General features: G+C 41.5%; 6 protein-coding genes, 2 long non-coding RNA genes, 1 other non-coding gene and 1 pseudogene across 10 annotated transcripts; 4 read left to right on the top strand and 6 right to left on the bottom strand.

Moving 5' to 3' along the window:
* Positions 1-15,329: 15,329 nt before the first annotated feature.
* Positions 15,330-18,258, top strand: LOC133734123 (GDP-L-galactose phosphorylase 2). The gene is made up of 7 exons (XM_062161760.1): positions 15,330-16,058; positions 16,283-16,404; positions 16,493-16,552; positions 16,666-16,908; positions 16,996-17,181; positions 17,310-17,558; positions 17,651-18,258. Exons 1-7 carry the CDS (start codon positions 15,938-15,940, stop codon positions 18,008-18,010), a joined length of 1,341 nt encoding a protein of 446 aa, XP_062017744.1. The 5' UTR covers positions 15,330-15,937; the 3' UTR covers positions 18,011-18,258.
* A 712-nt stretch (positions 18,259-18,970) lies between these two features.
* On the top strand, positions 18,971-20,783 carry LOC133728221 (uncharacterized; annotated as a pseudogene).
* A 150-nt stretch (positions 20,784-20,933) lies between these two features.
* LOC133728220 (ribonuclease 3-like protein 2) lies at positions 20,934-23,740 on the bottom strand. Its single transcript, XM_062155626.1, has 4 exons — positions 23,332-23,740; positions 22,862-23,014; positions 22,363-22,730; positions 20,934-21,539 (listed from the first exon to the last, which is right to left on the bottom strand). The coding sequence occupies exons 1-4, from the start codon at positions 23,722-23,724 to the stop codon at positions 21,338-21,340; spliced, it is 1,116 nt and encodes a 371-aa protein (XP_062011610.1). The 5' UTR covers positions 23,725-23,740; the 3' UTR covers positions 20,934-21,337.
* Positions 23,741-34,824: 11,084 nt separating this feature from the next.
* On the top strand, positions 34,825-35,871 carry LOC133733488 (uncharacterized). Its single transcript, XM_062161120.1, has 2 exons — positions 34,825-34,984; positions 35,353-35,871. Exon 2 carries the CDS (start codon positions 35,364-35,366, stop codon positions 35,571-35,573), a length of 210 nt encoding a protein of 69 aa, XP_062017104.1. The 5' UTR covers positions 34,825-34,984; positions 35,353-35,363; the 3' UTR covers positions 35,574-35,871.
* A 552-nt stretch (positions 35,872-36,423) lies between these two features.
* Positions 36,424-39,112, bottom strand: LOC133734119 (uncharacterized). Of its 2 annotated transcripts, none has more exons than XM_062161757.1 (9): positions 38,977-39,112; positions 38,152-38,316; positions 37,979-38,062; positions 37,803-37,883; positions 37,591-37,730; positions 37,372-37,486; positions 37,214-37,283; positions 36,816-36,878; positions 36,424-36,719 (listed from the first exon to the last, which is right to left on the bottom strand). In XM_062161757.1, exons 2-9 carry the CDS (start codon positions 38,211-38,213, stop codon positions 36,642-36,644), a joined length of 693 nt encoding a protein of 230 aa, XP_062017741.1. In that variant the 5' UTR covers positions 38,214-38,316; positions 38,977-39,112; the 3' UTR covers positions 36,424-36,641. The 2 variants fall into 2 exon arrangements, with proteins under 2 accessions (XP_062017741.1, XP_062017742.1); XM_062161758.1 differs by having other exon boundaries at positions 38,152-38,321; positions 38,977-39,096.
* An 87-nt stretch (positions 39,113-39,199) lies between these two features.
* On the top strand, positions 39,200-43,268 carry LOC133734118 (adenylyltransferase and sulfurtransferase MOCS3). Its single transcript, XM_062161756.1, has 11 exons — positions 39,200-39,535; positions 39,786-39,878; positions 39,968-40,023; positions 40,236-40,300; positions 40,499-40,573; positions 40,715-40,793; positions 41,426-41,464; positions 41,612-41,720; positions 41,967-42,085; positions 42,485-42,601; positions 42,700-43,268. The coding sequence occupies exons 1-11, from the start codon at positions 39,265-39,267 to the stop codon at positions 43,078-43,080; spliced, it is 1,404 nt and encodes a 467-aa protein (XP_062017740.1). The 5' UTR covers positions 39,200-39,264; the 3' UTR covers positions 43,081-43,268.
* Positions 43,269-47,546: 4,278 nt separating this feature from the next.
* On the bottom strand, positions 47,547-49,933 carry LOC133734443 (uncharacterized). Its single transcript, XR_009858293.1, has 2 exons — positions 49,231-49,933; positions 47,547-48,555 (listed from the first exon to the last, which is right to left on the bottom strand). It is a non-coding gene; the product is annotated as an uncharacterized LOC133734443 (long non-coding RNA).
* A 4,775-nt stretch (positions 49,934-54,708) lies between these two features.
* Positions 54,709-57,161, bottom strand: LOC133733740 (uncharacterized). The gene is made up of 3 exons (XR_009857863.1): positions 56,622-57,161; positions 55,871-55,946; positions 54,709-54,937 (listed from the first exon to the last, which is right to left on the bottom strand). It is a non-coding gene; the product is annotated as an uncharacterized LOC133733740 (long non-coding RNA).
* A 382-nt stretch (positions 57,162-57,543) lies between these two features.
* Positions 57,544-58,308, bottom strand: LOC133730792 (uncharacterized). The gene has a single exon (XM_062158315.1). It carries the CDS (start codon positions 58,306-58,308, stop codon positions 57,544-57,546), a length of 765 nt encoding a protein of 254 aa, XP_062014299.1.
* Positions 58,309-60,746: 2,438 nt separating this feature from the next.
* Positions 60,747-60,874, bottom strand: LOC133734927 (U6atac minor spliceosomal RNA). Its single transcript, XR_009858672.1, has one exon. It is a non-coding gene; the product is annotated as a U6atac minor spliceosomal RNA (small nuclear RNA).
* Between the last annotated feature and the right edge of the window lie 9,687 nt (positions 60,875-70,561).

Raw genomic sequence — 70,561 nt, 5'->3', positions numbered from 1 at the left:
GCTTGGAGGCTCTCGTCCGACAGCTCCTGTGCGGCACTAGGCTTTTAGCCTTGTCGGTGGTGGTGAGTGCAACCGGGCGGGGACGTTTTGATGGTCGTTTCTCAGCCTGTGTTGCGGTGGTGCGACTTGGACCTTGACGAGCTTACAAAGAGTGGGGTGGGCCTGTGTCTTCTTATCGTTTGGAGGCTCTGGCGGTGGTAGACTGATGGTATTGGCGTTCTATCTTCTTGATCGACGGCGGCGGCTGGCAGGACGGCATGAGGTGGGGCTTCGATGGGCTCATTTTGGATCGACGTTTTTTGATCTGGTATGGGTGCTTTGAAACCATGTGAGGAAGAGGCGTTTTGGGGGCGGTGGTGATTCTTGTAGGCATGTTGGCGACGACGGTTGGGTGGATGGTTTTCCGATGTCTACTTGTGGCTGTGGCTAGGGTCTCGTAAACGTGGTAGAGGCGTGGTGGCTGGTGGCTGTTGCAGCTTGGAGTTTGGCTAGTATTCAAGTGCTATTGGGTCTGGGCTTTGCTTTGGGCCCAATTTTATAATTTGTGTGTTATTTCATTTCCTCTAATAATGCCCAATCTTTTACTAGTGGGTGTAGTGAGCCTTAGCCCTGTATACCTTGTTTCTTTGGGTTATTACAATGTGTCCAAGGGTCAGTACTGATGTACACCAAGAAGGTCTTAGGTGGATGTACTGGTTTTTTTGGTGTTGTAGCTTCTCATTGATCAAGGCGGGGTAGTCTAGGCTAATAGTTATTTTTAATGTGCAGTCAGTGCATTAATTGGGCAACGAATGTAATGGGCGATCTTCCGATCTCCTAGCTTAACCTTGTATAGTCGTATTATCTTTTTGATCACAGAAATATATCTTCTTCTCCCCTCAAAAAAAAAAAGAAATCTAAAATATAGAATCATTCAATTAACCATTGCAATTATACAAGATAAAAATAAACTACTGTAATTATACGAAATCAAACAATGTTTTTTACCTTTGGATTTGACTGAGATCGATCGTGAAACTGTAAGGGTCGAACTGATAACAGGGTGCGAGAGAGCCACTAGTATGAAATCACAGAGAAGAAGGTCTAGAAGAAACTATCTCGAGATAGCGGCGGATTTCAGTAATGGACCAATTTCAAGAAATGTAAAGACAAGATGATGACCTTTAGAGATTTTAAGAGCAGTTTTGTCTCTTTGGCAAAATTTCTTAGAAATGAAAACTTAGCTTTTTCTGTTTGGGGGACCAATACTTTACTCTTTTTCCTAAACCTTTCTTTTTTATATTATTTTTATCCATTATTGGTAAGATTTTTTTTTTTGACTCACACATGAAAAAAAGTCTATAAATAAAATATATTGAAACATCGGCAAATCGACTAATTTCATGAAAGTTAAAAAGAGGATAGGAGAAATCTTAGGGTTTTTAAGGTTAGTGTCATAACCTTAGGACCCGCAATCGGTACCCTTGGGTTTCTCACTTGAGGGGTTGAGCAATCGGTGCTCCTGGGGAACCGAATTCCGGTCAAGTGAGAAACCTAAGGGTACCGATTGCGGGTGGTGCGGTGCGGGTACAACGATGGATATCGGGCAGTGATAAGGCAAAGAGTGGCTCTGTCCCAAAGTCTTTCCCACCGGTACATAACCAGCCCGTCAAGCTAGCACCTTTAATTTCGGCGACGACAATCTTCTTTCTGGTCTCCTCAAATTCCAAAGCATCAGACTTGTCGATGGGACGACCTTGCTGTGGTGAAATCAGATGTTGGTGTATCATATTGTTTTTGTTTGTAACGAATAGATTCTGATGTATTGCTATTGGCCGCAAAGCCTTTGTAAATAAAAAGATGAGGACTTAGTTGTCGTTTTAAACTTGTTTTGTTGTTTGTTAATCACGGTGATTGTCGAATCTCAGCAATGTTTAGAGGTCGCGATACCATTCTTCGCGCGTTTTCAATTATGACTATTGGCGAGTATTGAATGTTGATCATTCAACGTTGGTGATATGCGCTTTGAGTGTTTAGACGTTGACCCTTATTGAATTTTGAACATTGGTGATATGCGTTTTGAGTGTTTAGACGTTGGACCTTATTGAATTTGGAACATTAAACATTGGCGATATGTGCTTTGAGTAGAGACGTTGGGGGCATCGGTTAACCAGGCGATATAAGGGTTAGTGAGAATATTTGTGAGCGACATATATTGATTGTGGCCGATAGCCATTTGATAGCGATAGACAGCACAAGGGTCTCGAGTGATAGCACTTGAGCTATATCAGCAGAACTGGCCGTGAGCGATATTTATTGATTGTAGCGTTAGTTATGCGTGGGCAGTAGTTTGAGATTGCTATAGATTTTTTTGTTGATTTAGGCCACGTTGTACCTTGGTCGCGTTAGGCGATATAAGGTTTGCGGGTGACCACGTATGGCGATTTATGTGACCAGTCGTTGACGATATTGTTATTGTGTATTGAAATTATATGTAACAGCGATAGTACCCTTTAGGGATGCAATGTGGAGATAATAAATGAGTTTCATTAAATATTGCTCTGAAGGCAGGCACCCAAAAAAAAAAAATACAAGAGTAGACAACATATGATCCTGGTGGTGATGTAATAAGTGGAGATAGATGTTGCAGGCAAGGAGTTTGTCTGGCAAGAGAGCGCGCTCTGGGAGCTTGGGTTCGTTGTTCTTCCCTACTTGGGGTAGTAGCGGAGGTGCTGGGCGTTCCATGGATGTGGCAGTATATTGCCATCGTCGAGTCGCTTTTTTCAGATTTTGTTTGATGATCTTGTTGACTGTCTCGACTTGTCCGTTGGTTTGGGTGTGGGAAGGCGAGGTGTACCTGATCTTTGTACCGTATCGGCTGACGAATTCTCTGAGGGTGTCATTGTCGAATTGGGCGCCGTTATTGGTGATGATGGTCTCGGGGATTCCGAATCGGCAGAAAATGTTCTTCCACAGAAAATTGATTACCTGGGCTACTGTGATGGTGGCGAGTGCTTCTGCCTCTACCCACTTTGTATTGTAGTCTATGGCGACAATGGCGAACTTCAACTGCCCCGGAGCTGTGGGGAATTTCCCTATGAAGTCATGTCCCCACTGGCAGTAGGCCCAGGGAGAGATTATGATGGAGAGCGGTACCGAGGGTGCTAGTGGTGAGTTGGCCAACTAGTGGCACTTTAGGCAAGCATTGGCGATTCTTTTTGCATCATGTTCCATTGTGGGCCAGTAGTATCCTGTGCGGAGTGCTTTGAATGCCAAGTTCTGGCTCCCAAGTAGTTGCCGCAGATTCCGCTGTGTAACAATAGCAATACTCGTTGTCCCTTCTCAAGTGAGATGTTGCCTTTCCTGTACAGTTTGCCATCTCGGATGGTGTACAATGTCGCTCTCTTGCGTAGTCTCGTGGCAATTGTTTTATCTGCTAGCTCAATGCCCTTCGACAGGTAGTCAATGAAGGGGTCCATCCAGGAGGGTGGCCTTTGGTCCTCAGTGATGAATATCTCCGACAACGGCCTGTCGATACTCGGTTTATCTAAGACCTCTACCTGTAGGTTCTCGATATCTGTACCGGGTGGCAAGGTTGCCAACCTAGCGACTGAATCTGCCTTTGTATTTTGCACTCTTGGTATGAGGGTGATTGTGTGGGAGGCGAGACATTGTTTGAGTATGGCTATGGACAGGGATTAGTAGTGGGACAAGTGAGATTCCTTTGCTTGGAAATCGCCACCGACCTGATTCACCACGAGTTGCGAGTCACTGAAGATCTGCAAGTTTTTGACCCCTAGCTCTTTTGCCAGTTGGACCCCTACTAGCAGGGCCTCGTACTTGGCTGCGTTGTTGGATGTTTTGAATTTAAATCGCATGGCGTACTCGTATATGTGCCCCTCAGGATCTATAAGGACCATGCATGCCCTGCTAACTTTGCTGTTGGAAGAGCCATCGACATGGAGTGTCCATATCGGGATGGAGGATCTGTCTCGCTTAGATGTTCCATTGTTTCCCGATGTATGAATTCTACGATGAAGTCTGTAGCGGCCTGTCCTTTGATAGCAGTTCTTAGCATGTATTGGATATCAAATTCGCCCAGCGCGATTGACCATTTTACTAGTCTTCCCGAGAATTCTGGTTTATGGAGAACTTGCTTCAGTGGTTGATTAGTGAGTACATGGATAGTGTGTGCTTGAAAGCATTGCCTTAGCCATCTGGTAGCGGTGAGGAGTGCTAGGGCGTATTTCTCGATATCGGAGTACCTGGACTCTGCGTCGTTTAAGCCTTTGCCAGTGTAGTATACTGGTAGCTCGTTGGCATCCTCTCGCCAGATGAGAACTGAGCTGACAGCGGTTACCTATACTGCGAGGTATATGTATAGAACCTCTCCCGGGATGGGTTTCGAGAGTATTGGTACTGATGCAAGGTAGTCTCAGATTCCATTGAATGCTTTCTCATGCTCTGGCCCCCATATTATCTTTTCAGTGTGTTGGGTCTTGAGAAGCTTGAAGAATGGTGCACACTTGTCGGTTAGGAGAGATATGAATCGAGCGAGAGCTGCAACCTTACCTGTTAAGGATTGGACTTCGTTTCTTGTCTTTAGTGGTGCCATATCGAGGATGGCTTGGACCTTCTCGGGGTTTGCTTCAATGCCCCTCTCACTAACCACAAAACCGAGGAATTTGCCCCCGAGGACTCCGAATACACACTTGTCGGGATTGAGTCTCATACCGTAATGGAGTAGGATATCGAAGATGATGCCCAGATTCTTGATGTGGTCCTCGATGGTGATGCTCTTTACTAACATATCGTCAACGTAGACCTCCATAATTTTACCAATATGGTCTGCAAACATTGCATTTACTAACCTTTGGTATGTGGCCCCTGCATTCTTTAGCCCAAATGGCATCACCTTGTAGCAATATAGACCCTTATCAGTGGTGAAGGATGTGTGTTCCTGATCAAAAGGTTTCATGGCTATTTGATTGTAACCTGAGAAAGCATTCGTGAAGCTCAAGAGCTTGTGCCTGGCCATGGAATTGACAAGCTGGTCAATTCTTAACAGGGGAAACTGTCTTTGGGGCATGCCTTGTCTAGGTTAGTGTAGTCAACGCACATGCCCCAATTGCTATTGGATTTCTTTACCATGAACATGTTGGAAAGCCATGTGGGATAGGACACTTCCTTGATGAATCCGATATCCTGGAGCTTTTTAACTTTCGCCTGTATTGCTTTGTATTTTTCCTCAGTAAGGGTCTTTCTCTTTTGTCTGACAAGTGTGGCATTTGGTGAGATGGTGAGTTTATGGGTGAGCAGTTCAGGCTATATGCCTGGCATGTCAGCGTACGACCACGCAAACACTTCCTGTCTTGACTTAAAGAATGCGATTAGCTCTGCTTGGAATTGGGGGTCTGTTTTGGAGCCAATTTTGACCTTCCTCTCGGGGTGTACGTCGGAGATAGATACTGATATCAAGTCTTCCAGGTCGTCTGGTCTTGGTTATTTCATTTTCCTCTTGTCCTTTTTCCTTTTACTGCGGGCTTCACTGTCCTTTTGAGGCTCGGGTCTTCCCTGGGGTAATTAGGTTTGTTTGATGGGGAAGGGATGTCTGTTGCTGAGAGCACCTTACTCTTGCCACGTCCTCGAGCGAGTGTCAAGGAGTTGCATTGTCTCGCCACCTCTTGGTCTCCCCTGATAGTGAGGGTGCCCCCTGGTGTAGGTATTTTCATCATTAACATGTGCCCTGCTATGAACCATTGGAGCCCCCAGATGGCGTCTCGACCTAAAATGACATTGTACGATGATGGGCAGTCGACGACGATGAAGTGTGTTGTCATTGTGGCAATAGTACCCTCTCCTAGGGTGATGCGCAAGTCATCTGACCCCAGGGGTTGTGTGATCTCGCCCGAGAAGCTGATTAAGGGTTTGTGGTTCTGGAAGAGTTTCTCCCTATCTCGCTGTAGTCCTTCATAATAATTGCTGAACATGACACTGACTGCGACACCACTGTCAACTAGGACTCGGTGGCATCGATAGTGGTCGATCACCATGGTGATCAGAAATGGGTTATTGTGGTGCTTTCGTATCGTGTCCTCTTGGTGATTAAATGTGATCAAGTTTCAGTCCACTTGAGGGGTATTGTAGCCATAACTGAGTTTGAGAATTTCTTGCCCGCGAGGGCATTGGCGCTTGGGCAAATGGAGAGTCTCGGTGTAGGGTGCGTCGATGTATGGTCAGTATCTGGCCATAGACCTCGATAGCGTTGGCTCCCGTAGCAGGAATACGGTATTGCTAGAGTTTACCGTTTTGGATGAGGTGTTTAATGGCATTCTTTATAGCATAGCAGATGTTGGTAGGGTGGCCCACTTCCTCGTGATAGGTGCAATACTTACCATTATCCCTTGGTTTTTCCTGGCTTGGTTTGCGCTTTGGTGGGGGCGGGATGATATCCCTGTGATTGTTCCAGATGTCCTTGTAAGAGGTAGTAAGGGTGGTGTAGACTTCGTACCTGGGTACATCATATTTGGGTGCCTCTCTGTATCAGTTGCTGTTATATGGTGCATCGCGGTATCGACTGTTGGACGAGATGTGCTTGGCTATCTCGGGGCTTTTACCATATTGCTTATCGCTACTGCAGCTGGGCTTTTCTCATGGCGCTCTTTCACTATGTTGGGTTGGTTTGTCCCTACCACCATCCTTGCTCCTATTATCGGTGTCCCCGCTAGTGCTAATGAGCTGTCACATTGACAGGATTGGTCTTAGCGCCTGTGTCGCGACCGAAGGTGTCGTACTCGGCCTGGGCATAGGAAGTGGTAGCGTCGAGCAAGTCGTCATAAGTGGCGGGAGAGTTGGAATTAATTTGAAGCAAGAAGTATCCTGGCTGAAGGGACTGTTTGAATGCCGATGCAGCCAAGGCTGGGTCTAAAGAGCGACACTGGGTAGCTTGCTTTTGCCATCTTCGAACGAAGTCTCTCAAGCGCTCATTAGGTCTCTGTTTGAGTCTGAATAGGTCAAGTGTTGTGCGATAGCCACTGCCACATAGGATGAATCTCCGGAGGAACTTGTCCCCGAGTTCTTGGAAATTGTCAATGGAGTTGACTGGTAAGTTGAGGAACCATCGCAAGGCCTCGTCTGTTAATGTTTCCTCAAAAGAACGGCATGCCATGGCATCGGTGTATCGGGTGTCGTGCAATAATGACTGGAATATCTCGAGGTGATGGTATGGATCCCGAGTGCCATTGTACTTCTCAATTTTCAAAGGTTTTGCCTTCTGTGGACGCTTCTCAGCCCGTATCCGAGGTGTGAATGGTCCTATCTTCCCTTCAAACCCTGCTGTTATTGGTTGCCAGCCTGACCTATTTTCTGCGTTTTCAATTCTTGCTTGTAAGGCAGCAATAGTTTCACTCATCTGGAGCAGAAATCTTGTGTTGGGAACTAGTGGAGGTATAGTAGTGGTGGTTGTGGTTGTGGATGTGCCTGATGTATCTACCGCGTCGAGTATAGGCTGAGGTGGTGGTGGTGGCAATGGTGCTGCACTGAGAGAGTTAGGGAATAGAGGTAAGCTGATGTAGATGATTTGTGGGTCCATGCTCGCGTTCCATGGAGTAGGGCCTACGAGAGTCCCAAGTGTTGTCTCGGCTGTGGGAGGTGTGATGTTGAAGGTGTCAGTGAGGCCTGTACTCGGGTCTGTGGTTAGGAAGGCCCCTGGTGTGTTGACACCGCCGATGAGTTTGCTGGTGGGCCCTGTCGATTGCCTCATTATTCGATATCCTTCACTGAAGTGCGTCACGGAGGATGTGGTTTTGATTGGCCATGTTTTCCACCTGCCTGCGGGCCTCCTCTGCGGCTAGGCTCTCGGCCTCTGCCTGTGCACGCGACTGCATGAGGTCGCGCTTGGCGATCTCAAGTGCTGTGGCAGTGTCTGTCGTCGTGATGGTGGAGGTCTCGCCACTGGGGCTGAGGAAATCGAGGGTACGTTGAACCTCGCGAGCCACGTCCTCGCGTGATTGGTCATTGTCATGTGTGTCGGGAGTGCTGTTAATCATTTTTAATTTAGTTTCTATTTTCTAGGTACATTGGAATAAATGACAAGGAAATGAGCTTAAAGACACATGAAGGATGTGAAACATTGGAGATGACAAAGGCAAGGCACAAGGGATGCAAAAATGAGCTGAAATGAAGAAATGGAGTTTTCCTGGTCCGACTAGGAATCCCAGTCAACGCAGGAATCCTGATGAGGCTAGGAAACCTGAAGGCATTAGGAGACCACATGGCTTGAAGATGACGTTGGAGATATTTCGGGAGATTAAATCTGATTTTTGCCATGGGAAATGATGGAGATAATGTGAAAATCAATGAGAGAATCAAGGAGATTACGTTGAGAAAATCTTGGGAGAGTTTCATGGGATTGTGCAACAAGAAAATGCTCAAAACAAGTCCAGATTCATCCCTCAATTCCCTCAAGATATGTTGGCCGAAATTAAGGAATTAAAATCTGCAGTTTTAATGTGAAAATCAAGAGAAAATCAAGGGGAGAATGTTAAGGATAAAGCCATGGAGAGATTTAAGGGAGAAAATGTTCAAAATGCGTCCGGATATATTGTCTAGGTTCATGCCTAGATATTTGGCCGAAAATTGTGAATAAAATCATATTAAATCATGGGAAATTCGGCAACAATATATTAGGGATTGATTTTGGAGCTTTTTGATTGGTTGGATGACACAACAGAGCTGACGTGGCGCTACGTGATTGGTCGAAGCTGTGTGGCATAATCAGATTAATTCCTTGGGAAATTAAAAGAAGGATCATGAAGCTTGGCCGTTCCCCTATATAAACCCCCCTATGCTAGACGTTTTACAACACACATTCTCATTCAGAAAATTCTCCATAACGTCATAAGCTCTCCCTCCCTCTCCACTCTCTAGTTGCAAGTTCTGCGTTTTCAAGCAAGGAGAGGAAGAAGAAGAAGGAGCCGTGAAGATCTACCTCCATCATCCACCTTGAAGACTTGCTTCCAAGATTCAAGATCCAACCATCAAGCTCTCCATCTCTATCTCCACTCACGGTGTACTTCATTCTTTTTCCTTGTAATCTTTTGATTTCCTTGTTTGCTTTCGTAGGAATTTGTTTCTAGTTAACAATAACATTTAGGGCAAAGTTTAAGCCCAATTTCTATGTTTAAATAAAATTTTCGAATTCTTATAATTGTGATTCTAAGTTGCTTATGTGAGTTTGTTCGATTGAATTTGCTTGACAGAAAACTTTTATATGTTTATCTTATTTTCAGCAACACCTTCAATTCGATTGAACCTCAACAATTTAAATGCAATGTATAAATCAATACAACTTTAGGAGGCAAATTGGTATAGGTTAACGTCTTTGTAATTAAAATTAAAGTTTTTATCTTATGTTCACGCACATCCATCGATGGAATATTTACAGACGTGATGTGAAAAAATAAGCACGTTTCGCGGTCGTCATGCCATCGGTCAACTAAGAAGACATACAAGTGACGACGGTTGACCAATTCGATCGGATTCAAAAATATGGTGAAATTGGCTAAATTTTTTACCACACTCATAATTTAATGTAATAATCATATCTAACGGTTGGTTTTTCCATTTTCTTTGAATTGATAGAGGTTGGTCTTTAGGGTGTATGATATATAAATATAGGTTTATAAGAGTAACTAAGTTTGACCTAGTTGATCGAATTCGAAACGAGAACCAAATTGGCTGAAATTTTTACAACCACCATAAAACATTACAATCTCTCCATCGAGCGGTTGGTTTATCCAAATTCATTTTCCACTTCATATTTGCTTTAGAATGAACCCTCAACAATTTAAATGTAATATATAAGTTATACAATTTTAGGAGGCAAATTGGTATAGACCAACGTATTTGTAATTAAAATTGAAATTTTTATCTTATGTCCACGCACATCTATCGATGAAATATTTACAAACGTGATGTAAAAAAATAAGCACGTTTCGCGGTCGTCACACCATCGGTCAACCAAGAAAAGAAAACATACAAATGACTACGGCTGACCAATCCGATCGAATTCGAAACTATGGTGAAATTGACTAAATTTTTAACCACACGCATAATTTATTGTAATAATCACATCCAACGGTCGGTTTTCCCATTTTCTTTGAATTGATAGAGGTTGCTCTTTGGAATGTATGATATATAAATATAGATTTATAAAAAAATTCGTGTCTTTAAAAATTTATTATAAATAAAGCCCACAAGACCCGTCCCGAAAAAGCTCGCAAGGCCAACTTTATATGGACGGGCTTGGATCATTCGATTTATAATAAAGCCCGACCCGCCATTATTTAAAAATATAGTAAGGCCCGGCCCGGCCCGGCCCAAGCCCGCTATGAATGGACCGGGTCGGGCCTATTGTAGGCAGGACCAAGTGTTTTCTGAGTTCGGTACTGAGGATAGAGAGAATCTTGCGTGGGGCAGCCGCAAGGCCACGTGGTGGGGCGGACCAATCATTGTCCAGTAGGAGGAGTGTTTTGGGTATTGCACTTTAGAAAGCAGGGGCAGTTTCAGAAAAGAGAGAAAATTTCATTTCTTCTAATTGGTTGGCCCTAAAGCCACGTGATGAGGAAACCTCACCTAAGAATTTCTCATGAGGATAATGCCATAATGGTGCCTTGTGCTCGTATAATTTATGGGCATTCCATTTTCATGGAACCTATTATGAATTTATGAGGCGTGAGGCACATGACACGAGGCATGCGGCATGAGAGGCATGAAGCATGTGGCAGGGGGCATGGAGCATGGGGCATGAGGATGAAGAGGATAAGGTATTGTCCTTGGGGAAATTGGTACATATGTCCTTTATTTGGAGGGACTTGGAGGCCCTCGATTTGATTTCTCTTTGATGGAAAAGGACAGACAGCAACGTGGCAGAGGACGTGTCACATGAGAAACTAGGGCATCTTAGAAAGCAAAGGATTTTTTTCTTCTTTGAAAACGATTCGGTTTACATGAGTTAATGAGATTCTACATCCAAATCTCCTTTGTAACTTTATTCCTCTTAAGTAAAGTCTTGTATTTTGATTATATAATCCATTTTCCTTGTAAAAGAATATTGTTTAAATTTATTGACATCTTATATTAATTGGGTAATCATAAATATTATGATGGAAAGAAATCCAAACTCTAACCATGTATAATGATCATCATTTTCTCAAAGCTACTGATTGTCAACAAACTACAAGTCATATTAATAGATTTGTGAATTGTGATCTATTGATATTTATTCTCTGTTGATTAGAACTGTGTAAGGAAAAAATCTAGCATGTTTAGAATTGACATGTAAACTATCTCTCAACCAAATAGTTTTGATTTTGAAAACACGAGTCTAGCCCAAATTACTGTAAGTTAGAATTATTCCTTTTTTTATTCTAGGGTTTTAGGGTTCATTAACTCTGGCTGAAACCTATTTTCACTAGTCTCGACCAAACCCGATCCCAAATGTCTGAATATCAGCTGCACACTCCTAAGTGAAGGGATCATCACTTCAATTCCTACTACGTGAGCATGGCTGGAGAAATTAAATGGGCATAGAAAAAAAATCTCCAACCCTAATTTGAGGTAGTTACGTCCCCTAATAACTATTTGAAAATGGTAGGTATCCAACCAGAGGTCTATTATCCAAATTCAACAGAATGATTCCTCCCTAAGATTCCGAATCCTCCCTCCTACCCCTTTTCGATCAACGATTGTCTGCCGCGTGGGACCCGCCTGGTGAAATCACTGTCGTCCAATTATCAAACGGCAATTGGGTAGGACAAGTCACATGTGTGTTTGCAGGGACCAGAATGCACAACTTTTTGATGTGCGGGTCCCAAGTGGGAATTGGACTAAATTATTGTTCCACTTAGCACGCATTTCTAAGGAAAATAAAAAAAACATGTGGGGTTTTTGGGATAAAGTTTGGGGGAAGCTTCGGATGGGAGAGCAGGAATTTTCGTGGCCGTGGAGTTCAATGGCTAGGATGGCGAGACTTGGCTTTTTGTCTTTGCGGTTGGGAAATTTCCTGAAGGTGGACGTTTGCATTATGGTCCATGAGGAAAAATAGAAACTCTCTACCAAAAGTGAAATTTTAAATTACACTACTATGTAATCATATGCTCTGCATGTGTATGAAAAATTTTCGTTTAAAAAAAAAAAGGTGGATAGTTATTGCAGAAGAAATAGATTCACTAGTAGTTATTGCAGAGAGAAAATAATGGGAGAGAAAAGTGGGGGTTGCATTTCTTTTTAATTTTCTTAATAAAAATATATTTTCTAATTGTCCTATTTATTCTTGTGATTTAATTTATTCTCAAATTTTTTTAATCTTTCAGGGTTCAATCTGTCAAAATTTTCAGTTTTAGCTAACAAAAGCTCTTCTTTTTTTTTTTTTTGAAATTGAAGTTGATTGCATTAGATCAACAGCCATGAAAAGGCTAGAGACTAACAACACTTAAAGGTAAAAGATATTGGCGGGGAAACAACCAAACCTTCACCAAAGTATCGCAGCTCATTACAAACCATTCCGCTCGCTTAAAGCAAGCCTAGTACATGTTATAATAACCTCGCCTCCTAAGGAAAAATCAATCATCTACGCTTCGCTTGCCAGGCACGCAATTGTGGTACAAGCGACACATAGAAACATCTCAGAAAGCTCCTAGAAGCTACCATCACATACGCTAGACTTGAAAAAATCAAAGAAAAAAATTTAAAATAGAACCAACTCCTTCCCTAGAGGGTTGGAGTCGCCAGCAGTTGCCAAGTCCCCATCTAAATTCTTTCGGGCCTTGGCGCCCTTCTTCTTCTCACTACGTGCCGCTGAGTTTTTTGTTCCCTTACCAGCAGTACCATATGGCAGCTTGTTAAGACTACCAGCAGGTCGACCACGCTTCTTCTTATTGGGCTTACTCATAGCAGTTTCAATTAAACCCATGGTGGCAGCATCAATATTGTGCTTACCAATTGCTAAACTCAGCCTTGGCTTCTTCGGAGACACCGAAACATCACCTGTTCGTTTCCTCCTCCTCCCCGTAATTGGAGATGCATGCTCATTGTTTTCCTCAATTTCTCGAATGGTGATTTGACGTCGAGTCTTCTGAGAAAGGAAAGAGCCTGCAGACATAGAAGCCAAGGTTTCAGCCATCCCAGAGGGAACTCGTGCCTTGAAGACCAAAGTAGGGCCGCTGGGGTTTGCCCTAGCCTCCGGTGCTCTAACTGGCACTATTGTTGCAGCAGCACCGCGATTCTGCTCCACCGGACGAGGCCTGCCATGTCCAACCCCATCTTCCAGCACCGGTCCAGAACACGGTAACCCCACATGGGTTACAAACCCGCAGCTGGTGCACCTGCCAAAAATTTTGTCGAAACGGAATCTCACCAGCACCTCCACTCGATCCTCCAACAGAAATAGGCGTTGAGTAAGTACGGGCTGTGAAAACTCGATCTCCACCCTGACCCGCAGTACACCACGCCGAAAAGCCGGTCTGTCCCACTCCTTCAGATCACCAATCGTGCTGCCAATCATGCGCATCACCCTTTCGGATCGGAACGCCGGCGGCACATCCAACAGCGTAACCCAATAGGAAGAACGATGCAGCAGCACCTGTTCGACTGGTTCGATCCCATCATATTCTGCTAGTGCTACAGGGGCTCGGTTGAAACCCCAAGGGCCACCACGCCAAACACGAGCGCGGTCCACCGGATTCGAGAATGAGAACAGAACTCGGTCTCCTGCCGCCGGCTTCACCCGAAGATCTCCACCAACATGCCATGCAGATCGGAACATCCCCAAAAAAGAACGTTTCCTATACTCCCTTGCCGTGAGTAACTTGCCAACCATATACACCTCCGGTTGGCGTAGACCCTTGCCCTTGGATGGCCTCAGATCCACTGCTCTTTTCCCCTCCGCCAGTGCCAACGACGACGCCAGTCTGGCTGCCATAGCGTCAATGTCCTCCATGGTACGAAGACGCTTGAAATCTCGCTGAAACTCACTCACACAAAGAAACCCTAAACCTAGAGCGTTGAAACCCTAAAGCTCTTCTCTTAATAATAGTATAGATTTAAAGATAAATAAACAGAGAATTATATAATATTAGTTTCTCAAATCAATGTCAGTGCTTTATTAACTATTTAATTTTATTAATGTTTGTGCAATGAAAACTTACCATTTGTACGTTAGCTTATTGTGTTTGATAATCTATTTTTTACTTTTTACATTGTTCTTTCTTCTAGTAAAAAAGATCTCTGGTATCTATTATTGTGGCTTTCTTGGCCGATATTCTCAACTTTATTATCAACAAATAATCAGTTGTTTTAAGCCCTATCAATTTTTATTACTTCTAGGGGAAAAAAAAACCATCTACTTATATTTGCCATTTTCTTTTGTATATAGGGGTTCCCCTTCTTCAAGGCTTTTTAGCATTTACAATCTCTTTTTTTTGGATAATTACAAAGCTCATTTTCTATTTGGTATACATTCAAAGGGATCATGTGATTCCTTTTTCTCTGCCTTTCATAAATGTTTCCGTACAATGTTTTGATAAACTTTACTCCGGTGATGCGGATTTGGAAAACTACGTTAGAGTTATTTGGAATTTGGTAGAAAATTTTTGAAAAGGAGATTTGTATCACGGGTAAGTTAACTTGTATACATTATAATAAGTCTTTCAACAGAATTAGTTACGTAATGATGTTTAATTACCAAAAGAAAAGTTAATTGACGTGAATGGAAATACCAACATAAATTACACTCATAAAGTTTCTTAAAAGTAGGAAATAAATTTGACACATAGAAAATGAATGTGATTATATTTTTTGTATAAAAAAGTAAATAAATTATTACCGAAAGACAATGATATAAACTTACGTACATTTCAAATCAACTATACGTGTGCACACAATCGTCGTATATTACACCGACCAATTACATGATTAGATAATTAGAAAGTGATATAGACAACAAGTCAAGTACTACCATTAGCATGCGTAGGCAGTGAAATAAGGAACAAAATCAGAACGATTGTGGCCAAAGACTAATTTCCCAATATTAGCACGAAAATAAAAATAAAAATAATCTTCTTAATTTCCAAATTACTTGGAGGCGGTTTAAGCAATCCGGGGTTTATAGAAAACAAAAGAGGGTCGCTTTTTCCCGTCCGTACGCTTAAAAGTTGTCCCTTTCCGGCGACCAATTGGGCCCAAAACCCCTCCCCCATATCAATTCTCAGAGAGTCTCTGATAAATTTCCCAATTATCGTCTACATACATAAAAATACATACACGGTAGTATTTTTGAAGTCGCACAAAACCAAGGCCACGAAACCCACAAGAGACCCCACGGCACATCCTCAGCCACAACCACCCCGTCCTCTCTAAACCCCCTCCTCATCTATATAACAATCCCTCATCTGGGTCTTTGAAGCAACCACCACAAACACACTTGCCCCATTCTCGATCCGCATCTGGGTTTTTTTTTTAGAATTCGGATTCCTTGCTGCTGCGATTTTTCTGCGAAGAAGAAGAAGAGGTGTTGGGTTTGTTCCGTTTGGGGTAAAACCCGGTTCGACGAGTTGTAGACATCACGGCTATACACAGAGTTTCACGGCCACTCATTCATGTCCGGACTGTCCGACGTAAGGGTTGTGTAATTGAGAGCAACCCTTCGCCGCACGGCGGGCGTGGTGCTTTGCCGTCTGAAGGAGGAAGTCCTTCCGACCTCCTTTTCCTCGCCGGTGGTGGTGTTCAGGCTTCCCACTTGCTTTTGTTTTTCTAGCTTTTTTTTTTTTTAGTAGTTTCTGGTTTTAGCTGAAAGATTATTTGTTTCGAGATTTTCTGCAAGTAGATCCTGTTTGTCGTCGTTTGTGTGGTTTCATTTGATTTTTCTGCGAAAAAAGAAGAAGAAAAGAACAAAAAAAAAATGATGCTGAAGATCAAGAGGGTTCCTACTGTGGTTTCGAATTACCAGAAAGATGAGGCCGACGAGGGTCGCCGAGCTGGGGGCTGTGGCCGCAACTGCCTCAACAAATGTTGCATTTCAGGTAATTTCTTGAATTAAACCACCAGATGAGTTGTCCAAGTTTTTTTTGTGCCTGGATTTCTGTTTGTCAAGAAAATGCATCATTGATTAAATTGCGGGTTTTGTTTGATTGTGTCACTAGTCTTATATTTTGGGATTTGCGAATATATTTTGGGGGTGGAGTAAGAGTAAAGCTCATTTTATGGCTTGTTGGTGATGGGGTTGTTTCTTTTTGGGTTTGTGTAGGAGCAAAACTTCCATTGTATGCTTTCAAGAAGCAAAACAACTCATCTGGTGACAAGGGATTTTCCGGACATGAGAAGCAAGAGGCTCCCGTCGCTTTTCTTGACTCATTGCTTCTTGGAGAGGTAAATTAGTTGCAGTATTTTATCACAAGCCGTGTCTGTTGCCTCTTATGTGTAATAATTTTTGAAATTGTTCATCACTTCATTGCAGTGGGAGGATCGCATGCAGAAGGGGCTATTTCGATATGATGTCACTGCCTGCGAAACCAAGGTTACTATTTGCCCACCTTTGTCATTATTACCTGGATTCAAGCTGCAAAACAATGTCTTTATCTACTTAATCGAGATATTGGTACCAATTTTTTTTTATTTTACTTGGTCTAGGTGATCCCCGGCCAGTTTGGCTTCATTGCCCAGCTCAATGAGGGCCGCCACCTTAAGAAGCGACCAACCGAGTTTCGAGTTGACAAGGTTCTCCAACCTTTTGATGGTAGCAAGTTCAACTTCACTAAAGTTGGCCAAGAGGAGGTTCTGTTCCAGTTTGAAGCGAGTGAAGATGGTGAAGTTCAGTTTCACCCTAATGCACCTATTGATGTTGAAAATTCTCCGAGCGTTGTTGCCATCAATGTATGTTCTCTTTTCTTGTGCATTGTTTGTTTTTAACAAGTTATTTCGAGTGAAAGTTTTCAGCATTAACCATCCACCATTCAACAGGTCAGTCCAATTGAATATGGGCATGTGCTGTTGATTCCTCGTATTCTTGAGTCTTTGCCACAAAGGATTGATCGTGAAAGCTTCTTGCTTGCACTTCACATGGCGGCAGAAGCAGGGAATCCATACTTCCGGTTGGGTTACAACAGCTTGGGTGCATTTGCTACCATCAATCACCTTCACTTCCAGGTTTCTAGCTGCACCACTTTTCTAGCAAACTGATACTAACTATAAGTTTCTGTTTCTGATATGGTTCACTACTAAATATAGTTTATCAGTCAACAATTCCAGTTTGCTGATTTTTGTTTCCTGTACAGGCTTACTACTTGGCCGTAACCTTTCCCATTGAAAAGGCTCCTACTAAGAAAATAACCACCTCGGATGTTGGGGTGAAGATCTCTGAGCTTCTGAACTATCCTGTTAGAGGTCTAGTTTTTGAGGGTGGAAATACTCTGGAAGATTTGTCAAACTCTGTCTCTGATGCCTGCATTTGCCTTCAAGAGAACAACATTCCTTACAATGTCCTCATATCCGACTGTGGAAAGCGGATCTTTCTCTTGCCACAGGTATATAGTTAATGAACCTTAAATGTTGAATACGCTATATCATGTTTATAATTCATTGGCTGTTTCACTCACCCTGCGCTTCTCAAATACAGTGTTATGCTGAGAAACAAGCTCTTGGGGAAGTTAGGGCAGAGCTTCTGGATACTCAGGTGAATCCAGCTGTGTGGGAAATTAGTGGACATATGGTGCTAAAGAGGAGGGAGGACTATGATGAGGCTTCTGATGAAAATGCTTGGAAGCTCCTGGCTGAGGTCTCTCTTTCTGAAGAGAGGTTCCAAGAGGTGAATGCTCTTATATTTGGAGCCATTGCTTGCGGTGGCGATAATGGGAATGCAAATTTACTGGAGGATCCAGATGTGAAGCCTCGCTCTCATGAAGAAGTCAATGCCATTAACAAAAGCTCCCGTCATGCTATAGTGTCCGGGACACAGGAATGCCTCGTTCTGCAGTAATGAGCAGATCAGTGGTTTACAAATCTAGTATTGCAGTTTGCCATTTGGGTTTATGTCTCTACCGTATTGGATGCTAGCCGATGCCTAAATAAGCAAAACTGGGTTTGCATAGTCAGCTCTACTTTTGCAGTTTGTATGTTCTGCATAACGACTTTGATCTATTTGCTTAGGGTGCTTTATGGGTACTGTGTAAAATACTCTGTAGACATTATTATTGTGGATGATCAATAAATGTCATGTTTATTCTATGATGGCCTCTTGCAGCAGTTTTTGTTTTGACTATTTATGCTTCTCTGTCGCTGAGCCCCCAAATATGAAAGGGTAAATTCCTCCTATGGTACCTGAGGTATTGCTACTTGGACAGTTTGATACCTGATGTATTAAAGGGGACAGTTTGGTACTTGAAGTTAGACTCCGTTTGACACTTTGGTACTTTTGTTAATTTTTCTGTTAAATGTAAGGATAAAATTGACATTTAGAATATATGTATAAAAACATAATAAAAAAAACATGAGTTTGTGGTGGATTTTCTTCATAATTTTATAGGTATGAATTAATGCTTATGGGTTATGTTGAAGGTGAAATATTTGAATTTTATGTTTAAGAAATATAGTAATCATATAGTGAACACCCATGAGAGTACTCCATTGAAACTAGTCTCGTACAACTAAATTTTTTTAAACATAAAATTCAATTATGTCAACTTTAACATAACCCAAAAGCATTAATTCATTTTCATTTTCTCCTAAATGACCCAAAAAATGATGAAGACCTAAAATAATACCAAATAATATCATCGCATTGTGTTTATGAAGAGGAGGAAAAATCAGTGGATTCATAGAGAATAGTACCAAAAAAATATCTGATTATTATATTTCTTTAACATAAAATTCGAATATTTCACCTTCAACATAACTCATAAACATTAATTCATACCTATAAAATTATGAAGAACGGCAATCAACCCACAAACTCATGTTTTTTTATTATGTTTTTATACATATATTCTAAATGTCAATTTTATCCTTACATTTAACAGAAAAATTAACAGAAGTACCAAAGTGTCAAACAAAGTCTAACTTCAGGTACCAAACTGTCCCCTTTAATACATCGGGTATCAAACTGTCCAAGTAGCAATACCTCAGGTACCATAGGAGGAATTTACCCAATATGAAATACCGGTAAGTAGCCGTTACGTGTGCGTCCATGTTCTTTTAAACAATGCTTGCAAGAAGATATCCTTAAATGTTAGCATGCAAATCAGAAGCCATTTAAAACGCAAGAGCATGCCTCAGCTTCAAGCAGATGCCCAATTCCAATGTTTGCAGTGAATACAATTCAAGCAGATGCTCTAGTTCCTGAAACTTGTAGATCGAGGACATTGTAACTTTTGTATGTGCCAAATTTGGTTTTGGGTTCAAATTCCTCGGTTTGTTCCATCCATGTTTGTTATGGTCTTTATCGAGTGGGTCATTCCCAAGTCGATGAAGCATCCCAAGTTGAATAATCAAATCACAAATTGGAGAAGACTTTGACCATGGCGGCTTGTAACAGAGTAGACTTGCAGATCGGCAAGGACTAGTTTACGTATTGGTCTGTAAATTAATAGGGGAAACACAAAACGTTGTACAGACTGATATTTTATCTTCTTATTTATCAAAATGTTTGTGCGCAGATCCCCCTGGTCCCTGGATTCCTTTTATGTAGAAGTTGCATAAACAGCGTTGACTTGAGGCTAGATCAAACCAGTTCTACCGTGCCAAAGAATGCATCAAAATCAAATCCAGGACAGTCATCTAACCGATCACTCAAAATTGTACCATCAGTTGTACAGGTATGCTAGTGTGGGAAGGCAAACTGACTTTATCACAGCTATTCAGAAGGTTGCAAATTGTGATCAAAATGCTTCGATTCAGCTCCTGTCCCGACTAAGCCCGCTGAATAACTCATTTCTTCACACAGCAGTGACTTTCGGCCATGTAAGTCTAGCCATCAAGATCATGAAGCTTCACCCGCCACTTCTGTTGGTTAAAAACTTTGAAGGTGACACTGCACTCCACGTTGCGGCCAAAACCGGAGGGGGTGATGATAATATGACAAGGTGCATTATGGAGTATGTGAATCTGGATTCCGGTGAAGGTCAAGCGACGGACATTGAAAAGGTTGATATATCAGTGTTCAGAATGAAAAATGATGAGGAAAATACTCCCTTGCATGAGGCCCTGATAAATGGTAATCACTTGGAGACAGTATTTGATCAAGGCTGACCCTTCAGTTTCATTTTGTGCTAACAAGGAGAGAAAGTCCCCTTTATATCTAGCTGCAGAAGCTGGGCTTGTTGAAATTGTGACGCTAATAAATGGCACTACTGCAGTTCAGAATAACACAGGTGATCAAGGTAATGGCGTGCCGCCCATAAACTTGGTGATGGAGGGCAAGTCCCCGTTGCATGCTGCGATTCTCAGCCAGAAGAAGGTATTTACTTATCATTACTCGGATACATATCTTTAGAGGATGGAATATGTCCTTCATTTTTAAACAGTCATGTTGCATTTGACCTTTCTATGTGACAACTGATTAGTTACTTATCCCTTTATATGATTCAATTTCTGGTTCTAGATGTCCTAGGCATAATATCAAGAATGCGACTTACCTTAGAGCATTCAGAGGATGAAAAAGGGAGGACTCCACTTCATTGTGCAGCATCAACAGGTTATCTCAAAGGGCTTCGCTTCCTATTAGAAAGATGTTTATCCGATTCTCATCGAGCAGATAGTAGTGGCACCTTTCCAATCCATTCTGCATCAAGCAAAGGTCATGACCTTGCCTAAAGAAAATGAGTCTGATTGTAGACTGGAACCAATAACAAACATATCCAAATATGGGATTATCATGGCTTCCAATCAGGATCAACATGTAAAAATAGGTCCAAAGCATCCATGAATAAGAAACACAAACCAAATGTTTCAAACTTACAAGCACCTGTAACAGTTTCCCTCTATAAATAAGAAGCACAAACCAAATGTTTCAATCTTATAAGCACCCATAACAGTTTCCCTCTATAACACTGGAGGTTCTTCTAGGATAGTTTGTCCGTTACATCTGAAGTTACACCACCAATCATTTGTATAAGACTCCAGAACACAAATACTCTCTCAGTCTGACAGTGAACCGCGTCAATTCAAAATGAAAGTCTTCAACTTAACACCCCTCACCCTCTGCGTATCACCGCCATTACCGGAAATGAAACACTCATTCAGGTGATGGCCGTGGTGCGTAGAGCTCAAGCGTTGTTACAGTAAAATTTCCATGTTGAATTGGCGGTGTTCATTGGCTTGCCTTTCTGATGTGTTCGGACTGTTTAACAACTTTAGATGTATCAGTCTGACGGCGGATCATCAAAGAAGCAGCAGAATTCTTCGCATGTTTCCGTCTCGACTTTTTGTCTCCTGTTACAGATAGCACACCATGTATAGTTACCTTGGATACAAACTTCTTCGCGTGTGGAGGACCTTCTTCATGCTCGATGCTATAATAGAAAAATAAATTTGGATTTACTTGACAAAACATCTCGAAATCAGCAAATTAATTTCTTAATATGGAATATTTTATAAGCAGTAATCACGTACCAACAAGCATTACAGTAGTACAGACCCAAATTACACAACTACAAAGATTTTTTTCTCATACCTATAGTATCAATGAAGCTCCAGAAATGAATTAGAGGTCACAAATAAAAGAAAAAAAGGAAGATCAAACAGACTATCACCAGCTTATCAAAAGAGAAGTAATGGAAACATTGTCACTCTACTCTTTCTAGGCTTTTTTATACCATATGGAGAGCAATGCCCCAGCCTGCAAACTACTAATCCTACTGTGTAGACTGCAACCCTCTCAACAACTAAACAAATCTAAAAATAAGTTTGGATCTGACCACGCCACACCCACAGAAAGCAAGAACCAACATTACATGGTGAAATTATGAGTACTAAATCTAACATTTATCTGTTAAAAAGCTTGCAAAAAAAAAAATCAATCTCCCAATCCCTTTGAATTCTTAACAGGACAGGGCTGAAACCTTTTGCATCTTCCAGCCTGAAACAATAGTCCTACCAACTTGCAATTTATACAGAGAGCAAAAGCAATTGTCCAAACCCATAATTAATTCTGTTTTATAATGTTTTCAGTATGGTTCTAATGTGCGTCAGCTAGACCACATAAATATCTTCGAGACTAAGCTATACTATAGGGGTTATGTGGGGCTGACAAATTAAATCTAATAGGAGGCGCCACCAAAAGAAAGTAGCAAGCATATCATAAAATCAAATTCATTCACAAGTAAAGAGTCATACGTGAAAATTGGTTTAGGCCACTTCTTCTTGGCACAAAGATTATGCAACTCATTTGTTGCTCTTTCAACAGGAAATGACCCATCAATTCCAGCAGCATCTTCAACCGATGACATCGATTGCATCAAGTTACACAGAGCCATCTCAGCAGCACTGACCTCAGCAATTTTTGTCTGTTCAGAAGAACCCGAGGCAACAAACATGCCATCAACATACACATTCGCAGTACTCTTGGTCTCATCTCTCTCGTACTTGATTTTGGCATCCTTCGTGTGTTTCTGGCAAAACTGAGTCAACTCTGTGACGGGGTCATGAGGTTGTTGCTGCAACTCTTCAAGGGTAACTATAGGCTCCAAAACATGACTAAAAATCTGCAAATGTAGATCAATAACTAGAACTAATTAATAGGTTATAATCCAAATCATTTCGAAACTTAACAACTAAACAAAGCTTCTTAAACTTCTTATATCAAGTTAAATTAGAAGCTCGATCAAGTACATACCTTCCAAAACTTCTGGAGATCAAAATTCAAGTCAAAGCAAATAGCACCAGCCACAGACTCCACAATCTCTGCAAGAACTCTGGGGGCTACTACAGAACCTCCATATAGAGGCGCCTTCTCTTCTCGGCTTACAACTTCAGTAAACTCCCTAACCTAATAAAAGTTTAACGTAAATTTTATCCGGTAAAAAAGAAAAAAAAAATCCAATTTGAAATAAGGTTTATGCAGAATATTCAAGTTTGTCTTTTCAAAATGACCAACAAAAACCAAAACGAACTAAACATAGATACACATACAGCAGCGTTCCCCTGGTCACTCACCGTCCGATTGAAATCGGACGGTTGACAGTTAAGTGATGAAATCTGAGATGAGAGCTGTCAACCGTCCGATTTCAATCGGACGGTGAGTGACCAAATTACCCATTGTCAGCTGCTGACCCCAGGGGAACGCTACTGGACACACATATATACCTGATCATCGAGAGCAGCAGTTGCAGTGCGGCGAACGTGGGTATAAAGCCCATGTCGCACGGCGACACGTGCGAACCTCTCTTTGCTGACGTTAACGGAGCGTAGATTGGTGAGGTCATCTTGGACAATTCCAGGGTAAGCAAGGAGGAGGTGTTTACTTACAGCGAAGCCAAGAACGGCGTCGCCGAAGAACGCCAGCCGCCGATACGAAACGGCGTCGCTTGCGCGGAAGGAGGGGTGGGTGAGAGCTTCCTCTAGAAGCTTCTTGTTGTTCTTGAAGTCGTAGTCTACGATCCGCTCCACGGCTTCCACCGATTCTTTCATTTCCGGTGACGGCGCGTGGAGGTCGAGTGGTGTCACGGTGGGGATTTTCTCGTTAGATCCTCCGTTCATTTTGCAAATGTTTTTGGTGGATGGTTTTCAATAACAAAAGGAAACCGAAGGTCTGCAATTTAGTCGCTGTTTTATCCAACAGTGATGGTCTTCATGCCCCACTCTTTTGTTTCTTAAAGTTAAAGTTGTTTGTTCTTCTTGTCGATTGCTTCTTTTTCTCGGCTGCTTCGAGGAAGATGAGTGATGGGCGAGAAATTCCTAGGTTAGGTAGGTGGGGCGTGTCATCTTTCCTTTCTTCCGACTTCACTTTTTGCAAGGAGAGTATAGAATAACTTCCTATAGTTAAGCTGCTTCTTGAACATTATCCAGATCTTGTGAAATATACTTCATGTTGCAGCAAAGTGTGGCAGAGACAATCTTGTGAAATATTTTCTCGAGAAAGGTGAATTTAAGATGTTGATAAACCAAAAAAACAAAGCTGGAATACTCCTTTACATTTGGCTACAATTTACCAACATCCAGCAGTTGTGAACATCCTGACTTGGGATAAAAGGGCCAATTTGAAGCTCTTGAATGTTAGAGGCATGACAGCTCTTGATATTGCAGAAAATACTTTGGAGACTACTGCATCGTTTCACGGGGTAAGTTTACGACTCTTGATGCTTATGGTTACATGTTCTTTTCTTATGGTATGTTGTCTCCTCCATTTATCAAGAATATGATCTATATTGGAATTTTTGTTTTCTACTACACATATATATAGAGGCTAGCATGGATAGCACTGAAATCAGCGGGTGCACAGCAAGCTCAAAGTTCGAGTCTTCTACGTACTAAGGAAAACAGGACAGAATGCACAGCAAGAGTGGTTAGTTTCGACAACTAAACCACTAGGAGGCAACGGTGGAGATGTCAGAACTAAAATTGAAGATGTTATGGACAGAGTAATAAATTCTTGTAACAATTTTCAGCTAGTGTTACCAAACAAGCAATGCAATAAGGACACAGTCAATACTCTTTGGTGGTGACTACACTCATTGCAAGTGTCATTTGGAGCTGGTTTCACAATACCAGGCGGCTACAATAACTCCGGCCCTCATGAGGGCACGGCAACTTTGCTAAATAAAGAAATGTTCCAAGTATTCGTGATCTGCAATACACTTGCTATGTATAATTCTGTCCTTGTAGCAATCACTCTCATTTGGGCACAACTAGGGGATTTAAGCTTGGTGCCTCTTCGTATAGCATTGCCATTGTTGGGGCTCGCGCTTACAATGCTGTCCTTAGCATTCAAGGCTGGAGTTTTTGTAGTAGTTAGTAGTCATCAGTGGCTAGCTAGCGTTGTGATGATCATGGGTGTAGTTTTCCTTTTCACCGTGATAGCACTATTCACTCCACTCTTCTTCCCTTCCAAACTGTTCCCAACTACCTCCACTTTTTTTTTTTTTTTTTGGTTACAAACTACCTCCACTTTCCGTGTACGTCGTCGTTACATCATCTATTATCCTTTCCGTTTGGGTTTGGCAGTACTGGTTTCTGGAAGTCACAAAGACTTTGAAGAAGAAGACTAACCGCAAGTCGGACATAGAAGTCCGTTGGGCTAATGTTGTATTATATTTCATGATGCCTTCTGTAATATTTTAAATTCTGTCTTGGACTAACGTAGTATTATATTTGATATTGCCTTCTGTAATAATTTAAGTACTGTCTTGGACTGATGCTTGGGTGGTAACTTTTCTAAAATACATTGCATATGAGTATCCTGGAGGGATTGTGCACATCATATATATGATCCCAAGCACTTCAGCCGAGCTAGACGTGTTGAACACCACAGTAATCTCGTGCCGTCCTTACAATCCAGAGCCTAAGGACGGGACGGGATTAGTGGGACCCACCAAAGGAGTTGTTGGACTCGGCCCAGAGGGCTTGCCGGACCGTAGTCATTAGGTTTAGTTTGTCATCTAGGCAACTTTATTAGTAACAGAAACGTGAGCCTCAAACCATTCAATAGCATCATCAAGAATTTTGAGCACGGTTATATGGCAACTGAAATCCCTCATTAAAAATCTAGCATTTTTCAAATGCAGTATTATGCTGAGGAACAAGTTCTTGGGAAAGTAAGAGCAGAGCTTCTGGATGCTCAGGTTGATCAGCTCTACTTCTTCTGGGTCGTGTTCCGTGTTCTGCATAATGGCTTTGATCTATTTCCTTAGGGTGCTTTATGGATACTGTTTAAGAAACTATTTGCATACATTGCTGTATAAAGTAAAGCTAAAGTGGCACCTCTAAATTCAGATCCTTGAGATGTCCCAAGATGGAGGTAATAGTAAATTTTTTCCATTAGGTATCTTAATCGTCATGTTAGGCCATCTCCAGCTGTGGGGGGCTAAATTTAAGCCCCCTAAAATCACTATTCATGCAAATAGTAAGGGCTATAATTTTGACCATCTCCACCCTTAGGGCTATAAGTTTAAATGTCATGTTATTTTATTATTTTTCGTTACGTTTTTCAAATATATAGTATTTTATAATTATGCTATTTCTACTGTTATATAATTATTTTTCTGATAAAATCTTATTCATTTTTTGGATATGATTGAATATTTTGTTTTTATTATTTATTATTTTTGCAAAAGTGCTGTTACATTTTGAAAATGAAAAAAAAAAAGGGGCTGTGACCAGTTACCCATTTTTAGCCCAAAAAATGCCCACTTACTCCACCAAGAGTTTTTTAACCCCATTTACCCAATCTTACATCTATTGACATTTTAGCCCCTGTTAATTAAATTAAAACTCATCCATCTCTTATCAGTCTCTCTCTCCTTCCCAAACTCTCTCTCTCTCCCCCCGATCTCCACCTCCACTCTCTCTCTCTCTCTCTCTCTCTCTCTCTCTCTCCTCCCCATGATCTCCACCTCCGGTCTGTCTCTCTCTCTCTGATCGCCGCGCCGGAGATGCAGTCCAAATCTGAACACGACGATGAAGCTCCAGTCGGCGATCCAACGTTCTCGTCGCCGTTCGATTGATCGGCGATCCAGCCACTCCAACGTCCTCGTCGCAGTTCATCGGCAATGTGTCTACTGCCCCTAACGCTGCCCCTAAACCCTAAACTTAACACGAAGACATTATTTGGGGGCAGTAATGTGTCTACTGCCCCCCACTAAACCATTATTACTGCCCCCCACTAAACCATTAAAACTTGCCCCAGTTTTGTGAAGGGTTCTGACTTCGTATGAAGACATTATTTGGGGGCAGTAATGTGTCTACTGCCCCCCACTAAACCATTAAAACTTGCACCAGTTAAGTGAAGGGTTCTGACTTCGTATGAAGACATTATTTGGGGGCAGTAATGTGTCTACTGCCCCCCACTAAACCATTAAAACTTGCACCAGTTTCAAGGATTCACAGTGTATTGCACTTTATCACAAACAAATCAACAAGAGATGATTACTGTCTCCTAAGAAAGACATTATTGGGTGGCACTAATGTGTCTACTGCCCCCCAATAGACCATCAAACATTACACCGCTTCCTATGTTTCGCAGATTATACAAGTTATTCACACTCAAAACAACAGATAATGTCTAAAAACCCACATTATGAGGGTCAATATTCTGTCTACTGCCCCCCACTAGACTGACACAAACAACACAATTTTTTTCATTTATCAACTACTGCAATTTAACACTACATTTACTTTGGAATAGCAGTTTTCAGTCCGTCAATAAATAAAGCAGTCATCATTGGCCCCCAATACAAAGTCTACTGGGGGGCACTAATGTTACAACTTTTATGGTTATGACTGCACAATAGCAGATAGCCATTTTCAGTCCGTCGTCGATTCCTTCAGAAGGTCAACCCCGGCCTCGCCGAGCTTCTCAGCGACGAGGACCGTCGGCTTGGCGTCGAGCCTGGCAGCGGAGAGCACGACGACGAGTTTCGGCGCGGCGATGGCTAGAGCAGGCGTCGTGGGCGACCTGCCGGAGCGATGGAGGGAGGGAGAGAGAGATCCGACGTCTTCTGGAGAGAGAGAGAGAGAGAGAGATAGAGAAATCGGTGAGGGGGGAGGAGAGAGAAATCGGTGAGGGGGAGAGAGAGAGAGAGAGAGAAACTGAGAGTAGAGAGATTGAAGGAGAGGGCAAAAAAGTCCCAAAAATTAATAAAAAGAATTAATTGGGTAAAGGGGAAATAATCCCTTAGAGTGTTTTGGGTAAATGGGGTTTAAAAACTCTTAGTCGGGCAAGTGGGCACATTTTAAGCTAAAATTGGGTAAATGAGCATTTTCCCAAAAAAAAACCCAACAAATACATTTTGAAACAGATAGCTGACATCAACCACTTACAAATTTTAATCAATCTCAGTCATTGATCTCTATATTCTATCTCATCTAATTTATTTAGAGCAGCAATGTAGAGCCCACAAAAATATAGCCTGAGGGCTATACAAAGGGCCATCTTTAGCCCAGCCCTTGGCCCTATAGCCCTTCAAATGGCTTTTTTAGTTTAGCTTAGCCCCCTCATTGGAGATGGAAATCTTCATTTTTGGGCTATATCCACCCCATAGGCCACAACTAGAGATGGCCTTAGTAACCCTGCCTCTCCCTCCCATTTATCCATCTCCATCTTCATTAGATGCATCCTATTTTAGACTTGTAGATTGAGACTCGGTTTGCCAAATTAGTTTTGGGTTCAAATGCCTCGATTTGTTCAATCCCTGATCTTTATGGTCTTTACCGAGTCGTTGCCCAAGTCAATCTATCATTCCAAGTTGAATAGTTAAATCACAAATTGGAGAAGGCATGAACTTGGCCATTGCCCATTGCCCATTATCGGTTTTAGAGATTTTCTGGCTTTTTGGTGCTTGGGTTAGGACTCGTGTTGATAACGTATTGTAAAATAAGATAATTTGAGAGAAAATTGTATGTTTCTTAGTTGATAATAGGACCTTTATATAGAGGCGCAAGAGTACAAAGTTGAAAATTCTGATCATGGTGAAAGAATAAGCCCTAAGCTACATAACAGAGGAAGAAGAAGAACAAAGGAAGAAGACGATGTACTTTTCTGATTTTTCTCTAGGTAGATTTTTTACAATAGGTAACCAACATACAGTGAAAGATAAACCTCCCTATTTATACTGACTATTATTATCACTTTTATCTTTGACTAACTATATTGACTCTGACTATACTCTTAACATCCCCTCTCAAACTAGTACTTGGGGACCAAGTACTAGGTTGCAGCAAAGATATAAACTGTGCAGTGTGAAATCCTTTGGCAAAAACGCAGCAAATTGATCAAGCACTTGTCTCAACCAGGAGGAATGAGTGGAAGTGATTGCCATAAATTCGTAGACTCACAAGCTTGCCTACAAGTTCTTGGTGTCTGCAAAATTTCAATTTTCTTGAGGAGAACTTGCTGCAAATGAGGCTTGACAACTAGTGATTGAGAAGAATTGTTATTTGGCTGAGTGGCAATGGAGGGTGGATGTAGTTGAGTGCAGATTGAAGCAGACAAATCTTTAGGTGCTGCACATCTTGGTGGTTGAATACTACGCAAACATTCTGTTGCATTGTGGCCATTATATGGAGATTGAAGAACTTGACTATCCGGCATATAGTTGTTATTCAAGTCACAAAATTTCTGAGAATGAGATGGCTGATGTCTATAGCGGCAACTTTTTGCAACGTGGCTAGGCCTCTTACAGATTTGACATACCACAGTAGAGCTTGAGGGGCCATTCTGAGGTTGAGAGTTCCTTTGAAAACATTTGTATGCACTATGACCTGGTTTCTCACAAATCTGGCACACAATTGGATTGTTATAAGATGACCTGTTGTTGTTTCTTGGCCTATTGTTGTCATTGATCATGTTGGAGTAGTTTGCACCCTTGTTTGGAAAGTTGGGATAATTCATGTTGTCTTCTGTATGGCCTCCTTCAGAGCATGAATTCTTTGGTGCTTGTGAGAATGAACCTTGCTGTAGTGGCATTTTACTGTATGCACCATTGTTATTGGAGAAACCTTGCTGTTGTGAGTAGTTGTATTGAGGAACATAACCATATCCACCATTTTGAACCATGTGACCACCATTTTGGGCCATAAATCCACCGTTTTGAGCCATAGAGTTACCCTTCTGAGGTGCATAACCATAAGATGAAGCAGATAATGAAACATAATTTCCATTTCCAACACTATTGTTCAGCATATATCCAGAATTAGGTATTGACTGTGGCAAACTAATATTTGAAGTGAATGGAAGCATTTGTTGACAGTTTGGAGGAGCAGTAGGCACATTAAAAGCTGAACTTGATATCATGCTATTCAGTGGGAACCCAAAATGTGTAGTAGAGATAGGTGATGGAGCATTATAAAGATGGATATTGGAGTCAGAAGATGAGGTGTTGAAATGATTATAAGCATGCATACCAGATATCACATTAGTATAGGTAACATTAGGCAAGAAACCAACATTTGATGCAGCAGTGTGTAGGGGAGGTGCCAAAGAACAATTACCAGCATACTGTGATGGAAAGACTGCATGAGATGATATTCCTATACTTGGTATTCCATATTGCACACTTTGAGATGAATTGGCAAGATTGTTTAGTGCAATCATAGCAGCAAGAGAAGACAATAGCAATGCTTTATGTTCGAATGCAATCTCAGATTCAGCAGAAAGCAACAATGATCTAAGTTCTTCCAAATCAATATTATTCTTTCCCCTAATGATTTGCCTTGTGTGACCATATTCACTAGGTAATCCAGCAAGAATGAGTACCATAACATCTTGATCAGACATTCCAACTCCCACGATAGCTAATTGATCTCTAATACTCTTAAACTTCAACAAGTACTTTTCTATGGAATCAGATCGCTTCTGAATACTTTGCATAGCAGACTTTAATTGCATAATATGGAACTCAGAGTCAGGAGCATACCTTTTCCTGAGAGTGAGCCAAACCTCCATTGCACATTGACATCCAATGACTAGAGTAAGTGCATCAGCAGAAAGTGTAGTTGTGACCAACGAAATTACCAAGCTATCTTGTTCCAACCACTTTTCATAAGCTTCGGCATTGTCGACACTTTGAAACTGTGGAGGGCAAGTATAAGAACCATCAACATATTTCAGTAAACCATGGCCACGAAGGTAATGATGCATCTGGAAAACCCAGGTGGGGTAATTTGTTTCGTCAAGTCGAACAGAGATAGGATTACAAAATTGATTTGAGATTGCCATATCAGATCTTGATGAGAACAGCTACAAGATTGAATCTTGAAGAGGAAACCAACTTGAATCTTCGAACAAGCTTCTTGAAAAGTAAGGGAGCTAAGGAATTGAGAATGAACAGCTACAGATATACTAGAAACTTTGATATTTCTTCACCTGTAATTATACAAATCTTGATTTTTCTTCGTAATTGTGCAGAAATTTGGTAATCTGATCTGGTAATTGTACAAAACTGAATCAATCTGAGTTTTTGAAGAATGAAATTGACGAACTGATACAGATAGCAGCGGAAAACAATGGCGGTGAGCGATGGTCAGGCCTCCATGGGCTCTGATACCATGTTGAAAATTCTGATCATGGTGAAAGAATAAGCCCTAAGCTACATAACAGAGGAAGAAGAAGAACAAAGGAAGAAGACGATGTACTTTTCTGATTTTTCTCTAGGTAGCTTTTTTACAATAGGTAACCAACATACAGTGAAAGATAAACCTCCCTATTTATACTGACTATTATTATCACTTTTATCTTTGACTAACTGTATTGACTCTGACTATACTCTTAACACAAAGATCACGTAATATTACAAGGATATAAAATATATGATTAAATTTACTCTCCCTATTACATAAGAAAATATATTCTTGTTTAGACCAGACGCCACACCTAAACATAGCTTAACTGCAACAAAAGAATAATTTCTTGTGTTTGTGTTTTCGTTTTCGTTTTACTTTGTGCTTCCTCGATATTGACCTCCAATAGCCCTTTCAATCTCCAAAGCATCCATTTCTTCTCTCATTCTCTTTTCATACCTTGCTTGATCCACATAATTTTTCACACCCTGCCTATAGCTTACCTCACCCATATTCACTCATACAAACAACTTTTCAACACTGATTACTTTACTTTGTGCTTCCTCAAAATTTACCTTTGCAGCTGCTAGCTCAGCCGTAAGCTTCTTCCTTTGAACATTTACTCTCTCATTTCCCTTGCTCCTTCCATGCTTGAGCTTTGAAATAGTAAATTTGTTCATAGTGGAGAAGCAATGAATTATAATATCTCCGCAGCACAAAAGAAGCATTTGTAGCTGTGGAGGGGAAGTTGAAAACAGCGGTAACTTTCTTCCATCTTCTATCTCTAACAATTTGCACACTGCCTTCGATTAGAAAATTATTAGCCAAAGAGTACTCATCTTTCGTGAATGGCAAAAGAAACACTTGATGCATGCATTCCTACCCATATCCAACTTATTATGAAACATACACAGCCACCAATGCAGAACAGCCAGTTATCAGAAAACGAGAATACAGATTTACCACTCTACTTCTACTCTAAACAATTTGTTCTCTTATATGGCACGTACAATTTTTCCATTTTGTATCACACTTCTTTTTCCATTTTCACCATCTTATATGAGTAAAAATTTCAGTGAGCATAGAGCAGGCAGTCAAGAATTGATTTGAAAACACAAAGAACATCATATTTAGAGGTAAATGCAATACCAAATCAAGCCAAGCATCCATAACGGGAGAAAACAATCACTTGTTTCATACAATGCTTAGTTTTGTTTTCGTTTGTGTTTTAGTCTAGGCGTCACTCTTGTGTTTTGTTTCTTGTTTGATTTTCAGTATTTCTTTAGTTACTAACGATTTCTAGTTTCTTTTGTTTCTTAGGTACAACGTGAAGCTCAAGTGTTCCCTCCAATCCTTAGAGTTGAGTGATCCCTTTATTACTTTACTACATTCGAGCGACTACAACAAAGGTTTAAATTGAAGTGCTATTTTCAGCCTATCAAAAAATCAAAACTACAATGAAACAGTAAGTATGGATACCTGTAAATCAGGTAAATCATTGATTCGATGATTGAATTTCAGTGTCAAATCTCTTCCAGCAATATATTTCTCTTTGTCTTGGCCTTTAGAGGTCTTAGAGATCTTGAACACCATTTTTACTAGATGCACATAGAAGTATATATGATTTATTTTGGTTTGAGCTCCAATTTTATAGGTTGAATAGAGAGCTCTCAAATAGAGGATTTCAAGAAACAATGGGCGGATTTAAAATTATAGGCGCTTTTGAAAATTGTTTCCGCTTTTGAAAATCGTGAGCGTTTCAAAACTATGGGCCGTTTTAAAATTTGAATTGCTTTTAAAGTATGAAATAATTGACGGTTTTAAACAATGACCACCATTCAAGCATGAGAAAACATAGCTCAAGCATCCTTTCGTGGAAAACAGATGGTTCTTCAACAATGATTTTCACAATAAGAAATAACTAACGCTTTTAAAGTTTTGGGCAGTTTTGAAAATTGTCCTTTCTTTTCAAAATTGTGGATGATTTTTAAAATTGCATTAAATTTTGAAATTTCTGAGCATTAAAAAACAACAAATGTTCCGCACTTGTCGGAAAGGAAGTTTCGTTTTCGAAGAGCGAAAACTGTTCTGTCCAAATGTTCCGTCCGGCGGCACGTCTACGAGATGTCATCGTCGGACGGGTAGTCCTGAAGTCTGAGTCCACCGGTGATAGTCCGAGGCAGGGTAGAGGCTGGGAAGGTGAGGAACGATGGAGGACTGGACTTCTGGTATTATGCGGGGCACGCTACAACCTCTGACTCGGGCTTTCGACGTTTGGATCCTCCTGTGGTCGATGTCGTGGAAGCCTCGTGGAGGGCAAGGGCGACTCTGGTTGCACTCCGGATCCGACTGGAATTTCCGGGTGACGAAGATCCGACCACTGTTGCTGGGCTTCTACCCACAATGGCTTCTTCTGCCGGACTTGGCTCGACCTTTCTGTGGTTTGGCGGCGGCCGGTTCCTACGCTAGCGTGGTCCGGCTACTGGTGCGAGCCGTGGATCGCTGGCAGAATTTTCCGACGGTAATGGTGGTACACGTCTGACAACACGCGAGGGAGGATGCAAGGAAGTTGGGTCGTGGGCCTATGCTCTGTTGATGGGCTATTCCTGGTGGGCTTGTGATCTTTTACTAGGTATTATAAGTATTGTTGCTATTTTCAGTCCTAGTAGGTTTGTTTTTCAAATAAATTTCTGCCATTTCCCGGTAGAATTAGGTGGGCTTTGTCCTGACTTGCACGTTAGGTGTGCCTTGTCTGGTCTAGTGAGGAGGCGTGTCGTTGTTGACTGGACGCCACCTCATAGTGACAGAATGAAACAGAGTGCCATCGGTTAGTTCCGATTGGCAACATAGTGAGACAGCTATTTTTATTTGTCAACTAATGATCCTCTTCGTGAGAGTGATCTTGCCGGTCTGTCACCATAAAGCAAATGCAGTTGCCAGAAGTGCAACCATTGCTATGGGGTGCATATTAGGATACATTATTTTTGTAGAGGTTCTTGCTATTATTGCGGGACATTCTCGTAACGCTAATTGTAAGCTGGGGTTAAGGCACCATGTCCCCCCCCCCCCCCCCATGTATCTTTCTGTTTCATTAATCAAGGCTTAAGGGCAGCCGCATCGGCCCTTCTTAAAAAAAAAAAAAAAAAAAAAAAACAACAACAAATTGGTTTTGTGCTATTATGTAATTTTCTAAAGGGAAAATTTCATAAATGGTCACTTAACTATGGCTCATTCGACACTTTGGTCACTCAAGTTTCAAATATATCACTTTGGTCACTCAACTATTACACTGTCAATCACTTAAGAAGTATTTTTTTTTAATGAAAAAAATTAACAAAGTGACTAAAGTGATTGACAGTGTAATAGTTGAGTGACCAAAGTGATATATTTGAAACTTGAGTGACCAAAGTGTCGAATGAGTCATAGTTGAGTGACCATTTGTGGAATTCTCATTTTTCAAAAAAAAAAAAAAAAATTGGTTGATTTTGAAGATTTTTTGAATCAATCCAGGACCGGGCTTCAATTTCATTGATCTCAATCTGGCTAGGCTAAGCCCATCAAGCCCACCAGGCAGCAAAGCCCCTACCTTCTTCTTTGTTGTAGCCCCATTCTCACTAGTCAGTACAGTACTTCCCTCTGCAAAAACATAGGCCGTTCTGAATACCCACAACTCACAGAAACACCGAAAACTGTTTTCAAAGTCTGGAGGTGTAGAAGAAAGCGGTCTGTTCAGTTCAAACTCAAAGTAGGTTGCTATTATTTCTTTGTTTTGTTGAATTGTTTTGGTTCTTTATTTTCTTCCCTTGGACAAAAATGTTCGTGTCTGTCTTCCATGAAAGGATGCTTGAGCTAGGCTTTCTCATGCCCTAAATCTTTGAAATTCGTTATCTGTGTATTGTGGGTTCTTGGATTGACTGCTTTCATTTCATGCTTGAGCATGAAATCAAAATGCACGCCACCTGTTCGATAAAATGCTCAACTCAAGATGTGGCTATTGCTCTGACGAATGCCGCCGAGTGTTTTCACGTTGTATTTGATATTGTTCATGATAGCCTGAGTAATTCTTTTACAATATCTTTACATTTTCTGTAACATTGTTCTGTGAAATTGCAGATTGGTAGGAGATGAAGAAAGGATTGCACCCTCAGATGCAATGGGTATCCTATGTGACACAGAGTGGGAGATTGATGCACGTTATGATGACCAAGATACACCATGTCGGTAAAGTCTACCACTTGAAGGCGAAGCGTCAAATGGCTGAGAACCTTGGGCAGGTTGCCAAGTTCAGGCAACGTTATGAGAAGGCGGCTCCTACTCAGAAAGATGCACCGTGATTGGTACGGTGGTCTGGATTTTCAATTTCAATAACTCGTGTATCACAGTTTTTTGTTATGTTTAACTTTATGAAAGGGGTTCCACTGGGATCCCATTTTCCCTCTTAATCACTGTCTACATTTTTTTACCGAGTAAAAACTAATGTGGTTCAGGAGTCAGAGTTGTTGCTACTCGTTGGCTTATGTTCTGTTTCTACATTAATTGCAATAACCTCCTGGTTCTTATTGTATGAAGGTTTGACATGATATGGTTTTGAAACATCTATTGTAGATTCTAAATGGAATTTGCACACCATCACACAGGACTATATTGTTCATCTCTTTCAAGAATGTCTTCAATGAGTTGGTTTCCCTCACTGTTGTGATGATTCATGAAGGCAGGCCAAAAGGTCGCTGTTCTGAATGACAATGACATAGAGGGGGCCTTTGACTTCCCAGATTCATAGTTTTGATTAAGCAATGATCTGCCCCGCCTCAACCTCTAGTAATGTGGTAGAACTAGATTGCTGATTATCATTTGTTCTAGCGGTGCTGGCTTTGAATTAATTATGAGGTTGATACACTATTGCTAAAATCATTTCGTAATTCCACTCAGAATTGGTCCAAACCAAAATTGACCAAGTATAATTAAGATGCCCTCTAGCTATTGCAAGAAATGCTTTGAATCAGTGGGAGTTGTTTTGAAACAGTCGGCTCTCTTTCGCCTTTGATATCCTTTATGTCTGCAGTATATGCCTCCAGCAGTAAGATCGATTTAGATTCTTTAGCTTTGATGATCTCTAAACCATTTGCATTAGCATTTATAACTGAAATGGCTTTCTGTAGAAATCTATACATTTGGAGCGCTTGCTAACATCAGGAGATTGCTTTTCCTTTACAAAACTGCCTTTTACATTATCATTCATAAGAAATACTCTCTAATCTGTGTAGATTACATGATCAACTAACCTCCTATTCATTCTGAACCTCCTAAAAAAACAATAATAGGGAGCAAAAGTTCAATGACAGCTGAAGCGAGACCAAAAACACAATTTCCAGATCCAATTGGATTGCTCGTTCTCAAATGCATTAGATTCTCCTTCTATTGTCCACCCTTGCTTTCTTGGATTTATGACCTTCTAGCAGATGCTCGGTACTTGATTGAATCTAAAAGAGAGAAGAGAATGAAATTATAAATCTATTACAAGCTTGTAGAAGATTCAGAGAAAAAACAAAAAAAATTCATGCCATTGAGGTGCTTACCTTATCGAGCTTTTCCCTGACCATCTGGACAGTTTGATTCATGGATGGGGAAGCAAAATATTCCTTCAATGAATTACAAAAGGATCATGTTAGCCATATGCAATTCACAGGCAACTTCAGCATTCAAGTATTTCAAACTTTGGTACAATTTTTAATACTTTGAACCATATCCCATCCAAAACAGATCTTTTAATACATTGACTAGCAACCTATTGAAAATAAATCCATGGTTTGGCTTCATTCCAACGGTCACCCTGGGAATGGCGTCCTATTGCAAACTACCCATAGCAATCACAGGTTACTTTATTGTTGCTACAAAGCTGCTATGCTAAATTGCGCTAGAAGTGGAAGAGTGTTATAAGCATGAGACTTGTTAACATCTGAGAGCAATAACAAACCTTCTCAGAGGAAACTCTTGTAATGGGAGGATTATTAACTTGCGAAGTAAGTTGTGATTGTCCATAGTCCCTAAACAGAAAGGAAAGGCAATCAGTCAAGCTATATAAAAGATGTTCTGTTGAGATGAAACTGAAATCCTAACATGCTTTGTACATACCTTGGGCTACAGTTTACACGTTGGGAATCACTGTAAGTCTGGGACGGGGTTGCATCGAACGAAACCTCGGTTAAAGCACCTGACTTGTTAACTCTGGACCCTTTAGAACCACAAGCTGATATCATAAATAAATCATATGTGTCAGATATGTATTAAGTTCTATTCGCACCAATTTGGTTATAACACATAAGAGCCTCTGTCACCATACACAGAACTTACGGTTCAATCGTGCTAGAACTTCTCTTCTCCTGCCTTCCAGTTTGTCCTTTGTGTCGGCAAGGCTCTCAAACTGAGGAGCATAAGAAACCCCCAGTCGATTTCCAAGGAAAACATACTCGTCTAACTTCCTCTTTGCAAACCTAAAATGTACAAAACCATTAGTCTGGTCCTTGGCCCTATTTTAATTTCTTCACAAGTCGTATGATATTCACCTGGCGTTGCTGACAAGACGAAACTTTATCCAGTAAACATCAGTGAATTGCTCACAATCTTCTGCATCCATTGGTTTACACCTGAACATGGCAAATGACGATTGATACAATAGCATCAGACAAAATAGTTTGCTAGCAACAAATAAAATCTTAACAACGAAAAGACAGTAAATTACTCCTCTACATCTCCATAGGATGAGAACAGCGTCAACAGCTCATCACCGCATCCCAAAGATGGAACATTCCTCACTATCAAATACCTGCCACAAATAATTATATCAATAAGACGTTTATAACAAATTTATACAAACTGGAACAGAAAAAAAAAAAAAAAAACACCAATAGAGACCTTGATTCGTCACAGACTGTGTAAACACGAACAGCAGGAGGTTCATCTTTGTATCGAGGCATTTGTTTACCACCAAAACCGAGGAATAATCACCAATTACTCAGCTATGATTGAAAATGGAAAAGCCAGCAGTAGTTACTGTTCCTTTGCACGATATTATTGGCCCTGCTCTTCAAACAGAACAAAATATAGTATTACGTCCATAAGAAAGCAAACACCCAGGAAAGAAAAGAATCCTTTCACGAAACATAGGGGCAAATACATTTTTAGATCAGCTTTAATTCAACATTTGACACTAGAAAGTACTAATCATGTGGGTAGGAAACCATCTACTTTCCTCTGTCTGAAATGAAGAAGGCTGGTTTTTCTTGCACAAGGCAACACCTCTAATTCTAAAATACCAAGCAATGACAGAAAGATGAAACTGTCCTTCTGACAAAATTCATTTCAGCATGTTTCTGACCAAGCTCAGTTTTGGGTGACACTCTACTCAGATTTAGACATTCCATCAGATATATCATAGTTTGCATTTCCTACATTTTGAAGCCAACATACATAGCTCACTCCTCTTTCATATTCTTACTTTCCAACTCTATGAGGAAATTTCACAAACACATTATTATAGGCAAAGCTGTAATAACTCCATACAAACCTCCCACACCTAAAGTTTCAAACACAGCCAGCCAATTTACCATAAATAAAATAAATAAAAAACTCCGTCACAGCAATCGGTATCCAATTGAACCCAAATCACACTCTTTCATGCAAATAAATCGAAATTTCAGAACAAAATCAAATTAACCAAACGAAAGAAGAGAAACTCACCACTATAACTCTCTATAGCATTCGCATAATCGCCTGAAACCAATACTAATCCCTTTGGTTTGCAGCTCAAGAAACGGAATCGATTGAGGAGTAATAGAGCTACCGCCGATTTTAACCTCTTTTTTTTTTTTTTTTTTTTCAATTAAGGTCCAGGACGGTTTGTTCTAATTACGAAATGACAAGAATGCCCCTCATTAGCATTTGACAAAGCGTTCGCGCTCTACGATCGTTTATTCCGTTAGGGTTTTCCTCTAGACCTCGAGCTCAGCTCAGCTTTCTGCATATCCCATGGCCGCCGCCGCCGACGGTGGGGAAGTCAGTGCAATTCTCCGCGACCTCGAAAGCTTGAAGGCGAGTAAGAGCGAAATCGAGCTCCGAATCTCGGCCCTCGAAGCTCGCCTGCAAGAGATTAACCTTCAGCAGCAGAACGGTGCCGTTTCGAATGGCTCTTGTGCTCCTCTGCCGTCGTCCGTTGATTCCGGCTACGGTCACGATTTGTCGCCTCAGATGATTTACCGCTACAGTCGCCAGCTCTTGCTTCCCTCTTTCGGAGTCCAAGGTCTGTTTCTGCGCCCTTTCAAGTTATGAAGTTATTAACCTTTTATATAGAATTGGATTAACTTCTAAAAGTAATTAATAAGAACTAATTATTTTTTGAAAAACGAAGAAGGATTTGATGCATTGTAATGCATTCAATGATTGATGAACTTTTGATCTCATATAATTTCTGAAACGTAGTGTAATTCTTTATTTTTTATTTCTGAAATGAGGGCATTTCTAATTGAAATTTCATATTCTAATTGGTTTAGCTCAGTCGAAGCTCCTAAAGTCATCGATTTTGGTGGTTGGAGCTGGAGGGTTGGGCTCGCCGGCTCTGCTATATCTTGCAGCTTGTGGTGTTGGTAAGATTCCCAAACTTATTTGGTATGATTATTGCATTAATCGTTTTTCCAATACTGGCGGAACTAAGATTGAATCCTTCTGGTATTAGGCCACTTGGGGATTATTGATCATGATGTGGTTGAGCTCAACAATATGCACAGGCAGGTATAAGTTGGAGAATATGCTTTTTCACTGTTATTCTTCATATCGATGTTATGTTATGGTTTCTGAGCTAGCAATGGTGATCGGTGGAACTCAGTAAAATGATTACTACTGCGTCATGGATTTCATAGTGTTTTGTAATGCTGTGTTTGTGGAAGCATGTGTATATGTTCATTCACTTTGGATTAATTTTCATTGGTTTTCTCTCGATTCAGATTATCCACACTGAAAGATTTATTGGTCAGCCCAAAGTGAGATCTGCTGCGGCTGCTTGTCGATCGTACGTCTTTTGTTTTGGACTTATGATTATATGCTTAGAATCTGGTGTTACATCAGAGCGCATTGCAAATAATAAATTAACTTTGCTGCAAAATTTCTTGACACCTTTTCTGTTTTAATGTCATTTTATTGCTTCTTTTTAATATGAATTTGTCCCGTTATGAATATGATCAATTACTCTTCTCGCTTTGTGGCGTAGGATTAACTCCACTATCCAGGTTGTGGAATACCAAGAACCATTACGCACATCCAATGCTTTGGAAATCATGAGCAAGTATCCTTGAAATTTTGCATTTGTATTTTGTGTTGTTTTCCCTTTACTGCAATTTGGAAATATAGCTTTAAAATCTTAAAATTTCTTTTGATTCCCAATTGCTGAAACACTAAATTATCCTTGACTATCGATGTGTTAAAGATATGATATAATAGTGGATGCCACGGACAATGCTCCTAGCCGTTACATGATAAGCGATTGCTGTGTGGTGCTAGGGAAGGTAATTTGGCCCTTATGATGACCTTGCAAAGTCTCTTTGAGTTTACACCTTTTTTTTACTATTTGGTTACTAATCAGTGGGTAATGAAGAAATCCATTGTAGAGTATAGACGAGTTCATTGCACACGATGGATAATGAAGAAACCAGTTGTCTACTGTAGAGTTTAAAGTTACACAGAGGGGTGCAGATTATGGTCCCCAAGAGAAACAACCCATAATTACGCATTTTTTGATTAATAGAAGCACAACAAGGAAAAAAAAAAGCAAAAGAAAAATAATAACCAATGTGCATCTGAAATAGCGGTTGATATCTGAACTTCTCCCGTATACTTATTGTCTTTGTGAAAGAACAGTTTAGGCTAATAGTGAAAATAACCAATGTGCATCTGAAATAGCGATTGAAATCTGAACTCCTCCCTTATACTTCCTTATTAATTGTTTAAACTAATAGTGAATTTGTTTGAATTTGCAACTTCAAAACGTGGATGCTCAATTGTGCCTCGTGTATTTGTGTAAATTATAAATCAAGCTGCACGTGTTATGTTAGGATCTGGAAAGAAAATCTTTTTGTACCATTATGTGTCTTTTCATCTTCTCCACTGAACTTAATTGTTCCTATGTTTATTCTTGCAGCCTCTTGTATCTGGTGCTGCACTCGGATTCGAAGGGCAGGTACATTGTGCAGAAAATTTGATAACTTGTCCCTTCTTAAAGCATAAGATTTTTTTTAATATTTGATTCTAGTACAGTTTGTATTTTCATCATTGTATTATGTCGTAAGATTGCTATTACTTACTTTTTTGCATTTGTTGTATGTAGCTCACGGTGTACAATTACAATGGTGGTCCATGCTATCGATGCCTATTTCCAACTCCTCCACCTACAACAGCATGTCAAAGGTGTTCTGATAGTGGTGTACTAGGTGTGGGTAAGTTGATAAAATTATCATCATTCAAATAACCATTGAATATAAATAGCTGCATCATTTTCCCAGTTGAATGCAGTACAGAGATAAGCATACAAGTTTGATCATAGTAGTTGAGTTGTGGAAATTTTTTTACATAAATAGGGGTTTCTTTACCATTTAATTATTGCTTTTTTTTAATTTTTAATTTCTATATTCCTCGCCTGCGAACCAATCCCTATTTCTAACTTTCTAGTTTACTATTTTCAGTTCCAGGTATCATTGGTTGTCTCCAAGCCCTAGAAGCTATTAAGATTGCAGGTGAAGTTGGTGAACCGCTCTCAGGACGGATGCTTTTACTTGATTCATTGTCGGGACGGATTCGAATTGTATGTTTCATTTTGAAACTAAGGAAATTCAATTTCTAATTGGTAGACTCAAGTTTACTTTTGATATTATGAATAATGTCTTAAAATGCAAATTACTGAAGTCAGAGTGCTTTGGGTAGATGTATCCAGTTTAACTTTCTCTCTCTTTTAAATGATCCCAGTCTGTTATATAATTAGTGTTTTGGTTACACAACCAGGGATAGCCATCCCCCAAATACCTTTCCACCTTTAGGGATCATTTTGTAATGCATCCTTTAGGACTTCGATTACTTGCAGAAACGTGTGGCATCTCCTTATGTTTTCTGCATGAAAAGTTAACTTGACAGTTGACTTGCCACGTTAATCATGTGGCCTTTTTCTTTAGATATTTAGCTCAGAAATGTTGCCTGGCATTTGCAGGTTAAGATCCGAGGAAGGTCCTTGCAATGCGTAGCTTGTGGTGAAAATACAACATTCTCTAAGCAGCAATTTCGGGAATTCGATTATGAAAACTTCACTCAGTCTCCACTAACTCCGGTACATATCATCTCCTATTGATACATATAAAGATTAGTTGACATTTCAATGCTACTGTCTTTTCTCATGTCAATCTGGCTTTCTAATGACACATGCAGTCACCTTTGAAGTTAAACCTACTTCAGGCAGACTCCAGAATAAATACTAAAGAGTACAAGGAGAAAATTGATGACGGGGAAGCACATGTTTTGATTGATGTTCGTCCAGAACACCACTTCAAGATCGTTTCTCTGCCCAATTCGTTAAACATTCCACTCCCAAGTTTGGAGGCTCGGTTACCTGAAATCTCTCTAGCTTTAAAGGAAAAGGAAGAGAATAGAGGTATTAATTCCGAACTATATGTAGTCTGTAGAAGGGGTAATGATTCTCAGAGGGCTGTTCAGAGTCTCCACAAGCTGGGTTTCACCTCAGCCAGAGACATCATTGGGGGGCTGGAGGCCTGGGCTCGTGATGTGGATCCAAACTTTCCTACTTATTAGCAAGATTAGGTTCTGACATTGTGTACTGTATACTATTTTTGGGCTGTGTTTTCATTACTTGGGATTTACAATCTATTTGTATGGAGTATTTGTAACACGCGTGCAAATTTACAATACTCAGAAGAAACAGAATCAATATATTCAGAGGGGATTATTATGTTGGAGCACGTGTAACCCTTTTCAGCCAAGGAAAGCCAATTTACCATTCGTGGATGTATTGCACTATTCCCTCTCTTTTTTTCTTTTTTTTTTTCTTTTTTAAAAGAAAAAAATTAAAAAGACTACAAAAGTCTGAAACAAAAAAAAAAAAACTAAACAACTAAAGCCTCCAGGGCATCCATAATTAAACCTATCAGATAAAGCAGCAGCAGCTGTGGCATTGGGGAGATCACGGCTCCAACATGACTTGTACCAAGGTTGTGACCCATTTTTACCAAGGATGTAAGTAGGAATCTCTAAAAAATTATTTAAAACAAAAATTCTGGTCGAGTAATTGGCTTCTCTAAAAATGTGGTTAACTTGATATCTTCAAAACATGTTGCAAGCTTCCTAATGTCACTAATGATTGACTTGAGCCTCCAAGGAATAGAAAACTTACCAGTGATGCACTTTATAAGGGTTCTAGAGTCACCTTCTACTTGAACTTTTTTTATATTCTTTTGTAAGGCTTGACAAAGACCATCACGAAGAGCAAGACTTTCAGCGAGTAAGACATTGGTAGTCCCCAAATTTTTTAGCCCACCATTAAGGAAGTATCATTAGTCTCTAATTATAAAACCGACAACAACTTTATTGTTACAGATAAGAGCAACTCCAACAGCTTCCCTATAATTTCTGTATAATAGGGAAGCAAAAGTCAAAACTTTAGCATATTTTTCTTCTCCAACTCCAACAGATTCCCTATTTTACAACCATCTCTAAAATCTCTATATTCTTCCTTAAAATTTTAGAGATTGCTGTAAATATAGGGAATTTGGTTTTCTCTTTCCTCATTTTCCCTAAAATAGGGATAGTTATAGGGAATCTGTTGGAGCAAAAAAGACTCATTTTTCCCTAAAGTAGAGAAAAATTAAAATATGGGGAAGCTGTTGGAGTTGCTCTAACAGAGCCATCAAAGTTAAGTTTGACCACTTGAGAGCTTTATGAATCCCATTTAATGCTTGAGCTTGATTAGAAGAGCTTTTGGTAGCCGTACCGAAGGCTTATCAACACTTAAAGGCCAGAATTTCATTTCATGGTATTCCTATTCTGAATTAGGGGCCATAGTAACTCAATTTGCATGGATTAGAACTGTGTTACGGCCTGTAACTCACATCAAGAGACCTAAAGATTGAGAAATTAGACAACTAAGCTCACCATAAACATAATCAAGCCAGCTATATAATGAACCATGCTTGTATACCCCAAGGATACGAAATCGAGGGTTCTAGCTCTAAAATCTAAGGATGTCATCCCCTAAATTTTAAGCTAGAAATATTAAAACACATACCCAAGAGTTGACAATTCTTAAGCATACAATGTAATCGATTCTTACATATTACAAGCATATCACCAAGAAATAAATTACGAATATACACAGTCACATTGTTAAAATTTGGAAACGAAGTTGATAAAAATTTAAAAACTTGCTATATTGTTTTCTGCATTATGCTTTTACAGAATTCTTTATAAATTTTATAAATACACATTATTTATTTTTATCAAAAGATTTTTATTGGTTGGCTTGTTATTACTTTCTCTAGTTGGTGATACCATGAGACAAATCATATGCATGTTTTTTTTTCTTGGTAATTCCTTCAATTAACCTTAACTATATCCATTAAGACATCTTAGTGAGAATACCAACTTTTTTTTTTTGGGTGGGGGCTGGAGACCTCTGCAAGGCATATGGTTATGCCCTTTGTCTATAACAATATTGATACTGACTACATTATAGAGATATCCTTCAACCAAAAGTGGATTCAATTTTGTCGGTGCAAGCTAGCACTACGTTAGAAGGCAGCATTTCAAATATTGTTACTTACATACATCACTTAGAAATTGATCAATAGCATTAGTGAATTGATAAAGGCATGCAGCAAACTAACTAGCTAGTTAATAAACTTACATGCCTTAGTAATAAAAGACTAAAGAAAAAAAATTTCATAGCACAAAACATACGCATATATAGCAGAAATGTTGTTACAAAAACATTCTTGAGAGCAATACTATCTTTTCTCCCTTAGTGCTTTGTGGTCTCTATGCATGGGAATTGCTCGAACCAAGACTGTAGATTGAGAATTTGACCAAAATTGGAAAATTAAGACTTAAAAGAAAGAAATTTCAACATGATATGCAAGCAAATAAGTCCGATTGTTCTAGTCCATTGGGGGTGGAGGACAAAGGAAAGGAGGCCGAGACCGAGGTTGAGCATACCCACACATTCCATAGGTGCAAAGTACCCCAAAAGGACACCTATTCCCACATCTTCCACAATTGAAAATGCTGATATTTGTATTCACGCAAAAACCACGGCAACATTGCCATCCAAAAGGGCATCTATATCCACAAAACCTGCAATTGTTCACGTCTGAGCTCACGTCCACACATTGGTTTCGACAACACCGCCATCGGCGAGGAAACTCCCGTGGCCGACGACATGTCCATGGCCTGTTCCGGCATCCCGGTTCCCGTGGTCTAGGCCATTCCACGATTTTCTTCAAAAATGGCGACATAGGTGAACTGCCATCGATATTTTGTAGCACTACCGAAGAAATATTATCCCCTTCTGCTATCACAACTAGGGTTAGGGATAGTAGAAGTACTGAAATGACAATCTCTACCTTGGCGAGCAGCATTGTTTTAAGATGCATGCACAAGATGAAGATAGAGGAGGGCATTGATGCCGATATATATGTAAGTAACCAAAAAGCTGGGAGATCGTTTCGATTTGATTGTTTAATTCCTTGTTCATGCTTTTCTTGCATGGGTTTATGGCTGTGGATGGTGGTGTTGGTGTGGAGAGACAAACAATTACATGTTGATAAACGAGTTTTTCATTACTTGGGAGGGGCTTTGAATCCCTTTGATTGTAAATTTGTAACTTTTATGAAATCCAAGTGATTAGAGAAGGACAAACGGCGTGAGTAAATATGGTAAACCTGAAGGCCATCAATGGATATTGAACGTACGTATAATATATTTTTGCATATTTTTCGGTCCAAAATATAATGGGTATGAAGGATAATGCTATGGGGCATTAATTAAGGCCTAAAATTGGTGGCGTTAATTGTATGTAGCATTATCAAATTATGCACGTATCATTATCATTTGTCACTTCAAAAATTTTGTCACCTATTAATAAAAATTATTGCATGCTAATATCTTCACATTTAATGTCTTGAAAATTTTATTTAAGTCATAATTCATATATACGTTTTGTAATTTTCTCTATTTTCTAAACAGAAATGTTCCATGGTCCCAAATTTCAGAAAAAAATCTCAATAAATTTGATAATCTATGGATTTCACAATAAAGATATCATTTTTGGAAAAATTTCTCACTAAGGACAAATTTTTTTATCGAGAGTGGATGAAATTTTTACTAACCCACACTAAATCCAAAACCCTAAACACTATTGACCCACAATTTTATATCCAGTAAAACCCAAAAGCCTAAACTCCAAAAACTATTACACTTTACCAATAACTTTCATTAAAGTGCTAAACAATCTATATGAGGTTAGGCAAGTGTTGTTGTTGGTCAATAAAGCGCTTAGGGTTTAGAGTTTAGATTTTTATGCATGGGGCTTACAGTTTAGGGTTTTAGAGTGAGAGTCAATAACACATGTTTGGGATTTAGGATTTTATTGGGGCCAGTAAATTGTTTATTGAGAGTCAATAAAATGTTTATTAGGGCTCACTAATGTGTTTGGGGTTTAGAGGGTTTATTGTGGGTTAGCCACATGTTTGAGATTTATGGTTTAGGGTTTATTGTGGGCATCTTCACCTAACCATAAATCCAAAACGGAGGACTAACCAAGGTTAGACCACCTTGGTTGGTGTCGATTTATAATTTTAATATGAAACCCTAATCATGATTTTTTTTTTTTTTTTTGTAAAGGGGTTTGGACCCCAGCCTAACTGGGAGGCTCAGCCCCACGCCCGTTATTATTATTATTATTAATTAAAAGATAATTATTGTCACGCCCCGAATTTTAAATACAATTAAAATCCGAAACATGAATTATACAACTTAATAGAATAAACGTCCTGAATTTTTTTCTCACAAACAACCACACTTCACACCTCTCAATATTACAATAAATCAAATCCTCAAGTTAATTATTACAACACACTCTCACCAAATCAAATTGTATGGCTCAATGAGCTTAACTCACCTCACTATTACAAATGCTGTAAAACTATAACAAATACTCTAACCCGCTCGATCACCGCCCTGATTCTCCTGACCTGCAGGATTACCCGCTACACCGTTTGAATAGTGTACCGGGATTGCAACAATACAAACCCGGTAAGCTTTTTGCAAAGCTCGTATGAGTAAATGAAAGGATTGCACGATTTAAAGTAACCAAATCAACTCATGCATAAATTTAACTCAAGTATTTTCTTTGCATAATAATTGAAGTGTACAATGTCACTTCAAGCATCAATCAACTCACATCTCAACATGACTACTCAAAAACAAACAACTGTTTACTCAATATATACTCACAGGCTTATGATTTATTTATATAAATCATCCCATGCAGTATATTATACTTACAGGCTTATGATTAATTAGATTAATCACCCCATTCAGTATATCATACTTACAGGCTTATGATTAATTATATTAATCACCCCATTCAGTATGTCATGTCATACCCAAGGGCATATGATAACTCGTTTATCCCCCAAGCAGTATGATGGCAGACAGACTAGAGCTCTAACTGTATCGTAAAGTGTCACCTGGGCCAAGGTTCACCTTACGAATGACTGCTTTTCTCAATTCACTCGACTCCTCATTTAATTCATCTCAACGACTCAACTATCGCACTTTACTCAATTACCCATTATCATAGACAACACAACATCTAAGATAAATCACATATTCCAAGGGTAATGCTCAAAATATAACTCAGTAAATCACACCATCCAATATATATTCCACGTAAATATATATATACGTAGTCACCCACACAAGAGTGACCACTAATACCAACTATAGTTCACATGCAATAAAATCTAGAAATTCATTTTTATAGTTTAAATACATTTTACTTACCTATGGACCGTAGTCGATCAAGTCCATATAATTTAAAACAAATATTTATTTTCGTAAAACAATTTCCACAATTTCTCAATTAAATAAAATCACCGAATTTCGGTTCGTGAATGAACCATGTGCGATTTACTCACCTCGATATTCCCGCTGCGTCTTCAATTCAACACAATACACACCGAAATCGTTCACCCAAGGGAGACCGTCAATCACCTAATCACACATGACCTTAACTTAGCCAATAGCTCAAAAACATACTCAAACGACAATCCAACGGTCGGATCGAAATTAAATGATGATCCAACGGTCGGATCCTCACGGATCGCCTTTAGGATCACCCCCCAAAAATCATCACGAAGATCCAACGGTCAGATCTTCCTGAATCGTCCTTACTAACATCTTCACAAATTTATACAAAAATCCGACGGACGGATTCTCACGAATCGCCTCCCTAATCACCGTTTTGCATTTATACGAAGATCCAACGGTCGGATCTTCGCCCATGACCACACAAAGCCACTGGGACAGTCATAAGATCATCGTATCAAAACTACAAGTCCATCTGACGGTCCTAACTTCACATATCACAAATCTAACGATCGAAATCGATCGAAACTTAAAAATTCATAACTTCATCATACGATATCCAAAAATTATGAATTATATATGCAAACGATCGTATCGACACGTAGAACACAAAAATGGACAGAAACTGTCCTTGGGGTGTCCGGAGGTCGCCGGAAACCACCATCACAGTGGCGGCACAGCCACCCATCCGAAGTCAAAATTAGACAAAACTCCCAACATCAAAGTCCTTCAACTCAACTCCAATTTCACTTTTCATAACTACACCAAAGTCAGATTATAAGCCAAAAAGTAGAATTTTACCTCGCAAGTTTTGAAACCCGAAGAACCCTAGTTTCCCAATCTTCAAAATTCGATCACCCCGGATCAAATCGCTGCAAGCCTTCTTGGGGATAGCTTCTACTTCCTCTGGGCTAGAAAAGCCCTCAAAGAACTCGAGCTATAGTGGCCGGAGCTGGGAGAACCAAGGTGGCGAAGGAAGACGATTTCCAGCTCGGCTGTGCGGCTTCTCGGTCTTCTAGCGGCCACCACGATGGTTATCTCAAGTCGATGTCTTCTGGAAAGTTGTAGAAAACTTCACGGTGAGAAAAATTGCTTTTGGAATCAGGTCGATCGGAGGCCTGTAGAGGAAGATATGGCCAGACAAAGTAGAGCCCAGAAAAAGTGGGGAAGAGCGATTTCGTCTCCGACGAGGCTCTCTTCTCGACCTTGTAGAGCCTCATACAGCTCGTATTTCACTTCGATTTCTTCTACAAACTCGTAAAGGGGGTCGAGACCAGAAAAACCCACTTTGTTTCACATCAATCGGTGACCGGATGAGGAAGAACGAAGGTGACGAAGGGAGGGGGTCGCGGCTGGGCTCGGGAGAGAAATGGGGAGAAATTTCTGGAGTTCCAGAAATTCTGTCCTCATTTGCAATATTCGGATTTTTTTTTTCATATTTATAGAAAATCCCAATTTTCAAATATTCGTAACTTATTCATACGAACTCCGAATATTACGTTCCATATGTCCACGAACTCGTATCGACGCGCTCTACAACTTTCATGAAGGAAGTTTTCCCAATTTCCCAATGTATAAAAAGTCAACTCCTTTGACCCCCCTAAAACGTTCAGTTTTCAAAATAAAATCGCTCGAACTAATTCCACACTCCTCTAAGCTTCGTACTCGTGTCCACGACCACGAAATCATTTCCAAAACGTCATCGGAAATTAACTTGAATTTTTCAGGTATTACAATCCACCCTCCTTAAAGAAATTTCGTCCCGAAATTTAAGCGCAAGTTAATTGCTCTCGATTACGGTTAACCTAACCATCGAATCTCCATCCTTTCCAAAGCTGTAGTAATCTACAAAGCCACAGCCCTTTGTATAAAAATACATTCCTAAGGCCACAAATTCTTTCATCACAAAAGTAAACTCACACAAAATCACCACATGGATCCTCACATAGATCTTCACATAGATCATCTCATAGATCATCACATAGATCTTCACATAGATCATCATCCTGTACTGGCATACAAGCACAGTAAACATTCTCACAAAGCGTTTCGCTACTCAATTAGCATCACGGTAAATCTCTATAGTAAAACTTAAGCATGCACTATTCTACACAACAATAGAGATGCATCACTCAAAACAAATCATCCCCAAAAGCATGCCAATAAAATCTGACACCCAGTGATGATGACTTGGGCTTGCTCAATCCTTGGGCTAAGCATTAGGGCTGGCCAATTGGGCCGAAGAAACCGAACCATCCACATTTCGAACCGGCCCGAACCAATTTGGGTTTAACATTTGGGCCTACCATTTGGGCCGAACAATTGGGCTTAACATTTGGGCCTACCATTCGGGCCGAACAATTGGGCTTACTATTTGTGCCTACCAATCGGCCGAACAATTGGGCTTACTATTTGGGCCTACAAATCGGCCGAACCAAACGCATTTTGAATAGGCCCAACCAAATTTGGGCTTACTATTCGGGCCTACTATTCGGCCCACAACTTTTTAGCTCGGCTACGGTATGAAATTGTACATACCGTATATACGTATACATACCGTACAGACCGTATATACGTATGCATACCATACAACTGTATATACTTATGCATACCGTACAGACCGTATATACGTATGTATACCGTACATACCGTATATACGTCCGTATATCAAGCATATACGAGATCCAAAAATATTTGTAAGAGGTAAGGTTCGAACTCCCGACCTCGAACACGAAGGTTTTGCTCCCAACCACTGAAGCAAGAGCTGCCTTCATTAATATATGCTCACGTGTTATATTTATTATGTCATAAGTGACATAAATAAAATAACGGGGAAGGCAAGGTTCGAAACCTCAACCTGCCGCACGAAACCTTTGTCCCCCAACCACTGGAGCACAAGCTGTGCTTAATATAATGTGTACAAATGTTATACTTATTATGTCATAAGCGAACATAATAAAAATAAACGAGAGGCAAGGTTCGAACCTCTGACCTCTTGTACAAGAGCCTTGCTCTTCAACCACTAGAGCACCAGCTGCTCTCGTTACTATCCATGCAACTTCTTTCATTTATTCTATCATAAGCGATAGAATAACAACAAACTGTCGGTACACTCCACGTGCCACGACACGTCTCTTCCGTGATTTACGGAAAGCAAATCACTTTCTGCTAAAGCTGTCTGCCACAGCGTCTCGAGGTTCGGCCTGTCCCCTTACACGCTCAACACGCGCCAACAGCTTTTCCGGGTTTCGGGGCGACTTTAATCCAACGCGTGGATTCAAATTCTGAGATCGTTCATCCAACGGTGGAGATCTGCTCACCTTGTTCTATAAATAGGTGCATTCTGGAGACGCGACTGTTCACTCCAAAGGAAAAGAAATTTTCTTCCGAGCTCAAGCCTTTCTCTCTCAACTCTTCAGCCTTTCTCTTCTCAAATCCCCAGTTTTTCACTCTCAGATCTTCAATCTTTTCCTCCAAATCTTCAATCCTTCTTTCTCAGATCTTTTCTTCCATTTGAAGATTCGATCTCATCTTTCCTCTGAGAATCTCAGATCTCCAATCACCAGTTCAACAACTCCAATCCTTCTAACAAAATCTCCCTCAAACACTAAACCATGTATTCCTCGATTTTCACATCCTCTCACTCCATGACCCAAGAGCCACGAACTCTGCAACTAATGGAGCTCCAAACCCCGCAACAAATGGAACCACAACAACAGCAACCAACAGAGGAGGGAGGAAACACCCAAGCAGCTGGAAGTAGTGCCAACATGGATTTCTGGCGAAGCCGTACCAGGTGGATTCCTACTCCAGAACAAATAAGAATCCTCAAGGATCTTTACTACGTCAAGGGATTTAAGTGCCCAACTGCAGAGCACATTCACGAGATCTGCCTCCAGCTGAACCAGTATGGACATGTTGAGGGTAAGAACATTTACTTTTGGTTCCAGAACGTCAGGGCTCGAGAGAAGCAGATGAATAGGTGTAATCAGGCTGCTCCAGTGCCCATGGGAACTAGTTCTCTTGGTACTGGTGGATCCATTGATCTCAATTTTGGGTCCACTGGTTCTACTGGTGCTGGTGGATCCATCGACATCAATTTTGGGCCAGCTGGTGGATCCATTGACATCAATTTTGGGTCCACTAGTTCTACTGATGATGGTAGATCCATTGATCTCAACTTTGGTTCCACCTATTCTACTGGTAATGAAGGATTTCTTGATTTAAATTTTGTTTCATATTCTTCCTCACACTTCAACACTAATACCAGTACAACTCTTTTGGCACAACAGGAGGACAAACATCCCTGCAACAACGAGGAGGAGATCACCAGGAGGTTCAAACTCTTCCTCTGTTCCCCGTGCACGGCGAGGACGTCTTTGGTAACCTGAAGGCTACTTCCGAGGAAGGTAGCGCTTTTGGTTACTATTCTGGTGGCTCAGGCGGTTACCACAGTGGCTCAAACGTTTCTCTTGAGCTCAGCCTCAACCCATCCGGAGCTGCTGACTAGGCTTAGTATAGCATAGTCCTCGTTTCCCTTTTTGTAATATAAAATCAATAAGATTGTGTGCATGTTTTCTTTTTCTTTTTGTTTAACCACAACAACACCAAGGATCGAACCTTGGTCACTTAATACTCTTTTCAAAACCATCGAGACTCTGCTGCACACATCTTTCAAAATGATTTATCACAACAATCAATTAAGTTGCACAGAGGTCTAGCTAGCATCCTCTGAGTCAAACCAAACACAAACAATTTCGTCGCTAGAATTCAGGGATTAATAAAGCTAAACACTTCCCATTCAGAAACACCTATAGAGCACCAAACTTAACACCTCTTACGCTCGTGATCTTTAGAACTAGAACACTAACATATCCTTCACTGGGCAGGAAAGTACATGTCTCAAAAGAATGCTACAAATTCGCTCCAAGTCATTATCGATAATTCATATCCTTAGTACCAAATCTAATCATGGTCATGTTTCACCTTAAAGAAGGAACATAGCCACATTCTTCTTCTTTCTCAATACAGTACCCTCATGGAAAAATACTAGCCCTAATGAATCTCTACTCAAGTAAACTCTCACCTTGAACTTTCAACTCCTTAAGTTCAGTTTCATCCAATAAGGCGACATTAATATAGGTATCTAACCTGGTATCACCTCGATAACAAACTCCACCACCCTCCTTATAGATAACCTAAGTATCTCCAAATTACCTCACTACACTCAAAAATTTATATCAATCTCTTCCCAAACCACAGAGTCAAGAATCCTGTTCAATGGCTAACACCTTAACCAAGGTGAGTTCTATCAAATGGTTACATCACACAACTACCACTAAAGCACTACAAGCACTGCCATAAAAACTGTTATAAAATAAACACTACTGGCACCACCACAAGGCTGCCATATGCACAAGTCTGCTATAGACATCAGGGAAAAAACCCATACTTTTACTCATAACTTTTCCTTCTAAAAGTTCATCACGTAGTGTATATAAAATCACCACACAACCTTCTTAGTCTACACTAAGAATTCAATCTCACACAAGGTCAGCATAATTGCCTCAGAGTCACTTTAATCACGTATCACATGTCAATTACCAAAACTCCACTAAGACGTCTCTTTATAAAACAAGATATCTAATCCTTGATACGTACACCTCATCTAAACATCTGTACGTCCAACTTAAGAAGACAAAATTTATAACAATTCATACTCGTATCCACACTAGGTACGTGCATAGGTCCACACCATGTCCTCAACCAAACACTTCAACAATCAAAAGAACCTCATTTCCATAAAACAATCCTCGTTGACTTAACAGAGTTGAATCAAGAGGTTCCTATTCCTCAAGGATTGTAACTTGCGGCCACTGAACTTATTCCCATACGAACCTACAAGACAACTGTAAGGTTCTAAGTACAACCCCTTCGAATATCCATCACCTAAGGAGTATAGTATGCTTGGCTAATACTTGTATGACACTTAAAACACAGTATAAGTCAAATACAAATTCATATTAACCAAGTCAATACTATAGGGAAGGTATTCACGTTCCTAAAACGACCTAGCGGCCTAAACAACTCCCAACACTCACGCATACCCAATGACTTAGCCAATACCGAAGAGCACACGATGGGGATCCGCTGCAGCCGGGCCATCACTCGGAAGGTATTGACACATCACCAAATATGCACCTTACGCTCTGATACCAAACTGTCACGCCCCGAATTTTAAATACAATTAAAATCCGAAACATGAATTATACAACTTAATAGAATAAACGTCCTGAATTTTTTTCTCACAAACAACCACACTTCACACCTCTCAATATTACAATAAATCAAATCCTCAAGTTAATTATTACAACACACTCTCACCAAATCAAATTGTAAGGCTCAATGAGCTTAACTCACCTCACTATTACAAATGCTGTAAAACTATAACAAATACTCTAACCCGCTCGATCACCGCCCTGATTCTCCTGACCTGCAGGATTACCCGCTACACCGTTTGAATAGTGTACCGGGATTGCAACAATACAAACCCGGTAAGCTTTTTGCAAAGCTCGTATGAGTAAATGAAAGGATTGCACGATTTAAAGTAACCAAATCAACTCATGCATAAATTTAACTCAAGTATTTTCTTTGCATAATAATTGAAGTGTACAATGTCACTTCAAGCATCAATCAACTCACATCTCAACATGACTACTCAAAAACAAACAACTGTTTACTCAATATATACTCACAGGCTTATGATTTATTTATATAAATCATCCCATGCAGTATATTATACTTACAGGCTTATGATTAATTAGATTAATCACCCCATTCAGTATATCATACTTACAGGCTTATGATTAATTATATTAATCACCCCATTCAGTATGTCATGTCATACCCAAGGGCATATGATAACTCGTTTATCCCCCAAGCAGTATGATGGCAGACAGACTAGAGCTCTAACTGTATCGTAAAGTGTCACCTGGGCCAAGGTTCACCTTACGAATGACTGCTTTTCTCAATTCACTCGACTCCTCATTTAATTCATCTCAACGACTCAACTATCGCACTTTACTCAATTACCCATTATCATAGACAACACAACATCTAAGATAAATCACATATTCCAAGGGTAATGCTCAAAATATAACTCAGTAAATCACACCATCCAATATATATTCCACGTAAATATATATATACGTAGTCACCCACACAAGAGTGACCACTAATACCAACTATAGTTCACATGCAATAAAATCTAGAAATTCATTTTTATAGTTTAAATACATTTTACTTACCTATGGACCGTAGTCGATCAAGTCCATATAATTTAAAACAAATATTTATTTTCGTAAAACAATTTCCACAATTTCTCAATTAAATAAAATCACCGAATTTCGGTTCGTGAATGAACCATGTGCGATTTACTCACCTCGATATTCCCGCTGCGTCTTCAATTCAACACAATACACACCGAAATCGTTCACCCAAGGGAGACCGTCAATCACCTAATCACACATGACCTTAACTTAGCCAATAGCTCAAAAACATACTCAAACGACAATCCAACGGTCGGATCGAAATTAAATGATGATCCAACGGTCGGATCCTCACGGATCGCCTTTAGGATCACCCCCCAAAAATCATCACGAAGATCCAACGGTCAGATCTTCCTGAATCGTCCTTACTAACATCTTCACAAATTTATACAAAAATCCGACGGACGGATTCTCACGAATCGCCTCCCTAATCACCGTTTTGCATTTATACGAAGATCCAACGGTCGGATCTTCGCCCATGACCACACAAAGCCACTGGGACAGTCATAAGATCATCGTATCAAAACTACAAGTCCATCTGACGGTCCTAACTTCACATATCACAAATCTAACGATCGAAATCGATCGAAACTTAAAAATTCATAACTTCATCATACGATATCCAAAAATTATGAATTATATATGCAAACGATCGTATCGACACGTAGAACACAAAAATGGACAGAAACTGTCCTTGGGGTGTCCGGAGGTCGCCGGAAACCACCATCACAGTGGCGGCACAGCCACCCATCCGAAGTCAAAATTAGACAAAACTCCCAACATCAAAGTCCTTCAACTCAACTCCAATTTCACTTTTCATAACTACACCAAAGTCAGATTATAAGCCAAAAAGTAGAATTTTACCTCGCAAGTTTTGAAACCCGAAGAACCCTAGTTTCCCAATCTTCAAAATTCGATCACCCCGGATCAAATCGCTGCAAGCCTTCTTGGGGATAGCTTCTACTTCCTCTGGGCTAGAAAAGCCCTCAAAGAACTCGAGCTATAGTGGCCGGAGCTGGGAGAACCAAGGTGGCGAAGGAAGACGATTTCCAGCTCGGCTGTGCGGCTTCTCGGTCTTCTAGCGGCCACCACGATGGTTATCTCAAGTCGATGTCTTCTGGAAAGTTGTAGAAAACTTCACGGTGAGAAAAATTGCTTTTGGAATCAGGTCGATCGGAGGCCTGTAGAGGAAGATATGGCCAGACAAAGTAGAGCCCAGAAAAAGTGGGGAAGAGCGATTTCGTCTCCGACGAGGCTCTCTTCTCGACCTTGTAGAGCCTCATACAGCTCGTATTTCACTTCGATTTCTTCTACAAACTCGTAAAGGGGGTCGAGACCAGAAAAACCCACTTTGTTTCACATCAATCGGTGACCGGATGAGGAAGAACGAAGGTGACGAAGGGAGGGGGTCGCGGCTGGGCTCGGGAGAGAAATGGGGAGAAATTTCTGGAGTTCCAGAAATTCTGTCCTCATTTGCAATATTCGGATTTTTTTTTTCATATTTATAGAAAATCCCAATTTTCAAATATTCGTAACTTATTCATACGAACTCCGAATATTACGTTCCATATGTCCACGAACTCGTATCGACGCGCTCTACAACTTTCATGAAGGAAGTTTTCCCAATTTCCCAATGTATAAAAAGTCAACTCCTTTGACCCCCCTAAAACGTTCAGTTTTCAAAATAAAATCGCTCGAACTAATTCCACACTCCTCTAAGCTTCGTACTCGTGTCCACGACCACGAAATCATTTCCAAAACGTCATCGGAAATTAACTTGAATTTTTCAGGTATTACAATTATACTGCGAGGGGGACATATAACCTGAACCTCGAGTACTAATACATGAATCCTCGTAGAGTACATCCCGGATCATCACAGGAGTCTCCTCTAACCAATAATCATCTAACCACTCAACACTAGCAAGATGCGCCAATCTATGGGCCACACCATTTGCTTCACGATAAATAGATCGTAGAGTAAAGGAGGAAAGTGAGCTCAAATAGGCCTTACAATCCTCCACTATACAACCTACCTCAGAGAGATCTTCCGTATTTCTATGAAGAGCCGTAATCACCGCAGCACAGTCGGTCTCAATATCAACACTATCCATGCCTTGGTGAATAAGTAAAAGAAGACCAGCTCTCATAGCCTCCACCTCCATTTGGAAAGCTGATCTAACCCGGGAAAAAGGCCGTGCAATTGCAGCTAAACACTCACCATCTTCATTTCTAATAACGGCCCCGATCCCACCATAACCAGTTGCTCCATGAAAAGCCCCGTCCGTGTTCAGTTTAAGTCTACCCCTCGGGGGCAGCTCCCATTTCACTTGCGTCCTGGACTTATTCTTTCTAGACACTGGGTGCGCCTTGTGATAATCATCAAGAAGTTTGCTAGCCCAGCCTGCAGCATTAAGAGGACAAAAAGAATTGCCCTTCCATACAACACCATTTCGTTCATGCCATAGGGCCCATAACAACATATAAAACAAATCCCATTTGTCTTTAGGAAGAGAATCACATGCATGCAAGATCCATGCAGAAATGGTCATGCATTGAATGTTGCGTACCTTTAGGTTGAGTGGACCACATAACCAAAACTCCTCTACCCTTTTGCACTCTGTCAACACATGCAGGTCATCTTCATCATGCAACCCACAGAAAGGACAGCTAGTATCCGTGATATTACACCTACGAGCCAACGCCTTTCCACATAAAGACCCGGACTTTTGGGGGAACACGGGCCTTCCATAATCCTTTCCAGTGCAGATCACACGCCCTCACGGAGCTTCCAGATGACGATGCACGATTAGTAAAATCCTCCATGAGTCTGAGAGTATGGTAACCACTTCTGACACTATAAATCCCCTTCTTATCATAATGCCACACCCATCTATCCCTCTGTTCACGAATACTAAGCGGGATACCAGCAATAATATCAACCTCCGCCTTCGTAAAAATTTCCTCAACAAAAGGCATAGCCCATTCCTTCGTTTCTTGCTCAATCAGGTCAACAACCAACAGGTCCTCCAGCCCTTCCATAGGCAACGAGAAGGGTTTGAAACTATGGGGTAAAGGAAGCCACGGATCTTCCCATACCCTAATGGAAGCCCCAGTACCGACCTTGTATCGAAGCCCCTTCCGCAGCACCTCTTGCCCCTTCAATATACTTCGCCAGGCAAAAGAGACATCACCCACAATAGAAGCATTCATAAAGTCAGTTTCCGGGAAATACCGAGCTTTCAGCAACCTTGCAATCAAGGAGTGTGGATTCTGAATTAACCTCCATCCCTGCTTGGCCAGAAGGGCAAGATTGAACATATGCATGTTACGAAAACCCAATCCTCCTTCTGCTTTTCGTACACATAGGCGATCCCACGAAAGCCAATGTATCTTCCTTGCCTCATCACTAGAACCCCACCAGAATCTTGACATCAAGCTGTGCATCTCATTGCATAACTGAATTGGAATCTCGAAACAGCTCATGACGTATGTTGGGATTGATTGAGCAACAGCCTTGATAAGTAACTCCTTTCCGGCAGCACTTAGAGTTTTCTCCCTCCAACCTCGCGTTCTCTTCTTAATACGCTCATTCAAGAAACTAAAAGCATCAGCTTTTGAATAGCTAACTTCAATAGGAAGGCCAAGGTACTTATCGTGCTTTGCCACCCTGGCAACATGAAGAATTTCTGAAATATCCTCTTGGACCACCCGGTTAACATTTTGGCTAAAAGAGATGTTGCTTTTCTGATAATTCACGAGTTGGCCTGACACACGTTCATACTCTTCAAGTATATCTTTCAAAACAAACGTGTCCTCATACTCTGCTTGGAAAAAAATAAACGAATCATCAGCGAAGAAAAGGTGGGAGATACAAGGCGCACCTGTACAAATTTGAATCCCATGAAGCACCCCATCACTTTCTGCTTGTAAGATCAACCTCGAGAGAACCTCAGCACATAGAAGGAACAGGTATGGTGAAATAGAATCGCCTTGTCTCAAGCCCCTAGCCGGCACTAGATTGCCTCTGGGCTCCCCATTTAATACAAAGGAGTAAGAAACCGTTGTAATACAACACATAATCCATTGCGTCCATCTAGGGCAGAACCCAAACCCAAGCAAAACAAACTCCAGGAAACTCCACTCCACCCGATCGTATGCTTTACTCATGTCCAGTTTCAAGGCCCCAAAGCCAAAGTTACCTCTTCTTCTTCTCTTTAGAAAGTGTGAAATCTCAAACGCAGCAAGAGAGTTGTCTGAAATAAGTCGACCAGGGACGAAGGCACTCTGAAAAGGAGAGATGATATCCTCAAGCAAGGGCTTCAATCGATTAGCTAACACCTTGGAGCCAATTTTGTACAATACATTACACAAACTAATAGGCCGCAACTGACTCATAAACTCTGGGTCCTTAACTTTTGGAATAAGCGTGACATTTGTATGATTAAGCTCCCTGGTCAACACCTCCGAACCAATGAAACTTCGAATGGCCTCCAAAACATCATTGCCAACCAAGGACCAAAAGTGTTGATAGAAGCATGGTGAAAAACCATCCGGTCCCGGGGCTTTCGAAGGATGCATTTGTTTCAACGCTCTATGCACCTCGTCCAAAGACACCGGTCTCGTAAGTTCCATATTCATCTCCTCAGTGATCAAACGGGGAATAACTCCACTAACTCTTTCAAAAGCAGAAGGATGTGAGGAAGTAAACAGGTCCCCAAAGTAGGAAAGGATTTGGTAATTGTCTCAGTTTTGTTGTATTATATTAACTTTTTTGTCTGCCAACTTACAAACGGCGGGAGGGACTCCTATTCGTTTTCTAAGAGTATTTTATTTGCACCATAATTGGGTGCCTAAACGATCAAAGTACTATTGAAGATTTTTGCTTAGAGCAACTCAAACAGTTTCCCTATATTTTAATTTTTCTCTATTTTAGGAAAAAACAAACCTCTTTTGCTCTAATATATTCCCTATAACTATCCCCATTTCAGGGAAAGTGAGGTAAGATGCACCACGAGAGTGGGTAGCCTTAACCGGATGTGTGGTAACAGGTAAGTCTGAAGACTGTTCCCGTCCCTGTCAGGGGAGATGCCAACCATCTCTCCTTTCTGTGACCGTCTCCTTCTGCAATTTCGCGCTCGTCCGGCGGCGCATGATGTCGAGCGGGCCTTTGTGCTCTGCCGGCTTCTTTGTGCGGCTGCCGGACGGGTAATCTAAATGCGGGCTCCGAGGCAGCGGCTTTCTGGATGGTGTGCTCGTAGTTCTGGTAGCTTTTGTCTCGCCGGCGGTCTGGGGCGGCATCTCTGCGTTCATGGCGGTGCAGTGTGGCATCTTCATTCTGTGGGTTGACTGCTGCTGTGAATCGGGGATCGGTGACGGCGATGGAGGCTCTCGGTGAACTGCATCGGTTTGGTGCCTTGGGCAATCTGAGGGAGTGGTCTCGGGTTGCTCAGTCTTCAGGCGTTTTGGAGTTTCACGGTGGTCGACATTGGAGTGACTGGGCTTCGGGTTGCAGCGGTGCCGGAAGGGATGGTGGGGAGCGGCGACACGTGCAATGGATGACGTCTTGGGCCGGGTTGGGCTGGTTTGCTAGGGCTTGAGTGATGGTGTCCTTGGGCTGTTCCTTTTTGGGCCTCTATAAATTGGGCCTGGTTTTTTTAGGCTTGAATTATGTTAGTAGCTTTGTTTACTTCCAATAATCCCCTAAGTATTTTTAGGGACCCATGCACTTTTTGTGCTTCTAGCGGATCTTCTGGAGTAGTACCGAAGGAAGATTCATGCTATTTCGAATGTATTTAATGTTAAATGAGTACCCTAGTTTCTACGTACCACTGTGGGTACTAGCACAACTTGCCTACCTCTATTGGTAGCGGGAAGGTATGTAATGGTCATTCTGATTTGTGATCAATATAGTGGCTTTTTGCCTTGATTCAAAAAAAAAAAAAAAAAAAAATTCAGGGAAAGTGAGGAAAAAAAAAACTAAATTTAGCAGCAATCTCTAAAATTTTAAGGAAGAATTATGGAGATTTTAGGGATTGTTGTAAACTAAAGAATCTGTTGGAGTTGGAGAAGAAAAAGAGGCTAAAGTTTTGACTTTTGCTTCCCTATAATACAGAAATTATAGAGAAGCTGTTGGAGTTACTCTTAGGGACATGTAGTTTTGTCCTAGTTTGTATTAAGTTTTACTTGCTAAAAGTGAGCTCCAAGCTTGAACAACTAGAATTAGGTGCTTAATTTTGGTGTGTGTATCTCTTTGGCCAGCTTTTGGCCACGTATTAATGCAACTAAATTTGGCTCAAAAAATAAAATACCCTGTAAGTCATATTTGAATCTTATTGAGAACAATAAAAAAAGGTTATCAGCATAATAAATATCGTTTGAAAAAACATCGTATTCGTCGATTTATTTGGTCATGATTATTGTTAACTTCAGAAAATTCTCAATATCTTAACCGTCCATGTAGGTCGGAAAAAAAAAATTATCTACCATTTTTTTTTTTTAAGCGAAGGAGGCCAGCACAATTTTACAATTAAGCAAGTAGTATAAAAACAACACACCCCTTAGGGTCGTTAGAAAAAGCCGTTTTACAGAGTACCAAATCTATACTACTAAAGCTGAGAGGACCAGCCTCAAATTTCACTATGAAATCCAAAGTGACCTTGCAGGGCCTACTTTAGAAGAAATTTTATCGAAAATTTGGCAGAATTGCCCATAAAATGCACTATCTGTTGAAGGAAACACGATTTAGTGTGCCTAGTCAAAATAGGATTACTTATCTAGATTTAATAAGGAGAGAATATCCTAGATTTCCATATCATAGATGGAATAGGAATCCTTGTACTTACCAAGATTGTACTTGTAATACTCTATATAAAGAGACCCCTATTATCAATTAAAGACACAACAATTCTCTTTACTTTCTCTTTGCAATTTAGTTTTCCTTAAACACTATCAAATCCTGCAAAACAAACTAAACACTTCTAATAGCACGAATCCAACCTCAAACTCCTAGAATCTACCTGCTCCCCATGGTAACAACTACACTCCAACTAAAATACATATGGGTCATAGCCTTTAAATCTCGATAATCAAAACACTAAATTACAATACAAACCAAATATGACCACTGTACTTACATAGGCATTCGCAAGCATAATTAGCTATAATGAGCCACGCTCATGCTACCGCCAGCGGTACCAACTTCCGCCAAAGGAGTGACCTACGGGAACACAGCCAAGCAGGCTACCGCCTGAGCCCCGGCTTACCCCCAGATCACCGCTGACGTGCCACCACGCGCCGCGGCAAGACAGCATCAGAAGCTCCAGAAGCTGGGGACTGAAGCATATCAGTCCCAAATCGAAAACATGGAGAATATCAGCTCCTTCCTCACCTATAAAAGGTTCTCTCTTCTCTCCTCATTAATGACGCATTTAATACTTACCTACTGTTACTTTGTCAACATAAATACATTGACTAACTTAGGCATCGGAGAAGAGAAGACCACCCAACGCGGTCTCCCGTTGACGCCCTTTGTATTTTACTTGACAGGTAGCGGAAGCTCTGAAAACATCACAAGTAACGGTCCGCCCACCAAACCAGCGTTAACAAAGGTTTAGCTACCGCTGAACTTTAAACATTAACATTGGCGCCGTCTGTGGGAACCCTTGAACAAAAGGCCATCCCACCACAACCACCATGACTAACGGTAGCGGGGGAAACGCTGAGGAGCAAGCGGATCAGTCCGCCAACCCCCATCCCACCAATCCCGTGGATAACATTAACCCAGCGGTTAACGTTAACCGCGCACTATTCAACACACCGGTCAACCCCGGCGTGGAACCCCAGGTTACACCCTAGATCCCGCCAACCCAAGCTACAGTGGAGGCTCAGCCAAGCGGCAGCCGCCCACCGGTACCGGACCTCGCCGCTATGTATGAGCTGGCACTGGCAGACCTTCACAAAGCAAATAGAGAACTGATCGGTTATTTTTATGCCAACAATTTTCCTACTACCGATTTGAATGTCAATTGTAGAATAAGGAAGTAGGGTCTCCCGCAGAGGACTTATGGAACTAATTGTAAGACTTTCCGAGTTTAAGAGTTGATTGTGAAGTTTGTGAAAACAATTGAAAGTAAATAACAAATAATGAAATTGCTTAAGGTTGAGAATCAATAGAGAAGCAGAAGTCAGGGAATGTATCCACCACCAATCAATCAAGTATGCAAACCATGTCTAACCTAGTCTTATTTACCTAAGGATGAGGATGCTCAAGTTAACCCAACGCCTGAATTAACCTATTGTTTTTCCTTACTTGTATGCTAGGTGAGAGACGCTCTACACCTAACCTATTTCCTAAAATGCAACCTAGGTTGACGCAACTCTAGATTTAACACATAGAAATCATTAAGATTAAGAAAAATGAGACATCATGAGTACGACGCGTCTCAATTTATCTAGGAACCTAATCACTCACCTTATAGACGATTTACTACTCTAGAACTTTCAACGGAACCTTCTTAAAAGAAACAGGCAATGATCATTCATAGCAATAGAATCCTAAACATGCAATCTAAGTTGGCCACCAAAGAAAGCACATAAGGAAATCATCAATGTAAAAATAGTGATTAAGTTCTCATCCATTGAATAAGCAAAAACTAATTAAATGTCATAGCATGGCATACAATCATGATTGGGGCTTCAACATGCCCTAACTACTTAAAATTTAGTTGCACATGGTTTGAATTGGAAGCACAAAAGAATTCATAAGAAAAGTAAAACAGAAAAACCCTAAAAATCAAGTTGGAAAAGTCGTCAGAACGACTGGTCGGCGGGATCTGCCGACTGGTCGGTGGATGGCTGATCTGCTTTCTTTTGCTCGGGTTTCTTTCTTGATTCTCGCGCGTAAGAGTCTTTTCGTTAGCTTTTCTAGCCTTTTTATATTGCTCTTGAGTCCTCCTCCATTCCTGTTTGGTTTGAGAGTCCTTAAAGTGTAGAGAAGATCAACTTTTTAATTCTCTGATTGAATTAGGATTTCTCCACATCACTTTGTCCAATGAGAATTCGTCATGTCATCATCAATATCTCTGCGAATATCTCCATAATTTTCTGCAATATCTCCATGGATTGGGCTTCTCGTTCCGTCAAGGTCTTTTGCTTGGGCTAGGACTTCAAGCTTTTCCTTATTTGCACATCTTTCCTCAATATTATCTTCTTTTTGTATATTTGCTCCAAACAACCTAATAAACACCAAAGTAAATAAATAAAGAGAAAATAGAATAAACTAACAAAGATTAATATAGGGATTAACCATATACACGTTGCATAAAATGCTCCTATCAAGAACGCGAGCAGGAGCGCAGAGAAAAGGCCGAGGCCCAGAAGCAGGTGGCCACGCTAATGTCAAGATTTGACGAGCTGAAGAAGGCGCTGGAGGCAAACGCCAACCCAGCACAAAGCGCACAATCGCGGAGCACCAGACGCAGTCAGCCCAACACCGGCGGACTGGTACTAAGACCAATCATACAAATGCATGTACCGCTGAACCCACCAGAGCTACGGGGAATGGGGCCACCGCCACCACCCCGACTAATGTTGGAGCAGGAGGCGGAGTCACAACCGCACACCAACCGCTCGATTGCTAGGGCCAGAACTGAGGGTAATCCGCCTGCCCCCAAGCCGGAGCTGGTCCAACGGAACCTCCACGCGGGGCCCGCTGGTGATGCCACCGCCCTAATACTAGAGCGGATGCAACAATTAGAACAAAGGCTAATCCGGGCAGAGGCAGGCGCCCCAGCGCCAATACCAAATCCACTCTTTACGTCCAGGCCAGGACCATTCACCGCCAGGATCCTGCATGCCATCGGCCCGGGGCACGTAAAGACGCCAAAGATGTCACATTACAACGGCAAGACCGACCCCTTTGTCCATATGGACACATTCAAAAAAGTCACCAATAACAAGGGGTTCGATGACGCCACCCTCTGCCACTTGTTTAGTGAAACACTGGAGAGTGAGGCGATGAGTTGGTTTTTTGAGTGCCCGCCGGGATCCATTGATTCATTCCATGCCCTATTAAATGCTTTCCTCTCTCGGTTCATCCTATTGCCGGCCGGACACCACACTACAACTCAGCTATTCAGCCTCAAGCAGGGGGCAGAGGAAACATTAAAATCATTTGTCACCAGGTGGCGAGCGGCAACGTCCCAGTGCCGCGATCTCGATAAAACAATGGCGCTGGCAGCTTTCAAGTAGGGACTCCTCAAGGGGCCATTTCTCTATCACCTCAATTACAATCATCCAAATGCCGCTTACGACCATGTCATGAGCGAGGCTATCATCCATGCACAGGCAGAATTCATCACATATGGAGAAACCCCCCCACCGCCACCCAAGCCTGTAAAGTCCACCCAACCCTCCACTAGCCATCAGGAAACCGCTAGCAAAACTTCTGCTACGCCGGCAACTGATAAGAAGAGAGAGTGGCAACAAGGCAACTACCAGAGCAAGCGGCAGAAGGACCAACATTACAACAAGGGCAACCGCTCATCTCATGGGGATAACCGTAATAAATCAACGGAGTCATCCCAGCGGTACGCAGTGTTTACGGTCCTCACAGCCTCATACGAGGAAATATACGACCAGTGCAAGGACCAGATTCTGCCACCACCACGAAGAAAATACCCAAGGGTGGGAAAGCCCAGAAACACTGGCAAGTGGTGCAAATACTACGAGGACAGCGGACACAATACCAACAATTGCAACGCCCTCAAAACAGCCATTGAGACCTTGTACCGAAACGGTAAGATGGAACAATTCAAGATGCACCAACCACCACCTGTGATCGCCAACATTGAGCCCATGGGCCGCATCAACACCATCGACGGTGGTGCTCCAATCACCAACATGTCTCACAGGGAAAAAAAGCGCTATGCACGTGCTAACCACCCCAAGGAGGTGTGCAATATCCGCTACGAGAGGTCCGCTAAACTCCCAAAATCTGGTTGGGAGCCCATCACCTTCTCAAAGGAGGAGGAGCGCGGAGTATACCTGCCCCACGACGATCCATTCTTGATCGACGCCATACTCGGTAAATGGTCAGTGGGAAGGATCCTTGTCGACAGCGGGTCCGCTGTAAATGTCATCTTCAACGGTTGCTACGACAAACTTCATCAGAATAGAAAACTACTACAGGACCATGAGCCATTGCTTAGCTTCTCCGGTGACATTACATAGCCATTGGGATCTGACTACATGCGACTGGTTATCGGCATCAGTCCATGTATGGCAGAAATCCATACAGATTTCATCATCGTGGATTGCTTCAGTTCATATAATGCCATCATTGGTCGACCGGCACTCAACAAGCTCAAGTGCATCATCGCCGGATACATGCTCCTCATGAAGTTCCCTACTCCCAACGGGACAGGCTGTGTGAGGGGAAGTCAACAATTGGCACGAGAATGCTATTCCACAACCGTGGCACGATCAGCGCGCCGCCATGAAATCCTGACAGTGGGAAACCATGCACCGGCACCAAATATCTTTGAGGATCCCAGGGATGACGAGAAGAAATATGTCAAAAAAGAGCCTGTCAACCCAGAAACATCCCTAACGGTTATCAGCATCTCCAACGAGCACCCTGAGCGGACAGTCCGCATCGGCGCTCAGCTAGACCCAGAGGTAGTGGCTGAACTCACCCAATTTCTACGTGAGAACGCCACAGTCTTTGCATGGTCCTACGCTGACATGCCAGACATCTCCCCTGAGATCATCACACACAAATTAAGTATCAAGCCATCCGCCTACCCTGTCAAGCAGCGACGACGGGCCTTTGACGAGGAGAGATATCGTGCAATAGGGGAAGAGGTGGCCAAGCTCCAGAGCATTGGATTCATCAGCCAAGTCAACTACCCTCAGTGGATTTCCAACTTGGCCATGGTCAAAAAACCCAGCGGAAAGTGGCGAATGTGTGTCGACTTCAAGGGCCTCAACAAGGCATGCCCCAAGGACAGCTTCCTGCTACCTCGCATAGACCAGTTGGTCGATGCAACTGCTGGGCATGAACTACTTAGCATGATGGATGCCTTTTCCGGCTACAATCAGATCAAGATTCACCCCGGCAACCAGGAGTGTACCTCCTTCACCACCGACAAGGGCCTATACTGCTACAATGTCATGCCTTTCGGTTTGAAGAACGCCGGTGCAACCTACCAGCGGCTGATGAATGCTATGTTCGCTGAACATCTGGGCAAAATCATCGAGGTCTACGTGGACGATATGTTTGTAAAAAGCATAAGGGCCAGCGGACACGTGGCGAACCTCAGAATCATATTCGCCATTCTCTTGGCTTATGCTATGCGCCTCAACCCAGAAAAATGCTTCTTCGGCGTCACCACCAGCAAATTTCTAGGTTACATAGTCAGTGAACGGGGCATAGAGGCCAACCCCGACAAGGTACAGGCCATCCTCAACATGAAGGCGCCAGAGTGGAAGAAACACGTTCAGAGCCTCCAGGGAAAACTAACTGCCCTTTCTCGGTTCATCTCCAGACTCACTGACAGATGTCTCCCATTCTTCAAAGTCCTGAAGACAACCCACAAAAAGGTCTTCGACTGGAACCCAGACTGTGAGGCGGCGTTCCAGAGCTTGAAGGAGTACTTGGCAGCAGTTCCGCTCCTCTCTATTCCTGTGCAGGGGGAGACATTGTATATATACCTAGCGGTATCACAGTCAGCGGTAAGCTGCACCATTGTCTGGCTGGACGGCCAGGACGAGCTCCCCGTATTCTACGCCGGCAGAGGCATGAACGGGGCTGAAACAAGATATCCATCCCTGGAACAGCTCGCTCTCGCGCTCATCGTCTCCGCTAGACGCCTCCGCTAGTATTTTCAGGCCCACACAATTCATGTCTTAACAAATCAACAGCTGAGGCAGGTAATGCAGAACCCTGAACACTCGGGCCGCCTCAGCAGGTGGGCCATCGAGCTCAGCGAGTTCGACATTGACTACAAACCGAGAACCGCAATGAAGGGCCAGGCGGTAGCGGACTTCATTGCTGAACTCACCGAGCGTCAGGTCGAACCCAACATAGGGGCAGGGCCCAGCACGGAAATGATAACCGCTGAGGAACCAGCCCCCCAGGAATCGGACTGGAACCTACACGTGGACGGCTCCGCTTGTGCCAGGGCCAACGGCGTCGGAGTCATCTTGACAGGGCCAGGGGACTGAACGTGGAATACGCGTTAAAATTCAACTTCAAAGCCTCAAACAATATGGCGGAGTATGAAGCGCTCATTGTCGGCTTACTCCTCGCCATCGACTCAGGAGCTGACAGTGTCAACATATTCAGCGACTCCCAGCTTGTCGTTAACCAGGTCAATGACAGTTTCCAGGCCAAGGACCAACAGTTAGCGGCATACTTGGGGTACGTCAAGACGCTCCTCAAAAAATTCAAATTTTACACCATCACTCAGATCCCCAAGGAAAGGAACGCCAAGGCTAATTCACTGGCAAGACTAGCAACCGCCCAGCCACACCAAAGTCCAGCGGACACAAGGGTGGAATGTCTTGACAAGCCAAGCATCACAAAAACTCTAGCGGAGATCTTCAACATTGAGGTCAGTCCTAGTTGGATGGACGAAATCATCGAATACAAGCGCAATGGGACGTTGCCAGAGGACAAAGTTGAAGCACGACCCGCTACAACATCCAAAATGGTAAGCTTTACCGCCAGGGGTTCACTCACCCCAACCTCCGCTGTCTAACCCCAGAGGAGGGAAAGGTCGTTCTGGCAATGATACATGGCGGGGAATGTGGAAACCACTCGGGCGCCAGATCCTTGGCCAATCGCACAATGTGACAAGGCTACTTTTGGCCTACGCTCGGCGACGACGCCAGAAGGGTATTAAGATCTTGCCACAAATGTCAACAATATTCTGATCTCCCACATGCCCCGGCGGCACCACTGTCGATCATCATTGGTCCATGGATTCACTCCACGTGGGGCCTGGACTTGATGGGAAAGTTCCAAACCGCCAAAGGCCAGTTCAAATACATCATTATTGCCATCGAGTACAACAGCAAGTGGATAGAGGCGGAGCCACTGACTGCAATTACTACCACCAAGGTAACGCATTTCCTCTGGAAGAACATCTATTGCCGCTATGGCGTCCCCCACACAATCATCACAGACAACGACACGCAGTTCAACAGTAAGGAACTCATATCTTTCACCGCTAACCTGGGCACCAAGATGAAGTTCGCATCTGTCGCTCACCCCCAAACCAACGGCCAGGTCGAAGCAGCAAACAAGATAATCAAAAAGCTGCAAAAAAAAGAAGCTCGACGACGCCAAGGGCATATGGGCGGAGAAGCTTCCGGAGGTTCTGTGGGCCATCAGGACTACCCCAACTTCCGCCACTGGTGAAACACCATTCTGCATGATGTTCGGAACTGAAGCCGTCCTACCTATTAAGGTAACTCAACCTACCGCTAGAGTCGAGGGCTACTGCCCTGAGACCAACGGCGAAGGGGTCAACCTCGACAGAGACCTCCTAGAGGAGAAACGACACAAGGCCCATCTGCACAATTTGCAAAACAAGCAACGAGTATCGCTTTTCTATAACGCCAGGGTTAAAGCCCGGAACCTCCAACTGGGGACTGGGTAATGAAGGAAGTCATTCCACCGCCAACGGCACTCCGCCCAACTTGGGAAGGTCCATACAAAATTGTGGAAGTCGCTAGCCCCGGCACCTTCTACTTAATGGACAAGGATGGCGTCACAACGACCCACCCTTGGAATACCGA

Source organism: Rosa rugosa, chromosome 2 (assembly GCF_958449725.1).
Source record: "Rosa rugosa chromosome 2, drRosRugo1.1, whole genome shotgun sequence".
Taxonomy (NCBI): Eukaryota; Viridiplantae; Streptophyta; class Magnoliopsida; order Rosales; family Rosaceae; genus Rosa; species Rosa rugosa.
The sequence above is the reverse complement of the archived record's forward strand: the minus strand, read 5'-3'. Positions and strand labels throughout refer to the sequence as shown.

Coding starts and splice junctions, on each gene's coding strand:
- LOC133734123 (XM_062161760.1), top strand. CDS start 15,938: ATGATGCTGAAGATCAAGAGGGTTCCTACTGTGGTTTCGAATTACCAG. Junction 16,553..16,665: donor TCACTGCCTGCGAAACCAAG/GTTACTATTTGC, acceptor TACTTGGTCTAG/GTGATCCCCGGCCAGTTTGG. Junction 16,909..16,995: donor CGAGCGTTGTTGCCATCAAT/GTATGTTCTCTT, acceptor ACCATTCAACAG/GTCAGTCCAATTGAATATGG.
- LOC133728220 (XM_062155626.1), bottom strand. CDS start 23,724: ATGAACGGAGGATCTAACGAGAAAATCCCCACCGTGACACCACTCGAC. Junction 22,731..22,861: donor ATCTCCAGAAGTTTTGGAAG/GTATGTACTTGA, acceptor CTACATTTGCAG/ATTTTTAGTCATGTTTTGGA. Junction 21,540..22,362: donor TGGCCTAAACCAATTTTCAC/GTATGACTCTTT, acceptor TTTCTATTATAG/CATCGAGCATGAAGAAGGTC.
- LOC133733488 (XM_062161120.1), top strand. CDS start 35,364: ATGAAGAAAGGATTGCACCCTCAGATGCAATGGGTATCCTATGTGACA.
- LOC133734119 (XM_062161757.1), bottom strand. CDS start 38,213: ATGCCTCGATACAAAGATGAACCTCCTGCTGTTCGTGTTTACACAGTC. Junction 37,487..37,590: donor AGTTCTAGCACGATTGAACC/GTAAGTTCTGTG, acceptor TTATGATATCAG/CTTGTGGTTCTAAAGGGTCC. Junction 37,284..37,371: donor CGTGTAAACTGTAGCCCAAG/GTATGTACAAAG, acceptor CTTTCTGTTTAG/GGACTATGGACAATCACAAC.
- LOC133734118 (XM_062161756.1), top strand. CDS start 39,265: ATGGCCGCCGCCGCCGACGGTGGGGAAGTCAGTGCAATTCTCCGCGAC. Junction 41,465..41,611: donor CACTCGGATTCGAAGGGCAG/GTACATTGTGCA, acceptor TGTTGTATGTAG/CTCACGGTGTACAATTACAA. Junction 42,086..42,484: donor TGTCGGGACGGATTCGAATT/GTATGTTTCATT, acceptor TGGCATTTGCAG/GTTAAGATCCGAGGAAGGTC.
- LOC133730792 (XM_062158315.1), bottom strand. CDS start 58,308: ATGACCATTTCTGCATGGATCTTGCATGCATGTGATTCTCTTCCTAAA.